This window comes from Podarcis melisellensis (assembly GCF_964234715.1).
Source record: "Podarcis melisellensis genome assembly, chromosome: 18".
Classification (NCBI taxonomy): Eukaryota; Metazoa; Chordata; class Lepidosauria; order Squamata; family Lacertidae; genus Podarcis; species Podarcis melisellensis.
In genome coordinates this window covers 10,986,284-11,048,630 of record NC_138536.1, presented here as the reverse complement: position 1 = coordinate 11,048,630, position 62,347 = coordinate 10,986,284, and the positions used below count along the sequence as shown (strand labels likewise).

Here is a 62,347-nt window from a genome sequence, read left to right as displayed (position 1 = left end):
TCTGGGGTTGTTTGCCGACCTGCACTCTGCTCTCACCTGCGGCTCCTAGAAGCTGCCAGCAGGTGACAGCGGCCACAATCCTGGGAACGGTTTCAACTGGCCGGCAAAGCCAGGTGAGGGGAGTTGATGGGTCTCAAACCCACAATGAGTTAGGGGCTTCCCCTGCATGCAAAGACAGCCCCCAGGGGTGGAGTGGATGTGACCAAGAGGGGGTCCAATGGTCAAGAAGATGGTTTCTGGCCATGCTGTAGAGCAGGGGTCAACAAACTTTCTCAGCAGGGGGTCAGTCCACCCCCCCTCAGGCCAGACTATATTTTTTTTGGGGGGGGTGAGCAAATTCCTATGCCCCACAAATAACCCAGAGATGTATTTTAAATAAAAGGACACATTCTACTCATGTAAAAACACACTGATTCCTGGACCGTCCGTGGGCCGGATTTAGAAGGCATTCAGGCTTGATCCAGCCCCCGGGCCTTGGTTTGCCTACCTGTGCTGTAGAGAGAAATGAGAGGCAGATGGGGCTCATCCACCTGGGAAGGGGCCTCTGTTTAAAAACCTGCAGTGAAGGAGTCCACCACCATTTTTCTGACACTATAGATGATAATTGCATCTAAGCCATATCATGTCTTGGATAGCTCAGTTGGTTGGACCATGGTGCTCATAATGCCAAGGTTGCAGGTTCGATAACCCATATGGGAACTGTAGTCCTAAAACAGCTGGAGACCCAACTTTGGGTCTAGATTAACAGCTTTTCATTTTGGTGGGATTAATTGATTCACTCCTGCCACCTGCTGGCAAACTTAAGACATTGTTGCCTTAACTACGTTCAGCACGTTAGGCCTTGTACCCTCTGAGGCTAATGGTCTGTCTAGTTTAATATTGTCTACACTGACTGGCAGTGTCTCTCAGGTTTCCCAGCCCTACCAAGCTGCAGATGGATTGTTGGGGCAATGAAAAAATGGGTATAAAAAAGTCAAATTCCTGGATGCCAAGATCCAGATTTGTGGCAGGCACTTTGAAGAAGCATTTTCCTTTATTGGTCCCGAATTTCCCAAAATCTGCCTTCATTGGATAATTTATTTATTTATTTATTTGTAAAATATTTATTAAGTTTTACAAAAACATCAGTACAAAACCACATAAAAAGAAAGAAAAGAAAATACATCAAAAAAGGAAAAGTAGGAATATATAAAGAAATACAACTTACAAAGATAATAATAAAAAAACTACATACAAAAAACAAATAAAAAATTAAAAAATTAAAAACAAGACCATTTTTCATAACTTTAAATTCCTTAACTTGTTCCTTTGACCTCCTCACACCTCCACTTTTTGTATTCCCATTTACATAATCAAGTCAGCAAATCCTTACCCTCTTTCCTTTAAGGTAAAAGGTAAAGGTACCCCTGCCCGTACGGGCCAGTCTTGACAGACTCTGGGGTTGTGTGCCCATCTCACTTAAGAGGCCAGGGGCCAGCGCTGTCCGGAGACACTTCCGGGTCACGTGGCCAGCGTGACATCGCTACTCTGGCGAGCCAGAGCCGCACACGGAAACGCCGTTTACCTTCCCGCTGGTAAGCGGTCCCTATTTATCTACTTGCACCCGAGGGTGCTTTCGAACTGCTAGGTTGGCAGGCGCTGGGACCGAGCAGCGGGAGCGCACCCCGCCGCGGGGATTCGAACCGCCGACCTTTTGATCGGCAAGTCCTAGGCGCTGAGGCTTTAACCCACAGCGCACCTGCGTCCCCTCTCTTTCCTTTACCTTCGCTCTATTTCTTAACATTTATGACTCTATAATTTCATCTAATATCTATTCATTTTTACATTTCTTATTAATTTTGCCGTTAATACCACTTATTTTCAATCCAACATCATTTTAACATTCATTAATTTTACAATGTTTCTGCAGATAGCCTTTAAATTTCTTCCAATCTTCTTCTACCGACTCTTCTCCCTGGTCTCGGATTCTGCCAGTCATTTCCGCCAGTTCCATATAGTCCATCACCTTCATCTTCATTGGATAATTTAAAAAGTATGGTAACTTTTCCCGGCTGCATTCCTATCAGCTAGCGCTCAGAGATAGACCACCTCTGAAACTGCAGGTAGTAACCATTGCTGGCCCTCTGTGAATTTGTCCAAAGAACATCAGGAGTTCCCTGTTGGATTGGGTCAAGGAGGCCCCCATTAGGATATGCAGAAAGTCGCAGGTTTGATCCTGGGGAGAGAGAAGTCCCCTTGTCTAAAATCCTGAAGTGCTGCTGTTAGTCAGCGTACATAATGCCTGCTACATGGACTTGTGGGTCTTTGACTCACTCTGTATCCATGAAGGAGAACATAAGAATGTTAATATACAGTGGTACCTCGGATTAAGAACTTACCGGTAATTTGTTCCAGAGGTCTGTTCTTAACCTGAAACTGTTCTTAACCTGAAGCACCACTTTAGCTAATGGGGCCTGCTGCTGCACCGCAGCCATGCAATTTCTGTTCTCATCCTGAAGCAAAGTTCTTAACCCAAGGTACTATTTCTGGGTTAGCGGAGTCTGTAAGGTGAAGCGTCTGTAACCTGAAGCATATTTAACCTGAAGTACCACTGTAATAATGATCTTCTGGATCAGGCCAAAGGCCCATTGAATCCAGCAGCACCCTGTTCTCTGGGCAACTTCCAACACATATAAAAACACAATAAAACACCAAACATTAAAAACTTCCCAACACAGGGCTGCCTTCAGATGCCTTCTAAAAGTCAGTTGTTTGTTTCCTTGACATCTGATTGGAAGTTATGTTCCACAGGGTGGGTGCCAGCACTGAGAAGGCCCTCTGTCTGGTTCCCTGTAACCTCACTTCTCGCAGCAAGGGAACCACCAGAAGACCCTCGGAGGAGGACCTCAGGGTCTAGGCTTAGTGATTGGGGTGGAGACGCCCCTTTGGGTATACTGTGGTACCACGGGTTACAGACGCTTCAGGTTACAGACGCTTCAGGTTACAGACTCTGCTAACCCAGAAATAGTGCCTTGGATTAAGAACTTTGCTTCAGGATGAGGACAGAAATTGCGCAGCGGTGGCGCGGCGGCGGTGGGAGGCCCCATTAGCTAAAGTGGTGCTTCAGGTTAAGAACAGTTTCAGGTTAAGTACGGACCTCCGGAATGAATTAAGTTCTTAACCCGAGGTACCACTGTACTGGGCTAAGGCTGCTTAGCCTTTAAAAATCAGCACCAACATGATGTTTGGAAAGGTCGTGGGAGCCAGTGTAGATCCTTTAGGACCAGTGTTATATGGTCCCGGTGGCCGCTCCCAGTCACCAGTCTGGCAGTCACATTCTGGATTAGTTGTGGTTTCTGAGTCACCTTCAAAGGTAGCCCCATGGAGAGCACATTGTAGTAGTTCAAGCAGGAGATAACCAGAGCATGCACCACTCTGGCAAAACGGGGAGGGAGGGTCTCAGCCGCCGTACTAGATGGAGCTGGTAGGCAACCGCCCTGGACACAGAATTTACCTGCACCTCCATGGACAGCGGTGAGTCCAAAATGACTCCCAGGCTGCGTACCTGGTCTTTCAGGGGCATAGATACCCCATTCAGGACCAGGGAGTCCCCCACCTGCCTGCCACCTGTCCTCTAGAAACAACAGTTCTGTCTTGTAGGGATTCAATCCGTTGATCGCCCTCCAGACCCCAACCGCCTCCAGACACCTACACTGGATGTCCTCTGCCTTCACTGGTTCTGATTTAAAAGAGAGGTAGAGCTGGGTATCAACCGCGTACTGGTAAACTTACTTACTTTATCAAACCTTTATTAGGCATTATGGAAATAAAACCTTAAAAGAGAAAATAACATATAAAAGCCTTGAAATATATATAAAAAAGGCAGCAGTTTGCTAAGTACATATATATATATACATATAGAGTCAGTGGTATTCCTTGTTAACCTGCTCCTTGGAGGACTGCTGCCAAAAACTCGGCTACCCCCGCCGTTACCCTTTGGTCAACGTCGGATAGGTAGAATCCCACACATTCACCTTGCTGCGGTTCCAGACCACCCAAAAGAGGGGACAGCACGCGTTGACGGAGCGTACTGTACAGTGGGCAATGAAGGAGAATATGCTCTACAGTGTCCGGGACATTCATAGAGCATCTGCAGAGTCTCTTGTTTCTAGGAATGTTTTGATATCTTCCCCTGACAAATGCTGAGGGAAAAACATTCAAGCGGGCCAGCATAAAAGCCCTACGTTGGGCTGGGATTATTAGTTTAGTGACGTAATTGGCTCTGCTATCTAAGATATTTAATTCATAGAATATGGGGGAGCAAATTTTGTTTACAGCTGCCGTAATATTTTGTCTCTCGACATCCTTTAGTCTAGTTAGGATATTATGGGAAATATATTGCTCATTAGAATTGTACAGGGACTCCAGCTCGACGCCTAAAGATTCAATCTTTTTTTCGAGGTGCTGATACCATCTTGATTTATAGGAGTCTTTGAGCAAATCAGCGAGCAGACTTGATGGAGGGCAGCGGAAGTGGCAGCGTAACCAGTACTTTATTGAGGTGGACCATGCCCAATATTCCATTGTGTGTATGCCTATTTCTGCACACATTGTTTCATATTTGATCATAGCTGGGAGTCCAAGAATACGTCTCAGAAAACTAGAGTGAATCTTTTTTAAATCATTGTTATATGCTTGGACCCATAGCGGGATTCCATAGAATATCTGGGATTGCACTTTTGTTTGAAATATCTGATTTGCCGCAGGAATAAATTGATTACCTTTCTGATAATGAAAACGGGCAACTGCTGATGAGATGCACTTTGCCTGTTTTATGGCATTTGTGCGATGGGTTGCCCACCCTAAATTGCTCTGGAATAAGATTCCCAGATACCTATAGATTTTCACTTGTTGGATTTCTTGCCCTCTTATTTTCCATTTCTCTAATTTCCAACCATTCGAGAAGACCAAAATTTTTGTCTTCTCATAGTTTATAGAGAGTTTGTTACATTCGCAATAGAGGATCAGTGAAGATATAAGACGTTTTAGACCCAAGCTCGTTAAGGATAGTAGGACAGCATCGTCTGCGTATAGTAAGAGAGGAACTGGTTTCTGATTAAGTTTAGGGGCATGTGATTCTATTTTTTGAAGGTAATCTGGCAAGTCTGATAAAAATAAATTAAATAGAAAGGGGGCAAGAATGCACCCTTGTTTTACCCCTTTCGAGATTGGGATGTCTGATGAAAGGTGACCTTTGATGTTAAGTTTGACTTGACAGGTATTGGAAGAGTGTAGATTTTGCATTAGAATCAATAGGCGCTGATCAATTTTTAATTCTGCGAGTTTCCTCCACAACTTTGGGCGGTCAATTGAGTCGAATGCACCACGAAAATCTACAAAAGCAGCGTATATCTTAGATTGCCTTTGGGATCTGTATTTTTCAACCAGATGCATAAGAATAAGACAGTGGTCTAGTGTAGAGCAACCTTTGGAGAAACCTATTTGTTCTTTCCCTGGTAAATTTAGATTTTTCATCCAGGTAAGGAGTTTAGATAAGAGGTGCTTAGCGTAGATTTTCCCTATCACTGATAGAAGGCTTATCGGTCTATAATTCCTTGGTTCTTTTGGGTCGCCATTTTTAAAGATTGGAATAATTATTGATCTTAGCCATATCTCAGGTATGATCCCATATTTATCTATAAGCGTAAACAGTTGGGCTAAGGGTTCTGCCCACCAATCTATATAGGTCTTAAATAATTCTATTGGTAGACCGTCTGGCCCAGGAGATTTCCCCGATTTGAAATTTTTAACTATCTCTCTAATTTCCTCTTCCTCTACCCTTGGCCACTCCTGGAGTTTAATAATTTTATTTTTAGTGGTTTCATTTCCTTTAAGTTCACTATGTAGATTGTTAAATACAGATGTAAAGTATTGGGACCATTTGGATTCTGCAATTGGTGGTAGAGTTAGTTGATTTTCGGCTTTCAATCCTCCATACACTAAGTTCCAGAACGCTTTGTTGTTTTTACTCTGAATTGAGTCAAATAATTGTAGCCATTTTTGGGTTGCGTATTTCTGTTTCTTTTCGGCCAGAATGTAATGATATTTTCTTTTTTCATCAAGATAAGAGGGCTCTAGTTTAGTGCGATTATTTTTAAATGTTTGGCGCAGTTTTCTTTTTAGCTGGAAACATTCATCATCAAACCAAGGGCTAGCGGTATGTTTAAGTACCCAAACTTTAGGTGGAGTACTAAGCTCTACAAACATTTGGAAGATTTCATTATAAATTTTCGGAATATCACTGTAGAAATTAGTGATCTTTAAGTTGGATAATACTTGTTTTCTCAAGTTGGCTGTAAGTTTTTGCCCCACTGCTACACTCATTTCCTGGGACCATTTTAATTGGGTCATTTGTTTGTATTGAGAAGGTTCTATGGTATTGTACTTAATGATTTTGGTTTCGTCCTTTAAGTTAATAGACAACGATAATGGCTGATGGTCGCTTTCAGTGCGCGTTCCAATTTTGAAGTCCATGATCAAATTTATAATATTATAAGGGACAAGAATATAGTCGATGACGCTGCATCCTCGGGGGGAGAAGTATGTAAACTCCCCGCTACTATCGCCTTTTGTTGAACCATTTACAATCTGCAAATTAAAGTTGTTACATAATTCAAGTAGGCGTAAGCCTTCGTTGTTAACAACCCTGTCTCTGGAGAATCGTCCTATTTTCAGGGCATGTGCGATATCATTTTCAGTATTCCAATTTAGTTTGCTACATAGTTGTTCATTGTTGGTTCCTACTCTGGCATTAAAATCACCTGCTATTATCAGTGAGGCATTTGGGTATTTATCGGTCAAGTTTTCTATATAAGAGGTTAGTTGTGACCAGTTTTCACTGCTGCTGTTATTTTTGGTTGGGGGGATATAGACATTTACAAGTAGCAAAGAGTCTTTGTTTTGGGTTAAAAGTAGAGCTTGTGCAAGTGGTAAGCATTCTTCTAGTTGCTTGATTTCAAACCCTAAGTTGTCTTTGATCATACAACAGAACCCTGCTTTCGGCCGGCCCTTCGTGTTTGTTTTCGATGCGGGTTTCGTATAGGAGGTGAATCCGTTGATTTTGATATCTCTAGTTGACCATGTTTCTTGTAGAAGTATTAATTCAAAATCTTTAAAGAAGTTCATTAGGTCTGGGTCTCCGCCTTTGTTTCCCCACCCTGCGATATTCCAGGACAGCAAGCGTAGGGTCCGTTTTTGAGTTGGTGGCTGGTTGACAGCATTTAGTCATTCTAGTTCTGTTATTAAGTCTAGCGAGGGATTTTGTCTTGTGCAGATACAGCCATTTGTCGCTGCTTTCGGTGGGGAACATGGTGGTGGATCTCTTAGATTTTTTTTTTTTTTTTTAAGGTGCGGGAAATTAAAATTTCCTCCCTTTCTTGATTTTCTTCCTTAACTGTTCCTTGTTCCTGAGAAATTTCTGTGGCTGGTGGGCTGTTATGGACAGTTGGACTGTTTTCAGTCTCTACTTCCATTTCTTTGGCCTCATTTGATGTTGAGCTCAGTGTGTCAGGTCTGTTGGAGGTCATCTTTTGTTCGGCAATGTTAAGGTCCTTTGTAGTACTTAAAGGAGGGGTACCTATTTCGTTTGGAGCTAATATTTGATATCTCAGCCAGGAATTTGTGGTTTCATTACTGGAGTTTTTCCTTGCCATTTCATATTCTAAAGGCGGCTGGATTTGAAGCTCTGCATCTATACATTTGAAAGTTCCATTAGTAGCTCTCTTTTTGACTATGCATTTTGGGGAAAAAGCTGGTAAGTGTAAAGTTTGATTGTGTGTTGTTTCTACTGCATTTTGTTGACCCTGTTGGTGAATTTCGGTCAATCTGGCCTGTAGTTTCGTCAATTTACTGAGTATGTTTATTTGTTCTTTCTCTGGTAGCTTGGTAAAGTTACTCAGCAGATCTTCTTCTTCTGGGACTGTCCAGTCTATTGTGTCAAGGGCGAGGTTGTTATTTGATGCTACAGTCGCGTGGTTTGGGAGCTTGGATTTTTCTTGTGTGGTTTTCCGGGTAGCTGGCTGCGGTTTCTCCCATCTACTGGGTTCTTCCACGGGAGTAGGGCAGATATCGGCTTCTGGTGGAATGGCCTTGTTCATCTTGTTCTGTCTTTTAGATGCAATCAGTGGTCTGGGTGATATATCTTCAAAGTGTCGGCGCGGGATAATTCCTTTCTGGGCTAAATGAGCCTTTTCCCTTAAGAGTTTGGTTGGAATTCTATGGCTACCAAATCTTAGTAGTACTTTTTTGGAATATCCATCGTTAGTAAGCCTCTTGACTGCTTTTAAGTCAATGCTTCCACCCTCAAGGCTAAGGAGCAGATTTAGATGATGTCTGGCCCAGAAAGGTGACTCCCAATAAGGTAGGGGCCCTCTATATGGAAAAATGTGGAGAACAATCTCACATGGCCTCAGTATCAGGTTGATTGAGTGAGGGGGGCTTCCTCTGGTTTTTGGCTGGTTTAGAGGCATAAATTTGTATTTGTTCTGTTTATCTCCAGGGCTTGTTAGGGATGGCAAAAGGGGAGTGAGTTGCCTCCTTTCATCTCGGTTGTCCAGCTTCTTGGAGATGTTTTGTAATTGTTCAAAGATTTTTTGAACTGTTTGAGCAGTCAGTAGGCAGCATTCCTCTAGCAGCTCCACCTTTCTATCAATTAGCGCTTGTGCCTCTGTTATGGGAGTAGTAGCCTTGTCCTCATTTATTCCTTGGGATATCTCTTCAATTGTCTTTTCATGCGAAGAGTTGAGGAAGGTTTTGGGAGGAGATACGTGCTGTTTTTGAGGTAGCAGGTAATTATCTAGATTACTCTGTTTGAAACCAGAGGACTCTGTGTCAGTTTCTGTATCAAGACACCTGAGTCTTTTGGCTCTTCTCATTTCTAGATTCTTCTTAAGTCGATGAAATCAGACTTCTAAGTAAAGTGATAAAGTGCTAAGGTTCTCAGGTCGCAATCTCGTTCAATTCTCATTCAGTCCAGGCTGGGCTGCTGCGAGGAGTTTAAAACTGGGGCCAATTATAGCACTCCTTTGAAGTACCCCCCCCTTCTTCCCAGTTTGTTAAAACAACTGAGATGTTTGGGGGTCCACGAAGTTAGAAGTGGTGGGAGAAATTTGTGGTTTTATGAATTTGTAGTTTTTAGGGTTAAAAGCCGATTAAAAGTCCTTAAGAATCCTTGTAATAAGTTTATCACAAGGAGTCGACGAGAAACTGGGAGGGAGTGCCTTAATGCCCGGAAGGGAATGTCTGAGAGCCTTCGTTAAAGCTTCATTAGCTTCTTTAAGTCCCGGCACCGAGGAGGATAAGATAAAATGTTCAAAAGCGCAGCGAAATGGTGAAAGGAAATAAAATCCAAAAGGGGAAGGAGAGCCAGCAACATTTAGTTAAAAGATCTCTTTGAGCTCCGATAAGAGCGTCTTACCTCGGCGCCATCTTGAATCGATGCGTACTGGTAAACACCCAGCCCAAACCGCCTGATGATCTCTCCCAGAGGTTTCAAATAGATCATAGAATCATAGAATCCTAGAGTTGGAAGAGACCCCAAGGGCCATCGAGTCCAACCCCCTGCCAAGCAGGAAACACCATCAGAGCACTCCCATAGAATCCTAGAGTTGGAAGAGACCCCAAGGGCCATCGAGTCCAACCCCCTGCCAAGCAGGAAACACCATCAGAGCACTCCTGACATATGGTTGTCAAGCCTCTGCTTAAAGACCTCCAAAGAAGGAGACTCCACCACACTCCTTGGCAGCAAATTCCGCTGTCAAACAGCTCTTACTGTCAGGAAGTTCTTCCTAATGTTGAGGTGGAATCTTCTTTCTTGTAGTTTGGATCCATTGCTCCGTGTCCGCTTCTCTGGAGCAGCAGAAAACAACCTTTCTCCCTCCTCTTTGTGACATCCTTTTATATATTTGAACATGGCTATCATATCACCCCTTAACCTCCTCTTCTCCAGGCTGTTGAAAAGCAGGACAGAACCCTGAGGCACCCCACAAGTGAGGGCCCAGGGGTCTGAACACTCACCCCCGAAGACCACTTTCTGGACATGGCCCAGGAGGAAGGAGCGGAACCACTGCAGAACAGGACCCCTAGCTCCCAGCCCTCCTAGACAGTCCAGGAGGATACTGCGGTCGACAGCAGCTGAGAGATCCGGTAAGAACCAACTACCCCAAAGGAAAGCCTGTAAACAGAACCTGAGTGCAACAACACACTGTGATTCCCAGCAGCTGCAACTCCCAAGGTGTTTCCTGCCCCCAGCTGTGGATGGAGGAACCATCACTTATCTGTGTTTCCAGATACAAATGTGAAGCCCTGAGGCACCGCTCACTCAGGAGAGAACATGCCCAGCTGACTTGTGGTGTTCCGTGTTCATGGAATCATAGAATCACAGAGTTGCAAGGGACCCAAAGGTCATCTAGCACCGAAGATTCCAGGATTCCAGGCCTGCCACCCATTGTCTCTCGCGGAACAATTCAGAGCCTCCTGACGACCAGCGGTGGGATGGACTGAACGCCCAGGTTTCGCGCTTTGAGCGATGGTCGGAGGGAGGCAATCGCAGCCGGCCGAGACCACGTGGCCTGTCCCGAGCCACGTCACCCAAGGAGCTGGTGTGGTGTCATAGTGTCCTTTGTGACAGAGTGAGGCAGAATTCTGCAGGGCACTCTGTGTTGTAGCTCAGTGGCTGACCTTGAAGAAGGGGTAGCTCAAGGGCCCGTTCAAGATGTCATTCAGGAGTACCAGGAGAACCAGCCCCGGCCCTTCACGGACAAGGAGCCCAGCATCCTCACGATCAAAGAGCCCCGGGTCGAGGCCAGTCAGCCCAGGACGTGCTGGAACAAGGAACGCATCCCCGGGATACACACTGGACCGCTCATCCAGATCGCGGGCATCCTCAAAAGAAGCTCCTCGGTCAAAGACTCCGGAAAGAGGGCGCTCAGTTGTGAAGACAGGAGCAGTAATCATCGATACAGGTACGGGGACGTGTAAAGCGGGGTTCGCAGGTCAACAGACTCCTCAGGCTGTCATTGGAACATTGGTTGGGCACCCCACCGAGAAGTCCATGAGGACCAGGAGAGACAGGCCAGATACCTTTGTCGGGGAGCGGGCGCGGTTAGAGCCGGATGTCGATATCATTTTGCCCGTCCGGCACGGCATCATCATCGACTGGGACGCGGCGGAAGTTCTGTGGAGGCACCTGTTCTACCACGACCTCAAGGTTGCTCCGGAAGACCATGCCCTCTTGATGTCCGACCCTCCGCTCTGCCCCACGACGAACAGGGAGAAGTTGGTGGAGGTGGTCTTTGAGTCGCTCAACTCGCCCGGGATGTACGTGGCGTACCAGTCGGTGTTGTCGGTGTACGCCCATGGCAAGATCAGCGGTTTGGTAGTGGACACGGGACATGCCACAACCCACACTGTCCCTGTCCACCAAGGGTACAATCTGCCACACGCCACCGAGAGGATGGACATCGCGGGCGCCAACATGACATCTTTCCTAATGGACCTTCTCAGGAACATGGGACATTACTTTGATGAGAGGATGCTGGATGTCATTGATGACATGAAGCAAAAATGCTGCTATGTGGCCTTTGATTTTGAGACTGAGTGGAACCGTCCGAAGAGGGAGTACATGGCAGACTACCAGCTGCCCGATGGCCAGATCATCAGCCTGGGCAAAGAGAGATTCCAGTGTCCAGAGATGTTGTTCAACCCTCCGCAGATGCCCGGACTGAATCTTTTGGGGCTTCATGGTATGGCGCTGAGAAGCGTCCGGAAGGTCCCTGAAGAATCCCGGAAGGAAATGTACGAGAACATCATGCTCTGTGGTGGCTCGTCCCTCTTTGAGGGGTTCGAGAAGAGGTTCTTGCACGACCTCATGGTGGCTGTGCCCACCAACACGAAAGTGAAAGTCACAGCCATCCCTCTGAGGAAGTACTCTGTTTGGACTGGGGGCTCCATCCTGGCTTCCCTGAAGAACTTTCAGCCATGCTGGATCCGGAAGGAGCAATATCACGAACACGGCCCCTACATCGTCCACCGGAAGTGCTACTGAGACGGGCCAGGCGAGAATCCCCCGGGGGGAGTTTGGGGCTGGGATGCCAGGGGACCAAAAATAAATCAGTTTGCATAAGAATGACAACGAGGCTCGCAGTTATTGGCTGGAGGGGATGAGCTCAGCGCCGGAGGCAGTGCTGGGGTCAGGGAGCCAACAAGGAAAGCAGCTGTGTTAAGAATGAACCCCACAATTGATCTCCAAAAGGGCTTTTGCCCACAGCTGTGTGGAGACCCATGGGAAGGAGGCGGCAAGCCCCGAAGCCTCCTTGAGGCCGTTACAGCTGTAAGCGTCTTTGCTTCAGGCAAGGAAAAGCAGCCGAGACCTCTTTTCCTCTTCTTATTAATAGATGGATTTCATAGAGTGAGAAAAAGAAAGGAAAAAGTGAGTGAAATGGCTGGGGTGGGGGTGAAAAAACACTGTTACATTAACATGCATCAATATACAGATGTGCATATTCTTATTATCCTAATACACATATACTGTATTTTTTGCTCTATAAGACACACCAGACCACAAGACACACCTAGTTTTTGGAGGAGAAAAACAAGAAAAATATATATTCTGAATCTCAGGAGCCAGAACAGCAAGAGGGATCGCTGCGCAGCGAAAGCAGCAATCCCTCTTGCTGTTCTGGCTTCTGGGATAGCTGCGCAGCCTGCATTCGCTCCATAAGACGCACACACATTTCCCCTTACTTTTTAGGAGGGAAAAAGTGAGTCTTATAGAGCAAAAAATACGGTAATTGCCAATAATCTAGTATACTCTGTGTGAACCCATTCCCAATAATAATTGCATTTATCCAAAGAAAGTATGTGTCTATAAGCTGTCTGTTCACAGACCCTCCAAGTGTCCCTGTTTTCCAGGGACACCCCCAGATTTACAGAAGCCATCCCAGTTCCTGATTTGATCCCGAAATGTCCCACTTTTCCTTAGGACATCCATATTTTCATTGGAGAAATGTTGCAGGGGATGGAGTTATCCAAGCCCCGAGCCAGGGAAGTTTTTCAATGTTTCATGTTTTTTTCCTGTTTGTGCCCCAGATGGACAGGGTATAAATAGAATAGTAATAATAATAGAATAGGACATCCCTATTTTCGTTGGAGGGTATGAAAAAGATGAAAATAAGGGTGTGAAAATAAGTTGCCAATGTTGTCAAACCACTGATTAAGAGGAATTGTATCTCTATTCTTCCAATTCACTGTCCTGTTGTCCATTTCCATACAGTGGGTATATAGTTCAAGAGCATATTCACCTCTGAAAATCCAATTTTCCCATAGTGCATTGTTTATATAGCCCAGGCCTTTCTCCCAAAACTTAGTCAGTGGGTGAAATAGCAGAAGCCTAAGTTTCAAAGAAGGGACACAGGTGGTGCTGTGGGTTAAAGCCTCAGCGCCTAGGACTTGCCGATCGAAAGGTCGGTGGTTCGAATCCCCGCGGCGGGGTGCGCTCCCGCTGCTCGGTCCCAGCGCCTGCCAACCTAGCAGTTCGAAAGCACCTCCGGGTGCAAGTAGATAAATAGGGACCGCTTACCAGCGGGAAGGTAAACGGCGTTTCCGTGTGCGGCTCTGGCTCGCCAGAGCAGCGATGTCACGCTGGCCACGTGACCCGGAAGTGTCTCCGGACAGCGCTGGCCCCTGGCCTCTTGAGTGAGATGGGCGAACAACCCCAGAGTCTGTCAAGACTGGCCCGTACGGGCAGGGGTACCTTTACCTTTACCTTTAAGTTTCAAAGAAGAATTGTCGGTATTACATCTCCAACGGAGAGATACATTAAATGGCCATTTCTAATGCAAACACCAGGGAGTCCAATAGATTCTAGATAATATTTTATTTTGCATAAGTCTTGGTTTAAGATCCATTGGTATGGCTGATACCGAAGCCAAGACGTTTTCACGCTGCCTTGGGCCTCTTAACTTGCAGCCAAATTGCTCACACTAGGCTCCATGCTGCGGTTGTAACCACCACGGCCTGTGGTCACTTCTTCTTGCAACCTTTTGCAAAGCCTCTTTGTGGTCGGTTCCATTTATCAATACATCCCCCCACCCCACCCCCGCAACAGGAAAGAGGAAACATAATGTCGCCATTAAATAAAAAAAAATTATTGCTTTTTGAGCAGGTGGATAGAAACACAATCAAGGATTTGCCCGTTTTTGGTTTTGTGGTGCCAAGTGCTCCTGAGCATGGGCAGAGTGATTTCCTCACCTCCTCCTCTGAGTAGAACATTCCTCTCCCTTTCCCCCCAAATTGTAAGCATGCAAGGGCAGAGAGCCTTCCTTCTGTACAGGGAGCAGGATTGTGTGGGATGCGATTTTAAAGGTCGCCAATAGTACCTCTGAGCATTTGCAGAGTGCCTTCTCTAACGAGAAGCAGCAGGTGGGTCTCAATGCATCCAATAACGGTGGAAGATTCAAGGAAGGAGCAAATTTAGTTCCCTGTTGTGGAATCTCCTTCCGCGCAGGCTTTTAGAAGAGGTTGGACGGCCATCTGTTCTGGATGCTTTAGCGCAATGCAGGGGGTTGGACTAGATGACCCTTGGTGGTCCTGACTCTACAATTCTACACTTATTCTATGATAACAAAAAAAACAAGCAAACCAATAACTCCCCCCCCAAAAAAGCCCCCCACACCCCACATTTAAAAGGCCATGGGTTGTTTAATCAGCCAAAGGCCTAGTTCTAGAGAAACATTTTTGTCTGGCACCTAAAGATACATAATGAAGGTGCTTGGCAATTCTCCATGGGGAGCGCATCACGCAAACAGGGAGCCACTGCAGAAAAGGCCCCGTTCTCGTGTGGCCTCCCCTCTGGACCTCTTGTGGAAGAGGCACACGAAGAAGGGCCTCAGATGTTGACTGTGGGGTCTGGGTATGCTCCTATGGTGGTCCTTAAGTTATTTTATTTTTCGTTTCTATTCAGCCTTTCTACTCAGGGCAGCATACAATAGTCGTTCCTGCTGCCCACCATTTTATCCTCACAACAGCCCTGCAACGTAGGCTAGGTGGAGAGTCTGTGCCTGGCCTAAGGTCACACAGAGAGCTTCAGGGCTGCCCAGCTGCTGGCAATTTGAACCCGTCTCTCCCCAGTTCTTAGTCCCGTCATTAAAGTTCTGCCACCACGTTTGAGCTAGTGCAAGTATACAAAATTAATTCTACCTCCAACCTCCTTCCCCCTATTATTCTCTACCTCAGTGTTTCCCAACCGGTGTTCCGCAGCACACTAGTGTGCCGCGAGACGTTGCCTGGTGTGCCGCGGGGAAAATTCGAAAGATTTTTTTTTTTTGTAAAAGTCAAATTAGGTCCTAATCTATCCCTCGAGCGCCTCTTGTCCGTTATTGTGACGCATGAAGCGTGTTCCCGCCCACTCCCCACCCTCCCTTGCTTCTCTCTCTCTCTCTGTGGCGTTCTCTGCCGCTTCCTGCTGGGCATGCGCAGCTCGCCTTGCGCTTCCATTCCTGCCCCTCCTTCCCCCGACTACCCCGCCGCTCCGTTCCTTTCTCGTGTCAGAGAGCGGCGGCGCGAGCGCGGCAGTTCCCTCAGGGCTGACGGAGGGCTTGAGGAGGAGGAGGCAGGACGTGGAGGCGGAGAAAGCGGCGGCGGCCACCCCCCACCTCCGGCTCGAGGCCCGCGTAGAAAGCTGAGGGGGAGAGATAGATAGAGGTGGGCGGCGGCGGCAGCGGCGACGACCACGACCAACCGCCACAGTAGTTGTAGCGGTGGCGACGGCGAGCAGGGACTCCCACTCTCTCTCCGTCGTGTGTCTCTCTCTGTCTCTCTCTCTCTCCCGGGCCTGTCCGTTGAGTCTCCCACGCGCCTCGGCTACAAGATGAGCATCGAGATCCCGCCGGGTCTGACTGAGCTGCTGCAGGGCTACATGGTGGAGGTGCTGCGGCACCGGCCGCCGGACCTGCTGGCCTTCGCCGCCGAGTACTTCGCCAAGCTGCGCTCTCCTTCCTGCCTCGCTTTGCTGCCTCCTCCCCCCCCACCCCCAAAGCTTGGAGGTTCCCCGGCGCCGACCCGCAGGTTTGACCCCCTTCTCACACCTGTTCGCGCTCCTTGCACGGAATGGGGCGGATGGGGAGGAACGGGGCTCGTCGCTGCCTCCGCTCGCCCTCCCCCCCTCCGCTGGCGGTCCCGCGATTCTTGGCTTTTTGGCGGTTGGCACAGAAGGAAGGCAAGGGGGAGGGGAAAAAATTGAATCTTACACATTCCTGCGTCCCTCCCGGCGTGACGCTGCGCGCTGACGTCACGGGGCTGTAATGGTGGTGTGCCTCGAGATTTTTTTCATGAAACAAGTGTGCCTTTGCCCAAAAAAGGTTGGGAAACACTGCTCTACCTCTCACCCCCCCAGGCAACCCCCCTCCTCCATAACAATCACCCGGCTTTATGGAGTCAGGGAAAATATTGCGGGAAAGGACCACACCTGCATGTATGTCCTGCACTGATTGTTTCGTCCTTCCCTTCCCCACAGTAACACAACATTCCTGCTTCTGATCTTAATCTTGTTTTGCTGTGGACTCAAAAAGGTTGCAAACCACCGTCCTGATCCAAATATCTGCATCCAAAAGTTGGTTGCTAGGCCATAAGTCCCATATCATCCTTCATCTCCAAGGACTGACCCTTGTCCTTTTCCGTACCGTGTCTGTGGTTGCTCCCATTTCCCCAGGAGTTCAAATAATTTGCCTTAATCCGAAGTTTGTGGGGCAAGACAGAGCGGCGTTTGTTCGCCTGCAGCGTTTCGGAAGCATCCGTCAACCTGCAAGGGGGCGAGTTGCTCCCACCCAAAACCCTTGGCGGGGTTTGGGGTCGGCCATGCCTCCCTCCTTCGCCAGCGGTCAGTGACACAATTGGGAAAGCGGGTTCTCCGGACCCTGGGAAACAATGGCCGTAACTGTGGACGAGGTGGTAGTCGAGGAACTTTGGGGAGAAGGCTGATCTGCAAAAAGTGGGTTCCTCGTGACCTCTTTTTGGCAGAGAACCCAAGCCTGGCGGAGAACCTGGGAGGTTTCCAGACAGGTAAATAAAATCAACTGGTTCTTGAGTTGCTTGGGGGTCATGACGAGCCCTAGAGTAGCCCCCGTCTTGTCTGGGAAGGAGAGGGAAGACTTGGGGGTCTGGGGTTTGCTGGGCACAGTGGGCCTCCAAGTCGGCGAGGCTGAACCGGGCCCTCAGCTCTAGGACCTCCCAGCGGAGGCGCAGGTTCTCCTCTTGGAGCGTGGCCACTTGGCTTTCGATGGCGAAATCGTTGAAGCGCTTCCTTTCCCGGGACCGCCTGGCTGCCTCGTTGTTCTTCTTCCTCTTCTCCCAGTAGATGGTGTCCTTTTTGTCATCGGGGGTGAACTCCCGCTTCCTCCGCAGAGCCCCCTTGGGGGGAGGGCCTGTTGTGGGGCGAACGGCGAGGGGGCTGAAGACCCCACGGGGACCCTGGAAACCCTCCCCAGTCCGCTCACTGCCTTCTGTGAAAGAAAGAAAAATGGGTTTGATAGGGGTGAGAAATCTCGCTTCGTCAAAGCCATCAGGGATGCTTGGCCTGAGATTCCTGCCTGGCTGGGGGCTAGACTAGATGACACATGGGGTCCCTTCCAACTCTACATTTCTATGATTCTATGAAAGGGGGAGCTTTGCTGAATATGCGCACAAAGGCAGAAGAGAGTTTTTTTTGCTTAGCTCCATGGTAGAAGGTTCTAGGTTCAGTCCCCTGGGAGACATAGATGCCAATTCTATGGGGCTGAGGACACCTCAGCCACCGCCCCTCAAGTATTTGGGGATGAAACTGAGCCCCCCCCCCAATCTTGAGGGGCCAGGCCCTGCTGGTTTTCCCCACGGTGGCGGCAGGCCTTGCTGATCCTCACAGCCTTCTGACATGTATGACGTCTCCCATGTGTGTCACACGTGTGACATCACACCCACAATGTCGGGCGGAACTCTGTGCCCCTGCTGGGAAATCTGAGGAAGACCCCAGGAAACCTGCTGCTGTTCAGAGAAGACGACACTAGGTTAGAATAAGGCAGCTTCCCCTTTAATTTCAACCTTCCCCCTGCCCCGAGATTCATGAGGACTAGAATCTCTGCAGAAAGTCCCAGGTTTGAGCCTGCATTTCTGCCAGTAGAGCTGGAAATCCCCCTTGCCTGAAACTTTGGTGCGCTGCTGCCAGTCAGTGTAGACAATACTGGCCCGGTGAGTAAAAGGTTCGAATTTAAATCGACTTTTTAAATTCAGGACCATGAGGACTAGGATGTTACGTTTTCTTTATGGGAGGGACAATAGCTCAGGGGTTCAGCATGCAAATGGCCCCCTGCTTCCATCCCTGATGGCATCTGCACTTGATGCCCTGACACCCTGTAGAGCTGCTGCCAGCCAGTGTCAACAGCACTGAGTTAGATGCACCACTGGTTTGATGATGCAAGGCAGTTTTAGTTGTCCTTGTTCAAACAAGCCCTCCATTCCAAATCACATCTGGGGGGCCATGTTCCCCCCATCCCTGGTTCACTGCCCCCTTAGTCCATCTGTCCTGGTTGCTTTAGCTGAGCTTCCTGCATTGCAGAGGGTTGGACTAGATGACTCGTGGGGTCCCTTCCAACTCTAAAATTCTATAATTCCATGATAATTGGGAGGGGATCATGGCCAGCTGTCGCCTCACAGCCTCTTGCCAGGCATTATATTTCAGGGCCACGGTCCCCTTGCCCTCGTTTCAGGTCTGCCGTTCCTTACTAGGCTTTTCTGCTGCCTCGTCGTGTCGCTGGCGCTGAAGGGGACACGGACTCAGCGGAGGCGCAGGGGGTGACCCCTCCTCCATCAAGGGACAAATCATCATTTTGCCACCAGCTTCTCTCGCGCCCATTCGCCCGCAGGAGGTTTCCTCTTCAGCTCCTTGGGCACCACCTGAAAGCGTGAAATCACAAACTCTTGAAAAAAACTGGCACTTGGGTGGGTTGGGGAGGGACGAGTCATCCAATGAAATGTGGAGGTTCTTAAGGCAAGGATCATAGCCTCCAAGTGCCCCTATTTTCCAGGGAATTACGAAAGCCATCCCGGCTTCTCATTTGATCCTGGAACATCCCCATTCCCCCCTTTAAACAGGTAAAGATAAATGACCCCTGACAGGTAAGTCCAGTTGCAAACGACTCTGGGGTTGCGGCGCTCATCTCGCTTTACTGGCCAAGGGAGCCAACGTTTGTCCACAGACGGTTTTTCCGGGTCGTGTGGCCAGCAGGACTAAGCCGCTTCTGGTGAACCAGAACAGCGCACAGAAACGCCATTTACCTTTTATCTACTTGCACTTTGACGTGCTTTCGAACTGCTAGGTTGGCAGGAGCTGGGACTGAACAATGAGAGCTCACACCGTTGTGGGGATTCGAAACACCGACCTTCTTGATTGGCAAGCCCTCGGCTCAGTGGTTTAGACCCCAGTGCCACCAGCGTCCCATATTTCCCCCCCCCCCTTTTAGGTGCCTTCTAAAGGTTGTATCATGACTTATCTCCTTGGCATGGGGATTGCATAACTCCACACCCTCCAATATTTCTCCAGTGAAAATAGGGATGGCTAATCGCCGAAGAACTGATGCTTTTGAATTCTGGTGCTGGAGGAGACTCTGGAGAGTCCCATGGACTGCAAGAAGATCAAACCTGTCCATTCTGAAGGAAATCAGCCCTGAGTGCTCACTGGAAGGACAGATCCTGAAGCTGAGGCTCCAAGACTTTGGCCACCTCATGAGAAGAGAAGACTCCCTGGAAAAGACCCTGATGCTGGGAAAGATGGAGGGCACAAGGAGAAGGGGACGACAGAGGACGAGATGGTGGGACAGTGTTCTCGAAGCCACTAACATGAGTCTGACCAAACTGCGGGAGGCAGTGGAAGACAGGAGTGCCTGGTGTGCTCTGGTCCAGGGGGTCACAAAGAGGTGGACACGACTAAATGACAACAAGGAAAAACTGGACATTCCGGGATCAAATCAGGAACTGGGGCTGTAAATCCAGGAGTGTCCCTGGGAAATGGGGTCTGCCACTGAGCTTCACAGTCAAATGGGTCTGCCCCTCCTACTCCATCACTCTAACCACTGCACCACACTCTCCTGGCCTCGTGAGTTCAGGCTCTCAACCTGCAGTCCTGGACAGCGTGTGTCTTGCCATGGGATCCCAGGTTTCCGTCTCCAAGCCTAGAACTCTGGGTTTCCGGCCCCGACCACATTGTGATCAGGAGTGAGGATGGTGTGAGGAACGTCTCTGGTTTCCGGTGGGCTGTGAAAGACGGATGCCATTGCTGTGCCGTGACAAGGGTTCCTCTGGCGCAAGCATCGAGCGCACGGCTGCAAGCCACAAACCTCAGCTATTGTTAACAGACTGACTTGGCAACAGGTACGTCCTTTGTTTTGACAGCCACACAACCCAGACTGTTTCACACCTTACAACCAGAACCTCACACTGCCCTCTCTGCTTCGTGACTCCAATTTGGTGGCTGAGGCGACCCGGTCAGATGGGCAGGGTACAAATAATAAAATTATTTTTAAAAATATATATATTATTGAATCTGTCGAATTCACAACTTCTGAAACACAAGAACCTGCAAATATCTAGCCAAGCTGAATGCTGGGTGATTCATGGGCAGAAAGAATAATAGAATCAAAAAATTGTAGAGTTGGAAGGGACACCCAGGGGTCATCCAGTCCAGCCCCCTGCAGTGCAGGCGTTTCAGCTAAAGCATCCCCCAGACTCATTTTTGAGAGAACTTGCTTTGGGTCCAGCTGCACAAAAGTCTTGTGATAGGAAATGTGTCACGTGGAAAGGTTGACCATGTCAAACAGAAAATTTAAGCCATTTGTGCTACATCTGGCTGATAATGTGGACTAGATCGAGAGAGAAATAAAATATATGCTCATTCCTTCTTTCACACACTTTCTCTTTCCCTGAGATGTCAAGTTCTGCACATAGGCAGGAAGAACCAGGTGCACAGATATAGGATGGGGGACAACTGGCTAAGTAGTAGCACCTGTGAAAAGGGTCTTGGGATCTTAGTGGACCACAAACTGAACATGAGTCCACAGGGTGATGCAGCAGCGTAAAAGGCTAATGCTATTCTAGGCTGCACCTATAGAAGTTGACTGTCCTGATCAAGGGAGGTAATAAAAAGGTAAAGGGACCCCTGACCATTAGATCCAGTCATGGCCGACTCTGGGGTTGCGGCGCTCATCTCGCTTTATTGGCCGAGGGAGCCGGCGTACAGCTTCCGGATCATGTGGCCAGCAGGACTAAGCCGCTTCTGGCGAACCAGAGCAGCACACGGAAGTGCCGTTTACCTTCCCGCTGGAGCGGTAACTATTTATCTACTTGCACTTTGACGTGCTTTCAAACTGCTAGGTTGGCAGGAGCAGGGACCGAGCAACGGAAGCTCACCCTGTTGCAGGGATTTGAACTGCCAACCTTCTGATCGGCAAGTCCTAGGCTCAGTGGTTTAACCCACAGCGCCACCTGCGTCCCTCATAAGGGAAGTAATAGTACCACTCTATTCTGCCTTGCTCAGACCACTTCTGTCAGAGTTGGGAGGGTGGCCATCACCCTGCGGTGTCACAGTCCTGTGGCAAGAAAGCCGGTGGGTGTCATCCACCGGGGGGGGGGCGGTTATTCATAAAGCCCTGCTAAGCGTGCCTCATCTGCTAAGCTCAACAACTTTGAGGGTGTCAGGAATGTTGCTTTTTGAAATATGGCAAGCCTAACTGTGTTCAGTTCTGGGCACCACAGTTTAAGAAGGATGTTGACAAGCTGGAAGGTGTGCAGAGGAGGACAACCAACATGATCAAGGGTCTGGAAGCCAAGCCCTATGAGGAACAGTTGAATGGAGCTGAGACTGGCATGTGAATTCACTTTAGCTGACTTGTGTTGCTGGGGGTTGGACTAGATGACCCTTGGGGTCCCTTCCAACTCTACAGTTCTTGATTCTACTGTTCTAAGATCCAGTCCAAGCCCCGGTAATGCAGGACTCCTCATCTTATGTTCTTACTACAGAACCCCAGCTCAGCTCAGAATGAAAATATAAACACGCCAACTCTTCTTTCTATGGACGTCATTTGGGGTCACCTGGGGGAGAAATCTGGGTGGGACTTGGGGGCCGATTTGCCCTGTTCCCCCAAACACATCAGCTGCTGGGAAGGAACGGTGCCTGGAACAAAACCCACCTCGCAAAACGAAAGGCGAATGGCAGTTCCCTAGAAGAGATGCCTTTTCGCCACGAACTAGTTGACCTTTCTCCATGGAAACGTCAATCTCACCGTTGCCAGAGCAAACCACAGATTGTTTTGTCAATCTCTTACAGATACCTAAGTTTCGGTAACTGGCGTGGGAGAAGAGGAAATCGGGGGTTATGAAATGAGGCTGGTGCTTGGAAGATGTCTCCACCACAGGTCGATAAATTCCACTTTATCAAAGAACAAGGACACACAGAGAGAGTGCATGGCAACGAAACATTCAGCTAACTTGCAACCCACGATGGCAGGTTAAATATCTGCAGATTAGTTAGGTTGTTGCCCACTAAATTGCACACTAGGGATCGTTGGCAAATAAAACTGCTGGCATAATAACCCAGGCTGAGACCACAGTTGAAATATTGTGTGCAAAACGGCTGCAAGTATGATGTTTGCCCAGAGATGGAAAGATGACAAGAGGCAGACTGGCAGATGAAACTACTAGATTACGCAGAGATGGCAAGATTGACCGGGAAACATAGAAATCTGGGCGGGACTTGGCAGCAGCGGGAGGCCCCATTAGCTAAAGTGGTACCTCAGGTTAAGATCAGTTTCAGGTTGAGAATGGACCTCTGGAACGAATTAAGTTCTTAATCCGAGGTACCACTGTATTCAGCTAAGGTCAGGGATCAGCAAACCTTTTCAGCTGTGGGCCGATCCACTGTCCCTCAGACCTTGTGGGGGGCTGGACTATATTTTGATAAAAGATAATGAATGAATTCCTATGCCCCACAAATAACCCAGATGCGTTTTAAATAAAAGGACACATTCTACTCATGTAAAAACACACCGATTCCTGGACCGTCCGCAGGCCAGATTTAGAAGGTGATTGGACCAGATCCAGCCCCGGGGTCTTAGTTTGCCTACCCATGAACTAAGCTTGTCCTGAGAGGAAACTTGTTGATTTCTATGGGGAAAGAAATTGGGTTCAGTTTGCATCTGAATACTATCAAATTCGTACTTTCTGAAGCAGTACAAGAACCGAAAGAGGGCTACCTTTTGAAATTTGCACCAATCTGAATTTTATCTGAAATTTGCACTTATCTGCATTTCCAGAAATGCATATGTTTAGGCAGGCGGAGTCTGTTTTTAAATTAACTTGTTAGTGAAAATAGCACACAAGAACACATTGTGTTAGGGGAAATTGCTTGCAGAAAATGGGTACATTAGTCAAAACTGCCTAGAAAAATGTGTGTTAGGAAAAATCCACACTATAATTCTAAAGAAGTCTTGTGAGAATTTTTTAAAACAGAATTCACTAAATGCTGCAGAAATTTATACTCAGAGGAGATCCCTTGAGAACAATAAACATAAATTTGCAGTGTCTGTTCCTTTTAGTTACAGATGGTGTCCTTCAGTTCTCTATATTGGACAAACAGGCCAGACCTTACGCCAAAGAATAAACGGACATAAATCTGACATCAGGAATCACAAGACAGAGAAACCAGTAGGAGAACACTTCAATCTCCCAGGACATTCTATACAAGATCTCAAAGTAGCTGTTTTACTACAAAGGAATTTCAGAAATAGACTGGAAAGAGAAGCTGCTGAATTGCAACTTATTACCAAACTTAAAACAATGGAGAGACCTGGTCTGAACAAAGACATTGGATTCTTATCTCATTATACATGACAAAGCCATTTTTCACCTTCTCACCCCTTGCTTTTTCCGGTAAGACCTATTGCAGTCGTTAAGAGTCGTCAACAGGCTCATCACAGCTATCTGCCAATCACCCATTCCCACCACCCTTCTGAGTAATACCCCTCCCCACCTTCTCACTATATAGAAGGGTCTGGTGACTTCTGTTTCAGTGTATCTGAAGAAGTGTGCATGCACACGAAAGCTCATCCAAGAACTAACTTAGTTGGTCTTTAAGGTGCTACTGGAAGGAATTTTTTTTGTTCCTTTTAGTTGGTCTACCTATGTAGGACAAAACTTGGCTACAACCTGACCTAGTTATCTCTTTCTTTAAAGATTTAATATAAAATATTTGTACAGCATGGAACCAAAGGAGTGTGTGTGTGTTATTTTTATAGACATATATGCACAGAACCATCCTTGGTTTGCTTCCATAAATAAAAATAATAACATATTTCTATCAGTCTAACCTGGGGGAAATTACCCTTGGCTATGACCCAACCTAATTATCTCTTTATTTACAGGTTGGTTGTTGCTGTTTTGAAAATTCTTATTATTTTCTTAAATGTATAACAAGCAAGTCTGAAGTATTCCAATAATTTGACAAAGAAAGAATGAGAAGAAACTGTTGAGCATGGCCAGGTATAAGATAAGGAGATGGAAAAATGTGTAGAACAAGTAGAAGAAATTTGTACAAAGGAAGCAATACAGCACTATTCCAAAAAAAGACCTAAACAGCGGATCAAAAACTTTTATTGGGTATGTTATATAATGAAATTAAGAAAAAAAGTAAAGTGATTTTTCCCAAGGGGCCAGAATCCTTCCTTCTGGGAATAATAGTGAAATCTCAAAAAATTGAAATACTTGGAGATGGCAAAACTGACAGCACTAAACCCAGATTTAGAATCTTTTAAAGAAGACTGGGACCCATTCCTAGACTATACGAAAAGTTATTTCCCATACGCAAAGACCACAGCAGGGTTCGAAGAGCAAGAAAACAGCAGAATGTATTAAGAAATGTGCTAGAGAGGATGAAATCAGATAAGACACTGAGGACTGGAACCTTAAAACGCAATTGTGTGCAATTTCAGTTAAAAGCATTGATGTTGGGTGAGCGGGAAGTTTTGTTGAATTGGAACAGAACTGTTGAATAGCATAGAAAAAGATAGGGATATTGGTTATGAGTTTGAAATAGGGAAAATAAGAAATGCATACTAAGAGATTAGATTGGAAAATTTTCAGACAGGACTGGTGGAAGTCAAAAAAATTGAATAAGATGTAAAAGTATGTTGGAAATGGTATGTTAAAAAACTAATAAAAATTTATATTAAAAAAACCTGTTGAATAGCAAATGTAAATTTCTATGTGGAATATATATATATATATCCCTCAAGATATCCCTCAAGTAATTAAGGAACAAAAGAAGAAAAGGCACACTAGCCTGGGAACTTCCTCTCTGCCCAGAACATTGGAGGCTATACACCACACCCCCTCAACAGTATTTATAGGAACTCAAACACTGAGATCCTGCTCTGTTCCAGTAACAAGAAGCCGAAAGCACCAGCCTGAAGATGACGAGTGAGACCTCGTCGAAACGTCGCCTAGACACCCCAACTTTTACACGGGAAGACACCCGAGGACACCAAAACCTGCATTCCTGTACCCGTGAAAATCTACGAAAGCATATATATATATATATATATATATATATATATATATATATATGCAGGTTTTGGTGTCCTCGGGTGTCTTCCCGTGTAAAAGTTGGGGTGTCTAGGCGACGTTTCGACGAGGTCTCACTCGTCATCTTCAGGCTGGTGCTTTCGGCTTCTTGTTACTGGAACAGAGCAGGATCTCAGTGTTTGAGTTCCTATAAATACTGTTGAGGGGGTGTGGTGTATAGCCTCCAATGTTCTGGGCAGAGAGAACATTGGAGGCTATACACCACACCCCCTCAACAGTATTTATAGGAACTCAAACACTGAGATCCTGCTCTGTTCCAGTAACAAGAAGCCGAAAGCACCAGCCTGAAGATGACGAGTGAGACCTCGTCGAAACGTCGCCTAGACACCCCAACTTTTACACGGGAAGACACCCGAGGACACCAAAACCTGCATTCCTGTACCCGTGAAAGCAAATATATATATATATATATATATCATATAATAAAAACCAGCACAAGGCGAAATTGTATTTGGATGGCATTGGTCATTAAATTGGCTGCCCCAAACCCATCAGACAGCTGCAAAGTCCAACAGATCCACTTTCCCTTTGAGAACCTGGAGTCTGTGGGTCATTTTCTCTAAGTATGACTTTTAAAAACCGATTTATAATAGAGTACATTGAAGCCTCCTCCAAGCCTTGAACTGTGACTAAGCGGGTAGCTGTTAGCAAGGGAGTTATTTGAGTTAATTTACAGATTGAATATAAATATTTCTGTATGGAACCAAAGGAATATACAGTATAGAACGAGAGAGAAAGAACCATGCAGTGATCATAAAAAATAAAATATTTTGTTAGGCCTGTCCTGAGCAGGACTAATCTCGACTGTGACTTGATGCATCTATCTCTCTGTTTGAGGACAAAGGTATATAACCAAAGCAATGTATATAATGGGGGGTTGGACTAGATGACCTTTGGGAGTCCCCATCCAACCGTACAATCCTGTGAATCGTATGCCATCCTTCGACATTTGTGCCGTGCGAATTTTGGAAGATGGACGAGTTTCGGTTCGTTCATTGGGAAATGGCAGTAGGTAAAGAAAACGACCAAATCATTCATATATATGATGACAGCAGCTAGAATATTGTATGTGCAGGAATGGAAAGAAGAGAAGGTAAATAATAATAATAATAATAATAATAATAATAATAATAATAATAATAATAATAATAATATAGCGGCTTTTGAAAGCAATGGACTATCAGAAATGGCACAGATCAAAATGATGAACTTTTCGCAGAAGAATAGAAGCCTCTCATGGACTATTTTTTTAAAAAACAACAACATTACAGTCAAATGAAATCTCAGGCAGGATTTGAGATGAAAGCAGCAGAAGAAAAAAAATTGTAATAGATAAACATTTTTTGTAAGAGATAAAGATATAGTGCAGTAGAAAAGGTTTGAGTAATTGTTGAGGGGAGGAAGTCAGTTATGAAACTGCATTTGATTTGAAGGTTATGGTAAAAATGTATGGAAAAAAATTAATTAAAACTTATATAGGAAAAGGTTGATAGGTCCGCCGCTGAGGGCGAACTGAATTTGATTTCTAGCTCATCCCTATGAGGAGGAAGTCCAACTTACCTGCCGACATTTGGAAGATGAGAACAGGGTTCCCGCGATCTTTCTAAGATAAACCCCCCAGTGGGTTGGGGACGTCTAAAGGTCCCAACTCTGTCTGTCTGTCTCCAGTCTAAGAAAAACGGGTGAGCATCTCACAATTATGTGAAGGAGAGAGAGGGAGGGAGGGAGGGAGGGAGGGAGGGAGGGAAGGGAGGGAGGCGGTAAAAAGGGGCGCAAGTGGAGATCTCATTTCCCTTTTGAACCCGACTCCCCAGATGGAAGGGGGGGGGACAGACCGGGTCAAAGTGGCTGATCCACAGGGCAGCAGGTTTATTTCTAAGATCAGAGGGTGGGAAATGAGTCACTGGGGAAGTTGTGTGTGAAAAAGAGAGAGCGCCAACGATCAGATGAGCGAGGCAGCCACGCAGGTTGCAAACTTTTCAACCCAACATTTGCTCCTGTGCCCTGGACCACATGGAATAGGGCATCCCTATTTTCATTGGAGAAATATTGGAGGGTGCTATAAGGGGGGGGACTGCCCCCTTTCCCTTATGGGGCACCCAAGAGCCAGTATAGAGTCCTTAGTTCTCTGTCGGAAGGAGAAAAATAACAGAGGCCAACCAGAGAATATTGAGAAGCAAAGCAGCTAGTAAGTCTGATCTTTATTAATCTGTTGCAACAGGGTCCTCACTCGCCACACTCAGGAGGGAGGAGGAACCCTGAACAATGGTGCTCAAGCCTTTATATAGACTTTTGAAATTGCCCACCCTGGAGCCCAAGACCACCCCCCTAAAACATCATACATACATCACAGAAGGAGGTGGTCTCCAGCAGAAATTTGAGTGCGTTGCTTCTCTCCTGTCTGCCAGGAGACCTGATCAATCATGCCTTGTCAATTGCCTTTTCTGGGAAGCCTGGCCATTCCTTGGAGATGGTAAATACTTCCTGAATCTCTTACACATATTGATTGTGTGCTCAGCTTAACAGATACTTGCCAGACTGTATTTGCAAAGGGAGGTGGAAGCCCCTACAGTCCAAAGACAATTGGAAAGCTTTTCCCATTTCCTTCCTCCTTGCAGAGAAATATTTGCGGTCAATTTGGGAGAGTCCAAATGGCTTTGGGATTGTTCTCCTGTACTATTTCAGACACGTGGTTTATATACATATGTATGTGTTTGCCTTGTATGTTTATGAACTTTTATTTTTTGTATATAAAACCTTAGAATTCCTATAACAAGGACATGAAGATTTCATTCATTCATTCATTCATTCATTCATTCATTCATGGGTGTCCTATTTAGCAATGGCTGAATTCGAAACTTTTACGTCACAGGAGTTTCTGCGGGCTTTCTGGAACGGAAAAGTAATTTCTGGGGAAGACAGGGGAGTAGTTTCAGAATGAAATGGAAAAGGAGTGGGGTGGGAGGGGACTTAATACGCACAAATTCCACAAAGTTGCACTGGCTTCTGAATGGAAGAAAGAGAAACAGGATGTAAGGTGGACATCGAAGTCCCCACTGTCTGTCTGCTGGTGAATCAGATCAAGTGTCCATCGGTTTTTCTCTGGTTTAGCACTAAAAGGGGCGTTCCTAGGGGGAAAGAGGGGCAAACTGCTTGGAGCCATGCTTCCTAGGCACGCAACATCTGGAAGTGTGGACAAGTCCTAGATAAGATTGTTGTGCTATTGTTATTATTAATGCTGTTGTTATTATTATATTTATGTGCCACCCATCTGACTGGGTTGCCGCAGCCACTCTGAGCGGCTCCCAACAAAATATTAAAAATGCAATAGAACCTGAGATGGCCATCGGTCATGGGTGCTTTAGCTGATATTCCTGCATTGCAGGGGGTTGGGCTAGATGACCACTGGAGTTCTTTCCAATTCTACAATTCTATGGTAAATAATATTTCTATTATTTATACCCCGCCCATCTGGCAGGCTCCCAGCAAAATATAAAAAATATTAAAATGTCAAACATTAAAAACATCCCCATACCGGGCTGCCTTCAGATGTCTTTTAAAAGTTCTATAAGGTTTTTTTTTAATCTCCTTGACATCTGATGGGAGGGCGTTCCACAGGGAGGGCGCCACCACCAAGTAGGCCCTCTGCCTGGTTCCCTGTAGCTTCACATTTCACAAAGAGGGAACAGCCAGAAGGCCCTCGGTGCTGGACCTCAGTGTCTGGGCTGAGCGATAGGGGTGGAGTCGCTCCTTCAGGTATACAGGGCCAAGGCTGTTTAGGACTTTGAATTGTGCTCAGAAATGTACTGAGAGTCAATGTAGGACCGTTGTTATATGGCTCCAACAGTCACTCCCAGTCACCAGTTTGGCTGCAGCATTCTGGATTATTGCAGTCCTGAGCCTTTTATAATGAATTTGAGGATTTTATTTTCCACAATGTATTATTTTTTGTGCACATATTCCCCTAATACAGTGGTACCTCGGGTTACATACGCTTCAGGTTACAGACTCCGCTAACCTAGAAATAGTGTTTCAGGTTAAGAACTTTGCTTCAGGATGAGAACAGAAATCATGCAGCGGCAGCAGGAGGCCCCATTAGCTAAAGTGGTGCTTCAGGTTAAGAACAGTTTCAGGTTAAGAACGGACTTCTGGAACGAATTAAGTACTTAACCTGAGGTACCACTGTATGCCATTTCTGTCAATGGTGGTGTGTCAGCAAGCCATGCCACAAAATTTAGATACCTGTGAATTTTGAAAGATTTGTGTGTTTTGGGTCTCAGATTGCTTCCAAAACTGCAAATTCGACAGATTTCTCTTTGGGTGTGAACTGAATCAATCTTTCCCCCCATCCCTAGACTGGCAACTTATTCAGATTTGCCTTTTTAAAAGACCTTTTCGGCTGTGGTCCTTGCTTTGCTACAGCCTGCCCCCCCCCAAAATCACGCACCCACTGTTGCCTGGGGCTGCAATGGTGCAAAAATGTGGTTACAAAGCATGGATCCACAGGGATTCTCAGGATTTTTGCATTGGGTCACCCCAAATTCACCATCAGATCAAATGTCTCTGGCCACAGCATGAAGCACAAAAATGATACATCCACTGTTTCATTCAGAATGTTTTTTCCCTTGTTTTCCTCCTCTAAAATCGATGTGCGTGTTATGGTCAGGTGCGTGTTATAGAGCGAAAAATACGGTACATTCTGTGATTTATAATGTTTGAGGGTTCTTAAAAGGTAAAGGTACCCCTGCCCGTACGAGCCAGTTGTGTCCGACTCTAGGGTTGTGCGCTCATCTCACTCTATAGGCCGGGAGCCAGCGCTGTCCGCAGACACTTCCGGGTCACGTGGCCAGCATGACGAAGCTGCTCTGGCGAGCCAGCACCAGAGCAGCACACAGAAACGCCGTTTACCTTCCCGCTATTTATCTACTTGCACTTAGCCGTGCTTTCGAACTGCTAGGTGGGCAGGAGCTGGGACCGAAAGACGGGAGCTCACCCCATTGCGGGGATTCGAACCGCCGACCATGCGATTGGCAAGTCCTAGGCCTCGGATCCTGCTTGCATGGTGGCCACTGTGAAAATAGGATGCTGGACTGGATGGGCTCGATCCAGCAGGCTCTCATGTTCATATTCGCTGAGGGAGGGGGAAGGGAGAGGGAAACCTGGAGCCACTACTGAATTTGGATCACCAGTTTTACCCACAGCGCCACCCGCGTCCCTCGAGGGTTCTTACGAAACCATAAATGAGCACTGCCACAATCGCCACCACCCCCTATCCCCTAATTAAACAAACAAGAATATAACTTTACAGTCAGAACCTAAAACATTCACCTGTAACTAAAATGCATCAGATCTCTATCTCTCAAGGGTTGGTCACATGTTAGCAGATGACAGCTGCCTGTCCTTTCAGATGTGTTGTGCTTGCCTCTTGCTTTGATCAGAGGTGAGGGCTCTGCTCTGAGACCCCGCAGGGGGGGGGGAAATGGCCGAGTGACCTTAGCCCTTAAAAAAACTCCTTGATTAAACATCTTAGAAGATACAAATGAAAAATTAAATATCCAAGAGGTGAGTTATTAATGTGAGGGAGATCCTTAACTATGCACACAAATAATCTTAATGCTTTCATCCTCCTTTATATTTCCTTTAGAGGGTTTTCCTTTGCAGGGTTTCGAAGTGAAGAGATTACTCAATGGACTGGTATAGCTCAGTCGGTAGAGTTTGAGGCTCTCAAGTTTGGGGGTTTGAGTCCCATGCTAGGCAAAAAGATTCCTGCTTTGCAGGGGGTTGTACTAGATGATCCTTTGGGATCCCTTCCGACCCTACAATTCTGTGACTATGCAAAGAGGACAGGAATATTAAGAGGTCAAAATGGTGCACTTTTTATAGAAAAATGGAGGCCTCTTTTTTTTTGGAGTACGGTCATATCTCGGGTTACAGCCGCTTCAAGTTGCATTTTTCCGGGTTGTGCACAACACAGAACCTGGAAGTACCGGAACGGGTTACTTCCGGGCTTCAGCGCTTGCACATGCGCAGAAGTGCTGAATCACGCTTTGCACATGCGCAGAAGCACCGAATCACAGCCGGGGTGTGCGCAGACATGGCGCTGCGGTTTGCGAACACTGCAAGTTGCGAACCTGCTTCCCATACGGATCACGTTCGCAACCTGAGTGTCTACTGTATATTTAAAAGAATGAAAGAAATCGCAGGCAGGATTCAAGATCGGAGCAGCGAAAGAAAAATGATAAACGATTAGACATTTGGGTTTGATTTATAATGCAGTAGAAAAGGGTATGAACAGAAAAAATTGGAGGTGGGGCGGGGAGTCAATACATGAAACAATGCAACTATTTAGTTTGAAGTCCATTTGGAAAAATTAGGAAATTCAATAAAAAGTACATTATGTATAACAAAACAGATAACTCTTGAACTTGATGGCCTTTGGGGCCCCTTCCAATGAATTGTATTCTATGAAGGCTACTAGACACAATCTCTAGGCTCTGCTTCCACAATCAGAGGCAGCGATGCTTCTGTACAACAGTTGCCAGAATGTGAAGGAGGGGAGGGGGCTCTTGCGCACGGATCCTGCTTGCATGGTGGCCACTGCGAAAATAGGATGCTGGACTGGATGGGCTTGATCCAGCAGGCTCTCATGTTCATATTCGCTGAGGGAGGGGGAAGGGAGAGGGGAACCTGGAGCCACTACTGAATTTGGATCAACAGTGTGCGGTGTACAAGAGGAGGACCGCCAGTAGGTGGCACCAGAGTCAACGAGAGGCAGAGAAGCTGTGCAAGACAAGACCAAGGATGAGGGAGGGAGCGGACAGGCAGGAGGGCTGGTTTCACACAAGAAGGCAGGCGGTTGTGGGCCTGGGCGAGGGCCGACTGAGCTTGGTCTCCACCAACTCTCGATTTGCAGCCGCAGAGAAACAGCGCAGCCTGCGAAGCATCCCTTCCCAAAGGCGGAAAGATGTCTTGGCTGCAGAGGGATTTGGGTGGGTGTCCGGAGCTCAATTGGGCGTAGTTTTTGCTTTCTCCTCTTGCCTTTCCTCCGTCCGGGCGGCAATGCTGTAGTAATAGGTTCGGATGAGCGTCTCCACCGTGGAAAAGTCCGGCCGGTCTTCCCACCTGGGAAACGAAGGAGAGAAAATTAAGTGGGAGATCTGCATATTTGCCAATGAGATTTGAAGGTTGCAAAAGGCACCGGCGTCCTGGAGATTCGTACTTGCACTGGCCTCTCCCAACCCTGCAGCAGGGAGTTCCGCAAGTTAACTCCGTTCTGCACGAAGAAGCATTCCCCGTCTCAGATATCAGGCGTGGGTATTCCTTGGCTCACAGAGTGATCATTCTGGGATCTTATGGCAGTGGGGAAAGCTGTACTGTAGCTTTTGAATAAATGTTTTTTTAACTAAAAGAATCCCAGATATTGGCCTGCCATCCCTGTATGGTTTTTGAGAGGGTTTGGCTAATTTAGAGCACTAGAGAAGGGTCTTACTTGAAAGTCCAGCACTGCTGCATCAGCTTGTACATCTCGGGGGGGCATTTGGGGGGGCAATCCAATCTCTTCCCTTCCTCCAGGAATGTTATCACCTCCGGTCCTTTCATTTTCTAGTAGAATGGTGGCAGAGAAATTGACTGGTTTGTCTTAAGAGCAGAGAATGATAGAATCATAGAGTTGGGTCATCTAGTCATAGCTGTCAACTTTCCCCTTTTCTTGCGAGGAATCCTACTTGGAATAAGGGAATTTCCCTTAAAAAAAGGAAAACGTTGACAGCTATGCATCTAGTCCAACCCCCTGTAATGCGTATGATTAAGTCTCGTGCTCTAACAACAACAACAACTGCATGGTAAATAATAAATATTATATATATTATTAAATAAGAATAAACATATAGGTAGATAGATTCTTGGGACGCAGGTAGTGCTGTGGTCTAAACCACAGAGCCTAGGACTTGCCGATCAGAAGGTCAGCGGTTCGAATCCCCGCGACGGGGTGAGCTCCCATTGCTCATTCCCTGCTCCTGCCAACCTAGCAGTTCGGAAGCACCTGAAAGTGCAAGTAGATAAATAGGTACCGCTCCGGTGGGAAGGTAAACGGCGTTTCCGTGCGCTGCTCTGGTTCGCCAGAAGCGGCTTAGTCCTGCTGGCCACATGACCTGGAAACTATACGCCGGCTCCCTCGGCCAATAAAGCGTGATGAGCGCCGCAACCCCAGAGTTGTCTGCAACTGGACCTAATGGTCAGGGATCCCTTTAAATTTACCTTAGATAGATTCTGATGGACAGATAGATGGATTCTTATGGAATCATAGAGCTGTAGAGATGGAAGGGACCCCCGAGGGTCATCTAGTCCAACCCCCTGCGGTGCAGAAGAATGCAGTCCCCTGTCCAATTAGAAACCAAAGCAGATTCTGCTTCGTTTGCGAATGTGCCAGCAGTTTTCTATATGGTGAGCCTGGTGGAATGTCGCAGGGTGTGGGGCTCCCGAGCTACTCAGCTTAGGGGTGCTCACCTTGTAGGGTTTCTGTCCGTAGCTAAACGCCTCCCACATCGTGACACCGTAACTCCAGACGTCACTCTTGCTGGAGAACTTTCGGAAGAGGATGCACTCTGGGGCGTACCACTTCAACGGCCACTTCCCTGTTGTCTTGGCCTGCATCGAAAGGCACAGAAGAGGGGCAGTGAGGAATCGCCAGATCATGTGTGTGGTGCAGAAGGAGAAGACGGGTGGACGACTCGCTCTCCCCAAGCAGAGACAGGCCCCACCTTAGCCCAGCATGCTGTCCTTACAGGGGCAACCAAAGGCTTCCTCCCTCCTTTGTTCCCCGTCATTCTAAGGTAGACTGCCTCTGCCCATGGAAGCTCTATTTAGCAGACGTAAGAAACTCAGAGGAGCCTGGCTGCTGGATCTGGCCAAAGGGGGCCCATCCAGTCCACCCTCCTATCTTCATGGCGTCCGACAATATGCCCTGACCTCTGAATGCAATGGCAGCAACTCTCCCCAGTTGTGATTCCCAACAGCTCAGATCCAGAGGTAAGTCATTAGAAATTCATTTCAATGGGCAAGACCTGTTTTTTATTCCATTTCTAACCCAGATTTCTTCCCAGGAACTCAAGGTGGCATGCATGACTCTCCTTGGGCCCATTTTTATTATTCTGAGGAACGCTAAGAGACTGTGGCTCACCCCAAAGTCACCGGGTGAGCATGACTGAGGGTTTGAACCCTGTTCTCCAAGGTCCTAGTTCATAACACCATCACCACCGCCATCATCATCAACAACAACAACTTATTGCTTACACTCTAACCATGCTGTAGTTGGAGTCATCTCGATATAATCAAATGCCTTCTTGTTTTCTCAGGATCTAGTTGAGCAGTTTCTGCCCCCCTCCCTTAGATATATTAGCTAGGGCTGGACGATATATCAATATATCGCCCAAAACCAGTTTGAAGTCCATATTGTGATAGTGGTTTCCTAGTTTTTGACCTGGCAATAAATATATTGCAAATCATGATGTGTGTGAGGGCTGGGCGATATATTGTCCAAAGTCGGTTTCAGGTCCATATCGCGATATTGGTTCCATAATTCTTGACCTGGTGGTATATTGCAAATCATGATGTGTGTGTGTGTGTGTGCTCTGCAAAAATCACAATGTGGGGGAAACAGTGAATGCCTCTACATAGCTCCATCCTTATTTTAGACATTGAGATATATCAGTATATCTTGGTATTTAGCTCATGATATATCACAAATTTGAAAACCAGCTCCTTCCTTATTTCAGACATCGTGATATATCCATGCATGACAATTTTTAGCTGGTGTTGAAAACCAGATATCGCCCAGCCCTAATCTCAACCATTCTTGCATCCCAGCAGATCACTCTCTGACCTTCAATGGATCCCTAACCCGTTTTTCATTTCTCACCAGATAGTAACTGTCATCAGCGGCCAGAGCTTTGGACAGCCCAAAATCACTGATCTTGGCGTAGTGTTGGTTGACCAGCAGAACATTCCGGGCAGCCAGGTCCCGGTGGACAAAGTTCTTCTCTTCCAAATATTTCATGCCAATGGCCACCTGGTGCATCAACTCGACCACATTATTCACGGGGACTTCATCTCTAGGGGAGGGGGAGAAAGTTCTTCCATCGTTAAGGCACTGACTTAATGAGGGTTCCTGATCTGGAGAACCCGATTGCTTTAGAACAGGGAAGAGGAAACGTGTGTGTGTGTGTGTGTTCAAGATATTAAACAATAAAATCCAAACTCATGTATGAAAGAATGATAAAAACCAACGTATCAAGAGAATAAGAAAAGAGAAAAAGCAAGAGGGGGGAAAAAAGAGATTGAGATAGAAGAAAATTACCTCCACAACCTTCTCTGTCAATTGTTAGTACCACCATTATTATATTATTTAATATAAACACTCCATGAAAATTCCTGGCTGTACTTTAAATTACAGTTTTCATACTATTCTGCTAAATGGTATTTTGTTACATTTCCCTCCCAGGCCCAGCCTTCCTCTTTCGTCACTCAAAAAGTCCAAAATGGAGAAAGTTTCTTAGCCTGAGGACTTCCAGGGAGGTCTTGTATTTTGTTTGGTAGAATCAGATTTGGGAGGGACCTTGAGGGTCATCTAGTCCAACCCCTCGAGGGTCCCTTCCAGCTCGACAATTCTATGACCTCAGTGTCAGGAGCTCGTCCTACTCTTGAGTAGGACCCTGGTAGAAACACATGCCTAACTGGCATGTTCTCTCCCTGCTGGTCGATCATTCGGGAGCTTCAAAAGCTATCTTCAGCCCGAACATCACAGCGACCGATGCCAACAGACATCGGCACACTCAGGGATCCGCAGCGTTTGTGCAGTTCGCGTAACAGAACTCAGGAGCTCAGCATTTGGCTAATCTATGTGTATTTACATATAAACACACACTGAGCACTGCAACAAGGCTCCCTCTTCTCTCTAGCATCAAAGATCCTGTCTCCGTCACTTCCCACTCTGTGGAATGAAAACATACACCATCATGTGATAGTGTTTCCCAACCTTGTGCCTCCAGCTGTTTTTGGACTACAATTCCCATCATCCCTTGCCACTGGTCTTGCTAGTCAGGGATGATGGGAGTTGTAGTTCAAAAACAGCTGGAGGCACAAGGTTGGGAAACACTGATTTAGACAACAATCCCATGACTGCAACCAGGGAGCAGGAATGCTAACATCCAGAAGGTGGTGCACTCTCCTTCGTTGGAGGTTTCTAAACAGGGGCTGGGGGGGGGCACCTGTCAGGGATTCCTGAGCTGTGAGTTCTGCATTGCAGAAGGTGTCCCAACTCTACAGTTCTATGCTTCTGTGGTAATATAAACACTCAGTGGTACCCTGTGGCTCAGACCCGTGGCCCACATCTCTCAGGAGCCAAGCATTCCATAGTGTGATCCCAATATCGTAAAACTCCCTCCCGGCTGAGACGAGACAGGCCCCTCCCTTGCTGAACTTGACAAAGAAATTTCTATTCTGGAAGGGGGTTGGACTGGATGACCCTCGGGGTTCCTTCTAACCCTACAATTTTACGATTCCAAAGGAAGTCGCATTGGACCTATTTGTAGCCCCTTTTATTCAACGGATGAACTGCTTCGTCGATCTGCCATCCGCTTTCTGACCTTCTTTGGAGAAGAAGAGTTGTCCCTAAACCTTGGAAATAAAGAACTGGATTTGCAGTCCCGCCCGGGACCTGCAGATCCAATCTGCGGCGGGATCGACTCACTTCTTAGAGGAGAGGAATCTGTTGAGGGACCCTCCGGAGGCCATCTCCATCACCAGCATGAGTGCCTCTGCCTCGCAGACCCCGATCATGCGGACGATGTGAGGGTTGTCCAGCTGGTGCATGAGCTGCGCCTCCTTCATCATGTCGTCCCTCTCGGCTTTCTCGTTCCCGCTTTTCAGGATCTTGATGGCCACGTCGATGTGCTTCCTAGGGAGGAGGGGAGCAGAGGTTATGGCCATGGGTGGCAGTTGGCCTTTCAGAAGAAGTAGGGAAAGGAGGCTGGGCTCTTCAAGGACTCTTTGGAAGACTATTTGAAAGAGGCATTCCACCCAAATTGGAATAATAATAATAATAATAATAATAATAATAATAATAATAATAATTTATTATTTATACCCCGCCCATCTGGCTGGGTTTCCCCAGCTACTCTGGGCGGCTTCCAACAAAGTATTAAAATTCAGTGGTCTGTTAAACATTAAAAGCTTCCCTAAACAGGGCTGCCTTCAGATGTTTTTTTAAAAGTCAGGTAGTTGTTTATCTCTTTGACATCTGCTGGGAGGGCGTTCCACAGGGCAGGCACCACCACCAAGAAGGCCCTCTGCCTGGTTCCCTGTAACTTGGCTTCTCGCAGCGAGGGAACAGCCAGAAGGACCTCGGTGCTGGACCTCAATGTCCAGGCAGAACGATGGGGGTGGAGATGCTCCTTCAGCACCACCACCAATAATAATAATAATAATAATAATAATAATAATAATAGTAATAGTAGCAGTAGTAATACTTTCCTGCTCTAAGTAGAGGCTTTCCCCAGTGTGGGAAACAATATGTGGAGGAATTATTATTATTATTATTATTATTATTTAAAAAATATTTAACATAATTATTACAAAATAAAAGCAAAATACTGCAAATATGTACATATATCTTTCAGATAAGCACACATATATATAAAAGAGCAAAAAAAAGGAAGAAAAAAATAAGAAGAAAATTTGAAAGAAGAAGAAAAATTGGAAGAATTTCTTCCAAATTTATTCTACAAATATCTCAATAATAAAATTTCATTGGTTGACTTCCATCACTTACACTGCACTTTCTATATACGTTTTAAGCAAAATTGTATCTGTTATTCCGTATCTTCCCCATACAATCTCATGCAAATATTCTATTATTATTATTATTATTATTCCTGCTCTAAGAAGAGGCATTCCCCAAACACTGGAAATAACCACCACCACCACCAGCTATCTGGCTGGGTTGCTTTCCCGATACAGGGCTTCAGATGGCTTCCATAGGTTTTTTTATCTCCTCATCTAATGGAAGGACATTCCACAGGGAGGGCGCCACCACCGAGAAGGCCCTCTGCCTGGTTCCCTGTAACCTCACTTCTCGCAGGGAGGGAACCGTCAGAAGGCCCTCGGTGCTGGACCTCAGTAGGGGGGTCGCGGGAGGGCTGGATGATGGGGGTGGAGACACTCCTTCAGTCATACTGGGCTGAGGACATTTAGGGCTTTAAAGGTCAGCACCAACAATTTGAATTGTGCTCGGAAATGTACTGGGAGCTGGTTTTTCAGGAATGGTGTTATATCTTCTCGGCAGTCGCTCCCAGTCACCAGTATTCTGGATTAGCTGTTGTTTCCGTGTCACCTTCAAAGATAGCCCCACGGAGAGTGCATTGCAGTAGTCCAACCAGAGCATGGGACAAACTGGTGAGACAGGGCAGGGAGGGTTTCAGATGGAGCTGGTAGACAGCTGCCCTGGACACAGAATTGACCTGCGCCTCCATGGACAGCGATGAGTCCAGAATGACTCCCAGGCTGCGCACCTGGTCCTTCAGGGGCACAGTTACCCCATTCAGGACCAGGGAGTCCCCCACACCTGCCCGCCCCCTGTCCCCCCAAAACAGTACTTATCTCTTGTTGAGATTCAACCTCAATCCATTATATGGCATCATCCATTTTGCAATGGGGGTGGGGGGTTGTTAGCCCCATGAGGACTGGAATCTTACTTTGAGCCCCAGCTCTGTATATAAAATCAACCCCCAGCGTTTCCAGGTGCAGTTGGGATGAATGCTGCCTGACTCTCTGGAGAGCTGCTGCCAGTCCGTGCAGGATATACTGAGGTAGCCGGATCATTGCTCTCGCTCACCATGAGGCAAACTTACTTCTTCATTTTGTAAACGCCTTTCCGGACGGAGCCGAAATTGCCTGCCCCCAGCTCCATGTCCTCCACAATCAGGTTGTTCCTTTTCAGGAACAGCTTCTTCTCCTTCAGCTCCTCGGGGTCGCTGTAAGGGCTTTCGTAGCAGGACGTGTCCATGGGCAGGATCCGGCCCTTTTTCCCACGGCCTGCACCGATCCCCAAGAGATTTTTTTAAAAAATGAATTTTATAATTTTCATAGTCACATAAACAAAGCAATGCATTAAATTAAATTGAACATTGACTTCCCTTCCTCCCCTCCCGGATGGTCACCAGATTCTGTGTACAGATCTGTAGGCGCAGACCATCCGCCAACCCAAACTAGTTCGTTAAGAAAATTCCCAAACTCAGTTCCATGGGTGATTCTGGGTCATCTCTCTGCGGTAGCTTATCTTAAAGTTTTAATTGCCTATACGCTTATCACATTTACAAATTTTAAATTTACTGTTGTGCATTGTTTTAAATGTTTGTTTTCCTTCTGGGATTGTACCCCCAAGTGTGTTTTATAAGCTGGTCTCCGACCGTAATAAATTATCTATCTATCTATAAAAACACAACAATTCACCTTAGTTTATTCCCTTGCCCTTTACTCACCAATGGGGTCAGGTGTGTAACCATCGGAGTTTTGTGATACGAGTCTCCGTTGAGCCTGGCAAGGAAAAATAGAATCACAGAATTGCAGAATTTGACCCTGGGGCCATCTACTCCACCCCTTGCAGACTCAGGATTCACTTCCGTGCAGAGATTGGTTCAATGGGATTTCCCTGGCCGCTGATGGAAGCCACGGCTGATCTCTCACCCAGGACATGCCTGTCCCCCGGTCCTTAAACCGACCCTGAAAGACTGTAGCAATTTGAGAGGAAGCAAAGAAAGAGAGACTTACGAATGCAGATGGGTGAGTCGGTGGGGCAGGCGTCGCGGTTTCTGGAAACAGGAGGAAAAAGTTTGCTTAGGTGACATCTGCAAACGACAAGCCTGAGCTATGGTCCTTCTAGCTCTCCCATGCACAAACAAACAAAGCCAAGCTTCCAGACCTCATTATTAATAATAATAATAATTTATTTATACCCTGCCCATCTGGCTGAGTTCCTGGAAGGAACTAGGTGGAAAGAAGATACAGTCCCGACTAAGGAAGAGTGGCAGATAAAATTAATGGACTATGCCAAAATGGCAAAACGTATGGGAAGAATTAGAAACCAGGGAGAAGTCACTTTTCATAAAGAATGGGGAGAATATATTATCTATTGGAAAAACTATTGGGGGGGGAACTAAACTCATTAGCAGGACTGATGTAGAACTTGTCAAAATGGGAAATAAGGAACAGTTAAGGATTTAGTAAAAAAATCAAATTATCTAGTCTTTTATATATTGTATGTGTTTGGATTATCAGTGTATTTGGATGACTTTGTATGATTTTAATGTTTTAATTTATGCCAATAAAGGCTAGTTACAAGCAGGTCCCTCTTACCCATAGAGGCTAGTGGTGCGGGGCGCCGGGGCACCAAGTTCTGGAGGGCGCCAGGCAAGAGTCTGGGGAACACCGAACAAGCGCACTGAGTGAACGAGGGGGCGTGCTCTGCTCCTGCCAAGCGTTGGCTCGGTTTTTCCCCTTTTAGCCAGCAGGTGTCGAATTCTGCGGAGCGCCAGAAGGCTAAAAGGGAAAAAACTGAGCCAACTCTCAGCGGGAGCGGCACACGTGCCCTCGCTCGCTCGATGCAGGCCCGCTCGCTCAGTGTGCTGCCTGCTGTGGCCACCGTGGCATGAAGCGGCCAGCGGTGCATCCAGCCTCCACCTCTTCAGCCGCTCTCCAGCCACTGCCCGCCCCCTCCAGCCCTAAAAAATGCTCAACAACTCTGGGAAAGGGGGGGTGCCAGAAGGATCTTTGCACCACGGCACCGGATATGCTTAAGACAGCCCTGGTTACAAGTAAGAATTGGATATGGGTATTATTTCGCTTTGCTTTTTAATTGCTGCTTTTAAAATTTGAAAAATTCAAATCACATGTGATGGCTCTGTAAAAAAATTAAAGAATTCTTGAATATCATATATGACGAATTAGGGGAAAAAATGTTGAAAGTATCCTTTCCTAAGAAGGTAAAATCCTACTGGGAAATGATATACAATGAATTGGAGAAAATGTTAAAAATAACGTTTGTAAAAAAAACCCAGAAGCCTTTTTGTTAGGTATTTTAGGTCAAGACAAACCAAAAGAAATGAGGACTTTATTCATGTATGCCACTACAGCAGCAAGAATGCTGATTGCACAAAATTGGAAGACTGGATAAATACCAACTAAAGGACAATAGCGAGAGAAGTTGATGAACTATGCAGAACAGGCAAAACTGACGGAGAGGCGAAGAGAAAAAGACAACAGAGACTTTGAAAAAGACTGGGAACCATTCATATTGTATTTGCAGAAACAAAGAAAGTCAATAGACTCGATGGCGGGATTTCAATAAACATCCACATTGTTAGCATCAGAAAACGTTTGGAAGATAATGAAATAAGATTTTATTTTTATGTTTTTAAGGTTTGATGTTATGTTATTAGTAACTTTTTCTGTTGAGAGATAGCAAAGCGGGTGAAAATATAAACAAACCAGAAGTGCAAGTTGGGGGAAGTCTTGGAGGGGAGGGAGGGAGGAATATATAGGAAATGTTAAGAATCTGAGATGTATGTAATGAACGGAAAAGAAAAATGAATAACATTTTTTTAAAAAAGAAAGAAAAGAAAGTAAGTATCCTTTCCAAAGAAACTGGGGCCTTCCTTCTTGGCGTTCTAGAGAAAGAAATATCAAAAGGCCTAAAGGAAATATTTCTGTATGCCATTGCGGCCGCAAGGACCCTGATTGCAATTAATTGGAAGGGGGATAAGGTACCATCTAAATCAGAGCGGTTAAATAAAATCCTGGACTATGCTGAGTTGGCACAATAGACGAGAAGACGGAGAGGCAATTTCAATCAATGCTTTACTCCAAAATGGGACATGTTTAAAAAATATTTACAAAATTAAAATCATGGTGTGGCAGCTCTGGTACCGTTTGAATGATTTCTGTGTAAATAATATAATATAATGTGGGAAATAAAACAAGACGTAAGATTTAGGTTTTTTTAAAAAAGACTTTAGGTATATTGAAATATGAAATTTATTTTAGTATGATCGGTGTTCTAAAAAGGTATGTACATTGGGTGCAGACGGGACGTCATGTATAAAGATACAGATGTAGAATAATAGAACAGAAGATGATCGATATTTCATCAAAATGGAAAATTATTACTTTTTTTGTGACCTTCTCTGGTCTTTTCAATATTCAATGTAAATTCTATGACTATTTGAATTTACCCAATAAAATCAAAACTTCAAAAATAAATAAATGAAAATGAAAAATTCAAATATGTTTTTTAAAGAAACTAGGCCGTATTTAACAAAGTCCACTAAATGTTAAAGCGAAAACAAAAACCAACAACTCTTGAATTGCACCTGAAAGTAGTTCCAGTATTTTCCACGTGGCAAATATTGGGGTCTCACCTGTTGGCATATCGGGATTCGGTGTGCTTTCCCTCAAATAATAGATCAGGCCATCCGGTTTCAGTTTGAGATATTCCACGAGCTGCAGTTGGGAAGGGAGGAGAAGGGGGTTAGAAGCCCAGAAACAGAGAGAGATTTTTTATTTTTTAAGGGCTCAACTTTGCCTATTCCACATTCTCCTTTTGCTCGAATCCCAAGATCTCCTTGGAGATCGCAAGACGAAATATAGGAGGTGAAATCATAAGCCCAACTAGGGATGGTCCAGGGGAAGGGTTCCTCCACAACGACAGCAGATTTCATGAATGCAAGGGCCAGATTCCTTTCTTGGCAGCCTCTTAGGGGCCGCCTGCCAGCAGTGGGCGGAGCCAGTGGAAAAGTGGGTGGAGCCACAGAGCCACAGGCTATACCTGAGTACAGCAGGATAATTTCCTCGCACGCTCAGACTGCTTTGAGGTTTTATTTGCACAACCGAGCAGAATATAACTTTAGGAAATTAACACACAACACCCCACTGTCCTCCATTCACTCCTAGCTAGGAATATACACACCCCTCACTTTCCGCCCTCTGTATCACTTTATTTATATACAATCAAAATTATTTCAATAAAATATAATATTAGACGGAAGGGGCAAAGCAAAGCCAGGGAGGGGTGTGTCCTGGGGAGTTTTCCAAGGTCCACACTGAATGGTCCTGAGGGCTAAATGGTGATTGATGCTTGGCTGATACCCCTGCCATGTCACCGACATGCCTCTAAAACCCCTCCAATCCGCAGAGCCATCAAGAAAACTTCCACTGGCTCTATTCAGTCTTGTTGCTGTTTCCCCCCCCAAGTCTCTACATGGCTATTAGTCATGCTGATGAGCGGAAGCTGCAATTAATGGTCCACTTCCATGACACTCCATTGGGTTCCGCTGCCCATCTGGCTTTTTGTTTGTCTCCCTCGACAGCCACCACACATACTCAGTCCAAATGCCTGGCTTAAAACCGTCTATCAAAAACTTCACTCTAGTGGCTTATCCCCACAACACCTACTCACTATGGGGCCCACTAAAGCAAACAGTCTAACTGGGCAACGTCTAAAAGATATTGTCTAAAAGATATTGAGCATCAGGACACCTGGCCACTATAAGGAAATTCTGCCCTTGGTATGTTCATTTTCCACCTCTCCATTTTGATTCTCTGGCCCCATATCTGCACAAACTTATTATCCCAAAATACAGACGTGCTTTTACACTTTCAAGACTGGATGTTTTGCCATCTGCAGTGCTTGAGGGTCGATTCCAAAAGATCCCGCCTGAGTAACGTCTTTGCCCCTGTGGAGATGGTAGCACCGAAACAGCGGCACACGTCCTCCTGCCTTGCACTCTCTACAAAGACCTGAGGAACGAGATCCTCACCCCACTCGTACTAACCATCCCAGGGCGCTCAGCCACTGCCACAATGTCCTTTCTTCTATCAGATCAAAATAAGCAGAGAACAGCAAAGGTTGCTAGGTTCATAGGAGGGGCAATCAGAATAAGGGCCACTAACTGACTGCTGATTCATTGTGCTCTTATATCAAATTTCCTTTTCTGCGTATACTGTAATGTTTTGCTGTTGCTATGGCCATTGGCTAATGCGAATAAAGTTTTATCAAAGTACTCAGTCCAAATGGGTCTGCTTTGGGGGCTCCCCTCCCTTTAGGTGTCCACCCATCCCCCCCAACAAAAGTTGTACCCCTGCAAACCTTGTGGTTTGCCCATGTTTGCTGATGCCTTCTTGGGTGGCAGTGCCATTTTGCCTTAAAAAAAACACACAACCCATTGTAGGGGGTTGGGCTAGATGACCCTCAGGGTCCCTTCCAACTCTGCAATTCCAAGATTCTCTTCTCTTCATTGCAATGCAGGCAATCCCAAAAGGAGGAGGGTCTCTAGCCCCACGCACTCACACAACCCACCTGCCACAGCGTATCAAACTTGGTTCCCTCTTCCACCGAATATTTTCCTGCTTTGTCCTGTCCGATCCGGTAGTGATAAACTGTCTTTCCGTAGACGAGGGACAGAGCGTAAGAGCCCTTCTCCTTTTTCTCTCTCAGCCTGGAGGGAAATGGCATGGAAGTTGTCAGGATCAGCTCTGTTCCTACTAAGGGGCACCTGGTTTTTATCCAAGGGGCTGGCGAATGCGTCCATTTTCTGTTTCTCATTCTTCCAATCTCAGCTTCCCTAAGCAAAGCAGCGTCCCCTGATGTTTGTCTGATATTTGCACGAATGTGTGTCTTTTTATGGGCAGGTGGCACTGTGGGTTAAACCACTGAGCCTCTTGGGCTTGCAGATCAGAAGGTCAGCGGTTCGAATCCCCGTGACGGGGTGAGCTCCCATTGTTCAGTCCCTGCTCCTGCCAACCTAGCAGTTCGAAAGCACCTCAAAGTGCAAGTAGATAAATAGGTACCACTCCGGCGGGAAGGTAAACGGCGTTTCCGTGTGCTGCTCTGGTTCGCCAGAAGTGGCTTAGTCCTGCTGGCCACATGATCTGGAAACTATACGCCGGCTCCCTCGGCCAATAAAGCGAGATGAGCGCCGCAGCCACAGAGTCGTCTGCGACTGGACCTAACGGTCACGGGGCCCTTTACCTTTACCTGCTACTATATAGACATTTGACTAGGGGACCCCTGACAGTTAAGTCTGGGGTTGCTGCGCTCATCTCGCTCTATGGGCCGAGGGAGCCAGCATTTGTCCACAGACAGTTTTTCCAGGTCATGTGGCCAGCATGACTAAGCCACTTCTGGCGAACCAGAGCAGTGCACGGAAACGCCATTTACCTTACCGCTGGGGATTCGAACTGCCGACCTTGTGATCGGCAAGCCCAAGAGGCTCAGTGGTTTAACTCACAGCACCACCCGCGTCCCTTAAGGGTCATTTAGTCCAACGCAAATGGCTCCATTAATTACAGGTAGCAATTAACAAGAACCATAAGCAGTTCTGAAAGCAAAGCAAACTCTGGGTAGCTTCCAACATACCGTATTTTTCGCTCTATAAGATGCACCAGACCACAAGACACACCTAGTTTTTGGAGGAGGAAAACAAGGAAAAAAATATTCTGAATCTCAGAAGCCAGAACAGCAAGAGGGATCTCTGCGCAGTGAAAGCAGCAATCCCTCTTGCTGTTCTGGCTTCTGGGATAGCTGCGCAGCCTGCATTTGCTCCATGAGACGCACACACATTTCCCCTTACTTTTTAGGAGGGAAAAAGTGAGTCTTATAGAGCAAAAAATACGGTATATAAGAACATAATAAAACATTGAGCATGAAAAAACTTCCCTATGCAGGGCTGCCTTCAGATGCCTTCTAGCGGTTGTCTAGTTATTGATCTCCTTAGCTCGGGGGTCTCATAACTAATCATACCCTCCAACATTCCTGCAATGAAAAGAGGGACGTCCTAAGGAAAGGCGGGACATTCCAGGATCAAATCAGAAAGCAGGACAGCTTTTGTAAATCTGGGTCTGTCCCTGGAAAATAGGGACACTTGGAGGGTCTGTTACTACCGGGCAGAAACTGAACTGCAGCAGAGCCAACAGTGGCAACGCTGGGTCGGAATGGAAGTGGATTCTTTCTGACATCCTTACGGGGAGGTGGGGTTGGCTGAAATGGCCTCGCAGGCTGAATGAGGAGACTGAGGGCTCCTCACACCTCTTGTGGGACATTAGGACAGCAGTTCCTGGACTCAGCCATTCCAACTCCTTCACCCTGGTTGATAGATGCCCCGGCAAAACGAGGCATAATAGCAGCAACACAAAGACAACAGACAGGTTGGGAAAACAATGCAACAACGAGAGGAAATGATAGATGCATTGAGGACAGAGTGCAGGAAGACATTTTGGGGGGAGATTGTATTGAATGTGTTTTCATTTGTGGTTGATTCGTTAAAATTTGGAAAATCAACAGAAATGATTTGGAAGAAGGAGGAGGAGGAGGAGGAGGAGGCGAAGGAGAAGACAACAACAGACAAGAAGTTTTGCCTTGATAACGCACTTACAAGAATTTCCCATCAGGCTGTGAGCCTGAGTAGAGTCTGCTTTCCGCTTGCGCTCGAGTGATGGAGCCGTGGTACCAGGGCATCTTCTCGTGGGCTGTGGTAGCCAGGAGCTTCTCCACCTGGGGGGCCTGGCTGATGATGGCCTGTTCGAGGGTGTCCCCCTATGAAGAAGGAAGAGGAGAGAACTGAGACTCTATTGCCTTTCTGGGAATTATTTAAACTTCTGAGACGAGCTGTGCCTGGTGGGGAAAATTATCAGCCTCCCATTTAACCCGGTTGGTTCCCACATAAGAGCAGGACTCAACACCTATATGTTGGAGATGGAAGGAACTGCTTTTGTAATTCTACGTTGTTCTAAACTTCTCAAAGTGGGTGGTATGATCTCCTGGAGGGCAGTGGGGTTACCTGGGGGGTGCGCTCAAAGGAAAGGGGGTGCTGGAAATGTAAATGACTATCTAGTGCCATAGAATTGTAGAGTTTCATAATTTTTGACCTGGCAATATGCTGCTAATCATGGTGTGTGTGTGTGTATACTTGGGCCATGCAAAAATATTGCTGCGGGGAAAACTGAAGCCAGCTAATGCCTTGACACAGCTCCATCCTTATTTCAGACATCGTAATATATCAGTATATCATGATGTGTAGCTGGTAATTTATCATGACTTTGGAAACCAGATATCTCCCAGTCCTGCTTTGTGATACCCTCCAATAGGAAACGAAGGGTGTTGTAAAAGCTTTATCTCCAATGTAATGCAAATAATGGATTCGAGAGGCTGTAACTCATGGGACGCGAGTGGTGCTGTGGTCTAAACCACTGAGCCTAGGACTTGCTGATCATAAGGTCGGCGGTTCGAATCCCGGTGAGCTCCCGTTGCTCGGTCCCTGCTCCTGCCAACCTAGCAGTTCGAAAGCATGTCAAAGTGCAAGTAGATAAATAGGTACCACTCCAGCGGGAAGGTAAATGGTGTTTCCATGTGCTGCTCTGGTTCGCCAGAAGCGGCTTAGTCATGCTGGCCACATGACCCGGAAGCTGCACGCTGGCTCTCTCAGCCAATAAAGTGAGATGAGCGCTGCAACCCCAGAGTCGTCTGCGACTGGACTTAATGGTCAGGGGTCCCTTTACCTTTAACTCAATAACGAAGACTGAACGTTGAAAGGAGATAATCTGGTTTGCCTATGGAAAGGAAAAGGGTTTGTGCAAACAGGCAGAGGCTGAAAACTATCAGGGATAAGAGAATGAATCTACACGCAAGCTGGAAAGAAAAACGAAATGTTTAAATTACTATAAGCGCTCACTTGTTTTTATTTGATGTAATTGTTTTTAATCCTTATGCAGGAGTCAGTAAAGGGACAGCTGAGGGACGAGAATTTTGCTTAACAAAATGGATGTGAAGCAGAAATAAATCTGTCAAATAAGCAGCATGTAAAAGGGGATGAATTGGAATGTAATTGGGGGGGGAGGTTAAATCACCTTTAATTCGATTTGAAAATGAATAAAAACCAACTTTCAAAAATGTTGCTGCTTTTTTTGACATTTTGCCCTTTATCCTTGGGTGCCGCTCCATATTCCACTGGCCGCAATGTTTCCCCCCTGCTGCCCCCAACCACAGGAAAGGCCCGTACCTCCAGCTGCCACGTCTGCCGGATATATTCCCGCACCATGTTCTCTCGGATGGAGTCGAAGATGCCCGGCTGGGGTTCGAGGCCGCCGGGACGGTTGCACGGCCTCTTGAGCGGGCAGCAGAGCCCGTCAGCGTCCTTGGAGTAGAACTCGCAGAGCTCCTCGGGGCCGCAGTGCGCCTTGCCACCCGCGATGGCAAAGGTGCCGTTCATCAGCCGCTCGATGGGGTAGTGGTGGAAGCGGAGGTTGTGGGTGACCGAGAGCACATAACCCCCCAGGCTGCGAAGGCATTGGCGCAGGAGGAAAAGGCCGTCCATCATTCCGCCCAGCTTGAGATGCTCCTCAGCGTCGGAGCGGGAGATGCTGCCATAGTAAAAGGGCAGGTGGGCAGCCGGGTTGGGCATCGCGCGACAGGTCCTGGGGCTGCCCAAGCGGGGAGCATAGGATGCTCAGGGGAACACCTGGGAAACAGGAGAAGGCAGGCATTATTATTACTATTTAAGAGGAAGATATTTAGCTCTCCCAGAATCAGAGCACATCTGCAAATGTAGTAAACAGGAACCTGATAAAGGTAAAGGGACCCCTGACCATTAGGTCCAGTCGTGACCAACTCTGGGGTTGCGGCGCTCATCTCGCTTTATTGGCCGAGGGAGCCGGCATACAGCTTCTGGGTCATGTGGCCAGCAGGACTAAGCCACTTCTGGTGAACCAAACGCCGTTTACCTTCCCGCCGGAGTGGTACCTATTTATCTACTTGCACTTTGAGGTGCTTTCGAACTGCTAGGTGGGCAGGAGCAGGGACCGAACAATGGGAGCTCTCCCCATCACGGGGATTTGAACTGCCGACCTTCTGATCAGCAAGTCCTAGGCTTTGGGGTTTAACCCAAAGCGCCACCCGTGTCCCAGGAACCTGATACTTTGGAGCATATTTTATTTTCTTGTGATTTTGGGCATTTATGCCAGAAGACAAGTATTAGAGGCCTTACAACTCAACAGGCTCAATTCTATGCCACCAACGGTTCAGGACCTGCTCTCGGACAGGAATGATCAAATTACTTTAATAGTGGCTGAATTTTTGAGTGCTGTCCATGTAGAAAGACTGGGCCGTTATAAAGAGATTTAGTGGTTCTTAATTGATCGGTGATGCGGTGGTGTTGTGTTGTATTATTTATGCAAATTTTCTCTGGCGTTAAAGATCTGACTGGCACAAACCTTGTTATGTTGAGCTCGTATTTTGCACAATTTGTATACGGTGTCTGATAATGTGTGATTTGCTATGCCTAATAAAGAATATATATATATTATTACTATTGCGTACAGTCATACCTCGGGTTAAATGTGCTTCAGGTTGAGCATTTTCAGGTTACACTCAGCGGCAACCCGGAAGTAACGGAGCGCGTTACTTCCGGGTTTCGCCACTTGCGCATGTGCAGATGCTCAAAATGACGTCCCGCGCATGCGCGGAAGCGGCAAATTGCGACCCGCGCAGACATGGGTTGTGTTCGCTTCAGGATGCAAACGGGGCTCTGGAACAGATCCCGTTCGCATCCAGAGGTACCACTGTATTGTGTTTTATTAAATTTCTTTTTTATGGTAAATCTTTATTGGTTTAAAATACAAACTTACAACGAAGGTAAGTATAGAAAAGTTCAATACAAAAAGAAGAAAACATTGAGACATAAAAGTAAGAAAAAATGTAAAAAGACAAAAAAGAAAAGAAGAAAAGGGGGGGACCAAAAATTTATACAAAATCATGTCTATCAAATGGAAATTTCTTCCAATCGTTCTCATTATACTGTTTCAGTTGTCATGGTTTTGTCGCGCAGCTTTACTTTACATCCTTTTTCATACAATCCACTAAAGTATTCGCTTTATTCGTTTTTGTTCACAAGTATTACTCACGTTCTGCTAAGATGGTATTGTTTTTACCATATAATCTTATATATCCCTTAAATATATAACCAAATTTATTAAATTTAATTTAATAAAAAAATTATTAAATTTCAACAACAATAAAATTACACACGCAGTTCAGTGCAGCTTAGTTCGGTTTATTGTGTTCTACCAAACAGCCAATTCACACGTAAAAAATGATAAGAAGAAGAATTCTGCTGCTAACTGTGGTTTACATTTTTGCTCCCTGACCTTTAGAGGATAAATCATTTCCCATACCCCCTTTTCATTACACGAATTTGTAGAGCCTTAGTGAGAAATGTGGATGTTCTAGAAGAGATAGACTTCTCTACATCAGACAACAGAATAAAAGGTCTTTGCAAGAGATGAGCTTCTCTTCTGCGATCTTCACCATGGGCGGACGCAATTGTTTCTAAGATCATTATAAAAAGGGCATTCTTCCATTGACTTCCATTGACAATCTATGCCCTCCAAAACATAATACATTTTTCTTGGGTTTTTTGACTCCCCCTCCCTGGAGACCCAAGTCTGCCAAGTCAGTGTAGACCGCACTGAGGCAGGTGCCTAAATAGAATTCATGAGGACTAGAGCCATCTTTAAAAGAAAAAAAGAAAAAACCAATATCCTTTTAAAAAAATTAAATTAAATTTCTCAAAAATTCACATACCCATTCCAATGCATAGTAGATTTTTCTTTTGCTTTGGCAACTTCCCATCCCATTTTCCATGATGTTTTTCATTTTCCCCCCTTGCTGCACCCGGCCTTCTCTCTCTTATAACTTTACAGTCATACAATATTCTCTAATTCCTTCTGTCGCCCGTACAGTGGTACCTCGGGTTAAGAACTTGATTCGTTCCGGAGGTCCGTTCTTAACCTGAAACTGTTCTTAACCTGAAGCACCATTTTAGCTAATGGGGCCTCCCGCTGCCGCCGCACAATTTCTGTTCTCATCTTGAGGTAAAGTTCTTAACCCGAGGTACTATTTCTGGGTTAGCGGAGTCTGTAACCTGAAGCGTATGTAGCCCGAGGTACCACTGTAATTCAAATCCTGCTCGTGAATTCATCATAGTATAACATTTATTTAAATACAGTGGTACCTCGGGTTACATGCGCTTCAGGTTACATACGCTTCAGGTTACATACTCCACTAATCCAGAAATAGTGCTTCAGGTTAAGAACTTTGCTTCAGGATGAGAACAGAAATCGCGCAGTGGAAGTGGGAGGCTCCATTAGCTAAAGTGGTGCTTCAGGTTAAGAACAGTTTCAGGTTGAGAATGGACCTCCAGAACGAATTAAATTATTAAACCGAGGTACCACTGTATTTTGAAAAAGGCTTCCATTTTTGCTTTTGCCAATTCCACGTAGTGAATCATTTTACTTCTTCTTCGGTAGGAACTTCTTCTTCCTTCCATTTTTTGTGCAAAAAGAATCCTAGCTTATTCTAGCATGTGTTATTATTATTAGGGTCATTTTGGACTCACATCTGTCCATGGAGGCACAGGTCAATTCTGTGTCCAGGGCGGCTGCCTACCAGCTCCATCTGACACCCTCCTTGCCTGCGCCCTGTCTCGCCAGAGTGGTCCATGCTCTGGTTATCTCCAGCTTGGACTACTGTCATGAGCTCTCAGTGGGGCTACCTTTGAAGGTGACTAATAATAATAATAATAATAATAATAATAATAATAATAATAAATTTTATTTATACCCTGCCCTCGCCGGCTCAGGGTGGCTAATACCAATAAAATCACAGTAGAAACATAATAGGGGGGAAAGAAAAAGAAAGAAACCTAATTTAAAATACAGACTAAAATGCAATTTAAAATGCAGCCTCATTTTAAAAGTCAAAATCATAAAGGGGAGGGAAACATAAGGGTCAGACTGAGTCCAAACCAAAGGCCAGGCGGACAGCTCTGTCTTGCAGGCCCTACGGAAAGATGTCAAGTCCTGCAGGGCCCTAGTCTGTTATGACAGAGCGTTCCACCAAGTCGGGGCCAGTACTGAAAAGGCCCTGGCCCTAGTTGAAGTGTAGGTGGGTTCCCACATGGCAAGACACAGCGATAACAGCAAGAAACTTTATTGAACTACATAACTGGGAAACGGGCAAAGCAACTGCTTATATACATTTCTGAAGGCCTGGGCCACTCCCACTCCCAACGTGATTGGCTGTCTAAACTTCCAAGCTGCAAATCACGACTCAGAGTTCAAGGGCCAATGGCAGAGGTCCAAATCCCGAAATGTTTTGTGATTGGACATCATGTATTGAATCAGAACACAGGAGCTTACAAGCCTTAGTCCAGACTCAAGCTCAGGCAAACACAGACCACTGAATACATAACACCTTGGAAACTACAACTACCGGTAATCCAAAATGCAGCTGCCGGAATGGTGACTGGGTACAGTGGTGCCCCGCAAGACGAACGCCTCGCAAGACGGAAAACCCGCTAGACGAAAGGGTTTTCCGTTTTGGAGGCGCTTCGCAAAACGAATTTCCCTATGGGCTTCCTTCGCAAGACGAAAGCCCATAGGGAAATCTCCGGGACAGCGGGGAAGCGCAGCGCGTCTTCCCCACTGTCCTCGGACCTCCTCCGAAGGCTGGCAGTGGGGCGGAGAGACCTTCTCCCCGCGCCAGCCTTCGGATGGCTGTCCTGAAGACTTGCGGTGGGAGGAGGGTTTTCCTTCCCACCGCCAACATTCAGAATGCTGTTCTGAATGTTGGCGGTGGGGAGGAAAAACCCTCCTCCCACCGCAAGCCCCGGGAACAGAGGAGAAGCACTGTGCGCCTTCCCCTCTGTTCCCGTACCTATCCGAGGCTGGCGGTGGGGAGAAAAGCCCTTCTCCGCACTGCCAGCCTGGCAAGCGGTCTCCATAGGAACACATTAATTGATTTTCGATGCATTCCTATGGGAAACTGTGCTTTGCAAGACGAAAAACTCGCAAGAAGAAAAAACTTGCGGGACGAATTAATTTCTTCTTGCGAGGCACCACTGTAAGTTTATTGTTTTATCTTCTTGGGAAGTCTAACTGCATGAAAAAGTCCTTTCTTCGGTCTGTCCTGAATCTTCCAGCCTTCAGTTCCAGCATGGGGAGAGAGGGAGGACAACTTTTCCCTATCCGCTTTCTCCATTGTTGTTGTTGTTTAGTCGTTTAGTTGTGTCCGCCTCTTTGTGACCCCATGGACCAGAGCACATCAGGCACTCCTGTCTTCCACTGCCTCCTGCAGTTTGGTCAAACTCATGCTGGTAGCTTCAAGAACAGTGTCCAGCCATCTCGTCCTCTGTCGTCCCTTTCTCCTTGTGCCCTCCATCTTTCCCAACATCAGGGTCTTTTCCAGGGAGTCTTCTCTTCTCCTGAGGTGGCCAAAGTCTTGGAGCCTCAGCTTCAGGATCTGTCCTTCCAGTGACCACTCAGGGCTGATTTCCTTCAGAATGGATCGGTTTGATCTTCTTGCAGTCCATGGGACACTCAAGAGTCTCCTCCAGCATCAGAATTCAAAAGCATCAATTCTTTGGCGATCAGCCTTCTTGGTGGTCCAGCTCTCACTTCCATGCATCACTCCTGGGAAAACCATAGCTTGAACTATACGCACCTTTGTCGGCAAGGTGATGTCTGCTTTTTTTCTCCATGCTATGACTAATTTCGTACATTTCTAGGGTTCTGTCTCTTCTTCCTCGCCTTTTCTCTAAGCTAAAAGGTCCCAAACACTGGGAAAGGTTCCCTCTGGGGAGTCTCTCTTCTACATGCTTGATAGATTTTGCAATTTATGGCATCCATGTGTTCACACTCTTCTGATCCTGGAAGGTTCTTGAAGAATCAGAAGGCGCTCGTATGTCATTTGGGGGGAAGGAAATTGCGGCAGGAAGCTCAGCCATCAAGAGGCTTGACTTAAGAGCAGGCAGACGGTCGCTCTGTGTTTTTGTGCCGGGGGCTTGCTGTGCAAATGTAGCTACGAAATGAAGTCTCTGACACCAGGCTGCTCTCAAGCCTTCCGGGACACAGCAGTCGGCGGGGCCTTGGCTTCGACCCCCACAATGGGCAAAAGATTCCCGCATTGCAGAGGGTTGGACTAGATGACCCTCGTCGCCCCCTTTGGTCGGGCAAAATACGGGACAAGTCAGGGTGGGGAATGGGGAGGCTAAAATTTTATTTCCCTGTTGCAGAAATGACTTCAAACAATCCATTACAATGGCACACAGGATTTGCAGTGGTTTACAGCCTTGGCCCAGTAGACCTGAAGGAGCGTCTCCATCCCCATCGTTCTGCTCAGACGCTGAGGTCCGGTGCCAAGGGCCTTCTGGCGGTTCCCTCATTGCAAGGAGCAAAGCTACAAAGAACCAGGCAGAGGGCCTTCTCGGTGGTGGCGCCCGCCCTGTGGAACGCCCTTCCGTCAGATGTCAAAGAGATAAATCGCTACCTGACATTTAGAAGACATCTAATCTTTGTTGGAAGCCGCCCAGAGTGGCTGGGGAAACCCAGCTAGATGGGCGGGGTACAATAAATTATTATTATTATTATTATTATTATTATTATTATTATTATGGACAACGGGTTGAGGTTGAAACCTGACAAGACAGAATATCTGTTTCTGGGGGCACAGGAGGCAGGTGGTGTGGGGGAATCCTGGTCCTGTGCAGGGTCACTGTGCCCCTGAAGGACCAGGTGTGCAGCCTGGGGGTCATTTTGGACTCAGCGCTGTCCATGGAGGCGCAGGTCAATTCTGTGTCCAAGGCAGCTATCTACAGCTCCATCTGAGACCCTCCCTGCCCACAAACTGTCTCACCAGAGTGGTGCACGCTCTGGTTATCTCCTGCTTGGACTACTGCCATGCGCTCTTCACGGGGTTACCTTGGAAGGTGACTCAGAAATTGCAACTAATCCAGAAGGCGGCCGCCAGGACTGTATAACACCCATCCTAAAGGATCTATGCTGGCTCCCAGTATGTTTCCGAGCACAGTGGACAACCCAGTTAGATGGGCAGGGCTGAAGTAATAAAATTACTACTACTACTACTACTACTACTACTACTACTTTACCTTTTTACCTTTTGGGGAGCTTATTATTATTATTATTATTATTATTATTATTATTATTATTATTCATAGAATCATAGAGTTGGAAGAGACCACAGGGGCCATCGAGTCCAACCCCCTGCCAAGCAGGAAACACCATCAGAGCACTCCTGACATATGGTTGTCAAGCCTCTGCTTCAAGACCTCCAAAGAAGGAGACTCCACCACACTCCTTGGCAGCAAATTCCACTCTCGAACAGCTCTTACTGTCAGGAAGTTCTTCCTAAATGAAGTTGCTAACCAGTTTCTTCTGGCTGGCAGGCATGATTGGTGCCACTATTGGTGGTGAACGTCGGGCCAAAGTGATTTAGGGAGAAGTATTGACTGCTTGGGTCTTGCATGCTCAATAGGGTTATAACTTTCTGACTCCCCCCCCCCCCAAATACCTGATTTCCTGTGTCATAAAGGGATGAACTTTTGCTTAGAAACACTGAAAAAGGGACTAATTGTTCTCAGTTGTGAAAAAAGGTCACCCCGAAAGTTGGAGTCACCATATATGTACTTTGAAAACGGCTTCACAAAAATGCTTACAAAAAGGCATTGCAGGTGTTGGAGAATCACTGGAAGCAGGAGCCATCCGTACTCCAGACACCAATTAGGGATCCGTGCGCAGAACGTGCAATCCAAGTGATGTGGGAATGTTATGGTGCTTGCAGCAGAAACAAAGACCAGCTGCAACCTTGATTTATTCTAGGTGATAAGAAGTGATGTACAATGTACAAAACATTGTACAAGTAGTAGAAAATTTGCAAGCTCTATTTTCCCCATAGTATAATACATACTATGAATATTACATGATATGTTAAAAAGGTAAAGGACCCCTGACAGTTAAGTCCAGTTGCAAACGACTCTGGGGTTGCAGCGCTCGTCTCGCTTTATTGGCCGAGGGAGCCGGTGTTTGTCCGCAGACAGTTTTTCCGGATCATGTGGCCAGCATGACTAAGCCGCTTCTGGCGAACCAGAGCAGCGCACAGAAACGCCGTTTACCTTCCCGCCGGAGTGGTACCTATTTATCTACTTGCACTTTGTGCTTTCTAACTGCTAGGTTGACAGGAGCAGGGACCGAGCAACGGGAGCTCACCCTGTCACGGGGATTCGAACCGCTGACCTCAGTGGTTTAAACCACAGCGCCATCCGTGTCCCTACATAATATGTTATACAGCTACAAATACAAAAATGGATGTATTGATTTCAGGGTGACCTTTTTTTCAAATTATTTGGAAATGACAGCTCATTCCTTCATATTTAGGCAAAAATTCATGAGGCTGTACAAAAGTTATAACCCTAATGCTCAACCTGTATAGAAATAGGTGTTTTGTTTTGTTTCTCCCCCTGCAGAAAAAGAAAAGGCTCAGGACAGGTTGAGGGGGGGGGGATCCAAGCACAGTCCCAAAGCAACAGTCTTTGGCAAACTTTTCCAACAAACTATCTTGGGGTGAGGGAACTTACCCATTCAACCTATAAAAATAAATTGCCTTGGTTTCCCTCTCTGCCTGAAAAAAGGTTGAGCAATTGTATGTTTCCGAGCACAATTCAAAGTGTTGGTAAAGGACCTCTGACCATTAGGTCCAGTCGTGACCGACTCTGGGGTTGCGGCGCTCATCTCGCTTTATTGGCCAAGGGAGCCGGCATACAGCTTCCGGGTCATGTGGCCAGCATGACTAAGCCACTCCTGGTGAACCAGAGCAGCGCACAGAAACGCCATTTACCTTCCCGTCAGAGTGGTACCTATTTATCTACTTGCACTTGACGTGCTTTCGAACTGCTAGGTTGGCAGAAGCAGGGACCGAGCAACGGGAGCTCACCCCGTCGCGGGGATTCGAACCGCCGACCTTCTGATTGACAAGTCCTAAGCTCTGTGGTTCAACCCACAGCTCCACCCGCGTCCCTCGAAGTGTTGGTGCTGACCTTGAAAGCCCTAAACGGCCTCAAAGGCCCAGTAGACCTGGAGGAGCGCCTCCACCCCCATCGTTCTGCCCGGACACTGAGTTCCAGAGCCGATGACCTTCTGGCGGTTCCCTCACTGTGAGAAGCCAAGTTAACAGGGAACCAGGCAGGGGGCCTTCTCGGTAGTGGCACCCGCCCTGTGGTACGCCCTCCCATCAGATGTCAAGGAAATAAACAACTACTAGACTTTTAGAAGACATTGGAAGGCAGCCCTGTTCAGGAAAGCTTTTAATGTTTGATGCATTACTGTATTTTAATATTTTGTTGGAGGCCACCCAGAGTGGCTCGGGAGGCCCGGGGTATAAAATAATAATAATAATAATAATAATAATAATAATAATAATAATAATAATAATAATAATAAGACGCAAACATTTGCACAGTGAGCTTTGCTCCAAAAGCAACATCCAAACCTTCTCGTGTTTTCCCGAGCCATCTTTTCCAGCAAACTTTCTTATTGTATTTTATATTCTTTATTGCCAAATAAAAAGTACAAAATGCACAGAGTAAGATAAGATTCAAAAAAATAAGAAATAGCACCCATATAGAAAACAAAACAGAAAAAAACATTGTGTACATTACAAAAAAAAAAAGGCGGGAAATTGTTATTGTAGTTAACCAAACCTTAATCTAATGTGGTATTTATAAAAATGAATTCCAAATATTGTTAAATCTGTCCATGGCATGTGGACATCTTTTCCAGCAAACTTTGTGGGGAGGGAAACCTGTAAGAAAAGACCAAATAAAATTCTCTCCAGAAAAAGGCAGCACAAAACTTGGGAAACGTTGAGCACGTGGGACCCAAACATCCACAAAGTTTAGTTAAACTTGAGCATTATTTTCCAGGAAACACCAACTTTCTTAATGGTAAAAATTAGTAATAATCTGGCCTGCTTTCAAAAGTGCAAACATATCTTCCCAGAGGACCAGGCCACATTTAGCCAACACTTCCTCGAGGCCAAACACATCGGCTGCCTGCTGAGCAGGCAACTGCAGTTTGCTTGCCTCTTCACACCCACCAGCCACAGCGATGCGCAGAAATTTCCAACCACAAACACTCAGTTGCAGGGAGGCTGGATGGCTGTTGTGATCGCACGCCTTTTAAAGATAATGTATGCTAATCAGAGACAAACACAGAAGGTTTTTTTTTTTTACTGGTTTTCCCACCTTCCTCAGTTTCTCCCACTTAGGACCCTTGTACCTACGGGACCACCTCTCCTGGTATGCCCCGCGGAGGACCTTAAGATCCACAAATGACAACACTTTGGAGGTCGCAAGTCGCAAGATTGGTCTCAACTAGGGCCAGGGCCTTTTCAGTACTGGCCCCAACTTGGTGGAACGCTCTGTCCCAAGAGACTAGGGCCCTGCGGGACTTGACATCTTTCCGCAGGGCCTGCAAGACAGAGCTGTTCCGCCTGGCCTTTGGTTTGGACTCAGTCTGACCCTTATGTTTCCCTTCTCTTACGGTTTTGATTTATGGGCTACTTTTAAAATGAGTCTGCATTTTAAATTGCATTTTAACCTGTATTTTAAATTTCATTTCACAAGCCTCCGAACTCGAATGTTGCAGCCCCCGCAAATGAAGCACAGCTCAAAATGTGCAGACACTCAGTGGAAATGTGTGTCAGCAATCATGTGCAAATTCGCAGAAATAACACGTGGGGATGCATCATATTAGGGAAACTCCACACAGAAACCCGTCGATGGGAGGCAAAAGTGCTGATGAACTTCCATCAAGGCTTTTAAAATTATTTTATTAAAGTTTGCAAACGGATGTGGAAACATGACAAACTGAAAACTGGAAGGGTGGAAAACTTGAGAGAAACCGAAATCAACCCCAAGTCACAGTATAGATGTCAATCGCAAGACTCCGCTTCCTCTGAAAACACTGAAAAGTTTTAGCTCAGAGAAGACCTGTTGGAAATTAATGGGCCGAAGCGATTGCAACGGGGACTACTCTGAATAGGACTGTGAGTAGTGTCTGGCTAAGTTAAGCACAGAGGAACTTACTGAAATCAAAGGAGCTAAATAAAACAGCCTGCAATGATTTTGCTCTGAGCAGGACACAGAACATGAAGAATCTGTGATCAGGTTTCGAACTATGAGCAACAGAAATAATTAAATATCATTGTGTTATGACTATGATAATACAGAGGGAAGGCAGAATACAGCAAAGGGGGGGGGATAAGAAAAACATAACAGAAAATGGGATGTGACATCAACAATATGAAAGAAATCTTTTAAAATTTGCACTGGAATTTGATGTGGAATTTTTGGACATTTTGTTTTTTTTTTAAAGAAACTCCATTGCACTGTGTCAGACCCCTGAGCCATCAAGCTCAGTATTGTTTACACTGGCTGGCAGCTTGAACATGGGACCTTCTGCAGGCAAAGTAGCCATGGAGCTCCTGCCTTGCCCTGAAAGTAAAACTAAGTTTGTTAAGTCCTGGTGGTTCTGGAGAAAGCATTTGACAGGGTTGACTGGGAATGTAGGCAGCTGCCTTTCAGCAGATTCCCCTGCAACTGAGCTGGGGCCTCCCCTGTACAGTAAATCTAAAGTTAGTTTCTGGTCCTCATGATTCTGATTTAGATAGGGACATATACATGGGTGTAGCCAAGGGGGGCAGGGAGGGGCAGCTGCCCCCCATCAATAAAAATCAATAAAAATTCATAGCGAACTGAACAAACAAAAATTCTGGCTATATATACCAAGTCAGACTATGGCTCAATCAAGTTTAGGACTATTTGCAATGATTGAAGGTGGGTCTCCAGGCTTTCAGGCGGGGGACTGAAACCAGGACCTTCTGCCTGCGAAGAAGTTTCTAGTCCTGTGGTTTTGGATAAGTGGCTGGTTTAAATAGGAAGCTGTCTTACACGAAATCACACCACCGGGTCTATCTAAACCCAGCGCCAGCCCACCCTAAGCAACCTTTAACAACCAAGGACCCCCTTGAAGTTTGATCGCTGAAACCCCACCTTGAACCTCCAACTTTTTTTGCTATGTGCTTTTTCCATAAAATGTCTATACCACTTGACTATAGAACAACAATCTCAAAGTGGTGTTTCTCAATAGAATTAAGGCCATTAAAAGTATCGGGGGAAACAATTCTTTAAAACTTTCCAAAGATAAAACCTGTGACAAAATGAAAACAGATTAAAACATATGTCAACATTCCTGGGTGGGAATAGATGTCCCTTGTGATTCATTCCTAGTCAAATCAAATCAAATCAAATTTTATTAAATGGTCACAGACCAGATTAACATTCATTCCTAGTCTACGATTCTATGATTCCACATGTCTGGAAAGTCTTGTCTAAACAGCAACGAAAATGTATTTAGCTGAGCACAGGAAAGAGTACAGTGAAGAAGGTGTCCCCTGAGCATAGAATTGTAAAGTTGGATGGGACCCCAAGGGACATCTAGTCCAACCCCCTGCAATGCAGAAATCTCAGCTAAAGCATCCAGGACAGGTGGTCCCTCAACCTCTGCTTAAAAACCTCCAAGGAAGAAGAGCCCACCACCTCCTGAGGGAGATTGTTCCACTGTCAAACATTTAGTCAGAATCTCCTTCGTTGTAACTTGAAGCCACGGGTTCGAGTCCTACCCTCCAGAGCAGGAGAAAACAAGATGCTCCATCTTCCGTGTGGCGGCCCTTGAGATATTTGAAGGTGGCTCTCCTATCTCCTCTCAGTCTCCTCTTTCCCCGGCTAAATCTACCCAGCTCCTTCAACCGTTCCTCATATGGTCTGGTTTCCAGACCCTTGATCATCCTGGTTGCCCTCCTCTGCACACCTTCCAGCTTGTCAACATCCTTCTCAAATTTGGTGCCCAGAACTGACCACGGTATTCCGGTTGTGGCCTGACCAAGGCAGAATAGAGTGGTACCCTTACTTGCCTTGATCAGGACACTAGACTTCTGTTGATGTCAATAGGCAGGGAGTTCCAGAGGGCAGATGCCAACACAAAGAAGTATCAATTTCTTACCAATGTGGAGCAGTGCCAGTTCAGCACCGAATGGGGAGAAAAATGGTTATCTGTGCATCAAATATCTCAAGATCCTTACCTGATCCAGAGGGCAGGGAAGACAGTGGATACTTCCGTAAACGTTTCTGTCCGAATCTTTCTTTTTAAGAGGAAATGAATGGAGTCAGATATCCATACCAAAAGCAAAATGATAGTTTTTAGGGGTGTAAAAGGAACGAGAGAGAGAGAGAGAGAGAGAGAGAGAGAGAGAGAGAGAGAGAGAGAGAGAGAGAGAGAGAGGGAGGTCTGGTCTCTGGCAGTGAAGTGTCTTGAGTTTGCTCTGCAGACGTCGATAGGGGGAGGTGGGGGTGTCTTTGAAGTTTTGACCCAATTTCCGTACTACGTAAGCAGGAAGGTTGAAAAAGTGCTTTTGAAGAAAGGCTTTTGGTTTTGACAAGGTGTAAAGAGCACACGTTAGGCCTGAAAAACTCACATTCGCCACTTCCTTTCTCAGGGAGAGCTCCTGTGCTGTTTGAGTATTGTGCCGCAGGCAGAAATTAGACCGGTAGAGCCATAACTCTCTTCCCGGACACTTTCCCCTCTCTTATGGGAAAACCTGCAGGTCTTGCTTCCCTGCCTGGTAGGGTAAGGCATCTTGCCT

The 62,347-nt window shown here is 46.3% G+C and overlaps 2 protein-coding genes across 2 annotated transcripts; one reads left to right on the top strand and one right to left on the bottom strand.

The window, feature by feature from the left end:
* Positions 1-10,476: 10,476 nt before the first annotated feature.
* ACTL9 (actin like 9) lies at positions 10,477-12,169 on the top strand. Its single transcript, XM_081895705.1, has one exon. It carries the CDS (start codon positions 10,751-10,753, stop codon positions 12,080-12,082), a length of 1,332 nt encoding a protein of 443 aa, XP_081751831.1. The 5' UTR covers positions 10,477-10,750; the 3' UTR covers positions 12,083-12,169.
* A 19,735-nt stretch (positions 12,170-31,904) lies between these two features.
* ZAP70 (zeta chain of T cell receptor associated protein kinase 70) lies at positions 31,905-61,934 on the bottom strand. The gene is made up of 13 exons (XM_081895616.1): positions 61,787-61,934; positions 48,798-49,256; positions 47,175-47,335; positions 45,101-45,239; positions 43,164-43,245; positions 40,519-40,559; positions 40,230-40,284; positions 39,600-39,783; positions 37,442-37,648; positions 35,612-35,804; positions 34,201-34,341; positions 33,185-33,297; positions 31,905-32,817 (listed from the first exon to the last, which is right to left on the bottom strand). Exons 2-13 carry the CDS (start codon positions 49,197-49,199, stop codon positions 32,700-32,702), a joined length of 1,836 nt encoding a protein of 611 aa, XP_081751742.1. The 5' UTR covers positions 49,200-49,256; positions 61,787-61,934; the 3' UTR covers positions 31,905-32,699.
* Between the last annotated feature and the right edge of the window lie 413 nt (positions 61,935-62,347).

Excerpts from the sequence above, each read along its gene's own strand:
- ACTL9 (XM_081895705.1), top strand. The coding sequence starts at position 10,751 with ATGTCATTCAGGAGTACCAGGAGAACCAGCCCCGGCCCTTCACGGACA.
- ZAP70 (XM_081895616.1), bottom strand. The coding sequence starts at position 49,199 with ATGCCCAACCCGGCTGCCCACCTGCCCTTTTACTATGGCAGCATCTCC. Across the intron at positions 43,246-45,100 it reads AGTTTGATACGCTGTGGCAG|CTCGTGGAATATCTCAAACT; the intron begins GTGGGTTGTGTG and ends TCCCAACTGCAG. Across the intron at positions 32,818-33,184 it reads CAGCAGTGCTGGACTTTCAA|GTGGGAAGACCGGCCGGACT; the intron begins GTAAGACCCTTC and ends TTCGTTTCCCAG.